This window comes from Mustela erminea, chromosome 2 (assembly GCF_009829155.1).
Source record: "Mustela erminea isolate mMusErm1 chromosome 2, mMusErm1.Pri, whole genome shotgun sequence".
NCBI lineage: Eukaryota > Metazoa > Chordata > Mammalia > Carnivora > Mustelidae > Mustela > Mustela erminea.
Window position 1 is genome coordinate 31103354 of NC_045615.1, and position 72089 is coordinate 31175442.

General features: G+C 38.9%; 1 long non-coding RNA gene across 3 annotated transcripts; it reads right to left on the minus strand.

Annotated features, from left to right (window-relative positions):
• Positions 1-950: 950 nt before the first annotated feature.
• LOC116583031 lies at positions 951-58536 on the minus strand. 3 transcript variants are annotated; one of them, XR_004282594.1, is made up of 7 exons: positions 58336-58536; positions 33812-33904; positions 32715-32871; positions 16248-16391; positions 15394-15473; positions 13706-13846; positions 951-1608 (listed from the first exon to the last, which is right to left on the minus strand). It is a non-coding gene; the product is annotated as an uncharacterized LOC116583031 (long non-coding RNA). The 3 variants fall into 3 exon arrangements; XR_004282593.1 differs by lacking the exon at positions 33812-33904; XR_004282595.1 differs by lacking the exons at positions 951-1608; positions 33812-33904 and adding an exon at positions 9047-9198.
• Between the last annotated feature and the right edge of the window lie 13553 nt (positions 58537-72089).

Below are 72089 nucleotides of genomic sequence, written 5' to 3' on the forward strand. Positions count from 1 at the left end.
AGTTCTAGTGATACCTAGTAATTATTTTGCATTGATTATGCCAGACACTTTAGTTGAGTATCACATAGTAGAATATCATATAGTAAAGGTCATATACTCTGACAGACACTCTTTGTTACCTAACAGTCACTTTCTTCCACAGAGAAAGGACCCATTTGAATATCAGCCCACCATCACCATGTGCATATGGTGCTTGGTTCTGCTCCAAGCACACTGGTCAAAGCTCACTGAAACAATCTCATCCACGCAGCCAGGAAATGGCATTTGACACAGTTCTGGCCAATAAGATTAAATTGGATCTGCTGTGGGGATTCTGGGAAAGATATTCCTCACTGATAATAAGAGCTTAGTGAAAACAATTCCCTTATCTGGACATTATTTTACCCTTTCTCAACTCTTATATCTACAGTAGCCTCTTAGGATTGTGGTGACTGTCAGTTTATGAAAATAAGCCAAAAGGATGAGAATGGCAGAGCAGAAAGATGGAGAAAACCAGAAAATTTGATAATTCTGTTAAGCTACTGAATTAATCAACCCTGGAATGACCCAATCTCCAATATTCTTGTTATATAAAATATTCCTCAATGTTTAAGGTACTTATGGTGGAATTTTCTGTGTACATATTTTTTTAATCCTGACTGATACAAAAAACAGGACTCCATTTAATTCTCCCAAAACCCCTAACATCCTAACATCACAAAAGTTGTAAGTTGCAGATTTGTGATTAAAATACAACTCTATCTGATTCCAAAACTCATATTCTTAAATGCCATGTCAAATCGATTTGCTAATAATACATTTAATACAAACAGTTCAAATGTTTTCATCCTCCTTAGTTCCTATAAGTGGATCTTGTCACTATTCTTTTCCCTTACCTACCTTCCATTCCTTCATATTTTTGATTTTTATAGGGTCGAGTGGAGTATATGCATAACCAGTTGTCAGTTTTCCTTTATTAATATGTTCATTAATATTTTTTTCATTTTGTCTTAGACAAACCACATCATTGATCTTTAATGACCTCACTAACTAGTTAGTTACTAAAACTGGCATCTTCTTATTCAGCTGGAACATTTTCATATGAGATACATAGCCCAGGGGAAAAAACGCCTCTGGAGGAAGGCACTCCCTTAGGAGAAACCTTTTGTGATACTCTCTGTGTTGGCACGGGAATATTTTCTAAGTGACCTTGAGTTTCTTCACTCTTTTTTTTTCTTTTTCCCATGTAAAATCAGTTAGTGATTCACTATGAGTTGCTTATGGGCCTTACACAAAATGTCTCCAATTTTAAATGTGGGATTTGTGATTTTCATCCAGAAGATGGCAAATGATCCTGGAAACCACTTAGCTGAGTCACTTTGATACATCATGTGAACTTGCAGAAGTCCCAGCATATTTCATGGGGCACAGAGCCCTGCTGCCTGGGAAATTTTCATCTCCAAGATTTGAGTAAGACTGTCAGGATGAATTAGGATGAAATGCGACATTCATTATCCCTTCAACTTTCAAGAGGTGAGAAGGAAGATACAGCTTCTCTGTCAAAGGAGATTTGTCTTTTTGTGTAGTGAGATCAGCCAAGGAGTTACAGATAGGCTTGAGAGGACACATCTGAAAAATATTATATGACATAATATTTATAGTGGAAATCCCAAACATCTAAGGAGCTGCAAATAATAGGTAAATAAGAAAATAAGGTCCCTGATGAACAGCACTAAATCTCACAGTGTTCATTTGCTGTTAAGCTACATACATCACTTTGAGAATAGGCCTTCAAGTTCTTACTCAGAAGCCATTACTCCTATTTTAGGCATCATTATAATAAATTGGGTTAACTTATTTTTGGTTCCTAACAAATGACACTCACAACATCAGAAGGAAGGCATTGTTTCGGGGAAGAGGATGGTTTTAATAACATGCATGTTGAAAGCAAGGGGGAGAAAATGGACAAATGACAGACAGAAGCACCACTTCACAAAAGCATACTAGCCTATGGCTATTTATTAAGTGCCAACAAGTCAACAAGCTTTGAAATTTTCACTGTTTTATGGCTCAGAATCATAATTAAAATTCATGTTTATGACTTCACATTAACAAGAAAAATTAATAATATTTGATACACTTGATTTTTCAGCGTTAGCCATGATGATTGAATGAGTAGCAGTGACCAAGTTTTCTTCCACTAAAACCATATAAATAATTTAAATAAGAAAATATTCATTATTCAAAAAGATTAACAAATTATATTCAAGTAAGTATCATTGAACAAAACTAGCTATGGATCTTTGTAAATATTCTTCTGCAGTAAAAAACCTAAGGATAAAAGCAACAAAAATTGTAAGACTATCTGGGTGAAAAAAGACCTGATTTATAAAGTATGCGATGGAGAGAGAGCGATAGCTGAACGTCTGCAAAAGGACAACTTAGGGGATCCCTAGCAGACAGTCTGCCTCCCCCCATAACAATCAGAGCCTTCCATGAACAAAAACAGTCCTGGGAGGACTCTGGAGTCCACTTAGGAAACTTTAGCAACACATTAAAACCAAAAGCCTAAGAATAACCGAAGAAAAGGAGAAGGAAAACAGCTTCATTTTGCCTGCCTCATCCCGGGCCCCAAGCCAATGTGGCTCAAAACCAAAGGGGAGCTTCCCAGCTAGGAAGAGCTGCCCTCACTTGGAAGAGAAGAGTTGGGTGTGCAACCAGTTTAAGGTCCGTCCCACTTAAGCTTCAGTCAGCTTCAGACGGGCAAATCTGAGACCTATAGAGGCAACTAGAAATGACGAGGGGTTTCCAGAAGCATCCACGCAGCCGGAGTGATCACGGTTCACAGTGACCTGCTCTGCAGAGAAACCCTGCAGACTTTGCCAATGAAAAAACCAAAGGGCAGTGCAATCAAGGCAGACACCCTGAAGATTTCCCCAGCTTCTGCCCCACAGGTATTAGCAATTGCTGACGTTAGCCATCTCAGTCCCTCCCACTTCCGACCCACCCTTCCCCACTCCCCAGCCCTGCTAGAACCCAGGAACTGCCCTGGCAGCCAGCCCGGCCTCCCCAGATTCATGAGTGCAGGATATTTCACTGGATTGCTGCAGCTGACCCCCCACTACCATGCATGTACTCAGGACGAGCCCCTCCAGCTGTGCACTTCATGCCACTGACCTGACACCTGTCACCACCCTCCACTGCAGTGCACACCTGCAAGGAGACTGCGCAACCACAGGAAAGCCCAGTGACAACACCCAGGGCCCTCACAGATGCCCATGGGCCCCAGCCAAGCCCTGTCTTCTGTCACCGGCCTACGCTGCCATGCCCTGTGGCAAAACCCAGAGAACAGAGTAACGCACACTGACCACCAGGGCTCCAGAGGCTACCAGAATACCCACAGTTGGCCCCAGCCCATGCTTCCTACCCTGGGCCCCACCGGTACATGTGTGTCTGCAACCAGCCCCCCCACCACACAGGTACCTGCAGCTGGCCCCCACAGCCGAGTGTACCCACGCCAATGGCTCTGGTCTTGTCCAGTCCACTGGACCTTAAGGCACTGCAGAGGACCGCAGCAGCCCATAGACCCAACTATATCATATTCACATTGCCAATAAGTAACAGACATTCCCAAATAAATCAGAATGAATGAGCTAAAACCAACACCTGGAGGAGTAATGAGAGTATTGAGTAATAAGAGCACAGAAATCAAGCATATATAAGAAATATGGATTTAGGGATGCCTGGGTGGTTCAGTTGGTTAAGCGTCTGCCTTCAGCTTGGGTCATGATGCCAGGGTCCTGGGTTGAACCCCACATCAGGCTCCCTGCTCTGCAGGGAGTCTGCTTCTCCCTCTGCCTCTGCTGCTCCCCTGTTTGTGCTCTCTCTGACAAATAAATAATAAAGTCTTTTTTAAAAAAAGCAATATGGATTTCAATAAAAAACTTAATTGTGTAAGTTTCAGGCACAAAAGTCTTATCACGTTTATTTATTAAAAATCATATCACATTTCTCAGAAGGTATAACATATCACCCATATTGACCGAATATAACAAATTATCGTTCATCTGTTTCCACAACAGAAAGACATTTTCAGTTTTAACTGAAAAAGCCTTGGAAAATTTACTAACTTTTCTATAAAAATCATGAATGTGTATTCCAGAGAACTAATGATTAAATGTAAGAAAGAACACACGTGTGAAGACACTTCTATATTACAGATCTATAATGATTATTGAACTGAAACTCCACAGGGTAAGAAGACTGATATGAGAAGAAATGTTGTTAATAAATATAATTATTAAACTTTCTGGGTTAAAATGAAATCATGAAAGAACATAGCTGCAGGGTGTTAGAGTCGTATAGATGAGAAACATCAGAGACAAATAAGAAAAGAAAGGCAAATCTAAGTACACGATTTCTTACTTTACTTATTTCCATTTACAGAGCCCCGTTACTGGCAAAATTATCCTCAATTTAAAGATTAAATTGGGCTTTTTGCCTTGTTGCATGCAAGAGCAAGATGGGTCCACCAGCAGCACTCTGGGAAGCCATCTGAGGAAATCTGGCCAGGGTTCTCATTCTTGACACGTCTGTTCAAACTGGCGCGGTCTGATCCAGAAATATGCCCTCCATTCGTGCTGCCATGTTTCCATCAGTGCACAAAGGATTAAGTTGCCTTAAGGGAACGTCCTTGAATGGGTCACCCAAGAGACCTACCTTAACTGTGTAGATAACCAGCATAACTACCCTAATGCTAACTCACTGTACATAAAATAAAAATACTTCAATTATGAGTGTTTTAATGTGAAAAAAATTAAAAATTAAAATTAAATTGGGATATTCATAGAATTCAACATGTTTGACAATTTTTTTTAAGTATCACAAGTTAATATTAAGTGTTACATTGCAGATCATCGTCTTTATTTTTTTAAATAAAAATACTTTGAATACCAAGAGGCTGATCCAAGTTTTCTTTTGTGGAGAAAAAGGAAATCATTACAGCGAATTTTAAAAACTAATGCCAAAAACATTTTAAAAAATACAAAAGAAACCCCATAAATTTCTATTAATTACTTAACAGACCTCCAGAACACTTTCTCTTATTTTATATCTGATATTCCTTTTTTTAATATCTGATCTTCTTAATCGTCTATTTAGGGATGATTTTTTGTTTTGCTTTATTCATTTTTAACTTATACACCATACAGTGTATATAAATTAAATGTACAGTTCTATGAGTTTGACACTACCACAACCAAGGTACAGAATAGGTCCATTGCCCCAAGTAATCCCTTCTGTGACCAGCTCCTCATAACCACTGACCCATTTTTTTTCTTCCCATAATTTTACCTTTGACAGAAACTGGAATCACAGAGTATGTTGTCTTCATAGTCTTGCTACTTTCATTCAGCATAATGCATTTGAAGTTCAACCATGTTGTTAAATTTAGCAATAATTTTTTTTTCTTTCTTATTGGTCAATTGCATTCCAATGTATGGAAGTTCCATAAATGCTTATGAATTCCCCCTTTGAAGAATATTTGGGTTATTTCCAATTGGGAAATTTATGAATGAAATACCTGTAAAGTTTTTCATGGGAACACAAGTTATTTCTTTTGAGTGTAATACTGTGGAATAGTTTCTAGGTCGTGTAGTAAGTGTATATATACTGACTTTTACGTGGAACTTCTAAACTATTTTCTGAAATGTCTGTCTCTCATTTTGCGTTTTTACTAGCAATATATGGGAGCTCCCCTTGTATATTCTCACCAGAACTTGTAAGAGTTTTCTGTCCATCTGTTTGTTTTTCTCATCCTAATCTGTATGTAATGGTATCTTACCATTTTAATCTGCATTTTTCTACTTGCTAATCTTTTTATGCATTTATTTGTCAGCTGTGTGTGTTCTTTGGTGAGGTGTCTAATCTGATCTTTTACCCATTTTTAATTGAGTGTTTGCTTTCTTAATATTAATTTTAAGAGTTTTCATATATACTTAATACATCTTTATGAAATGTGTGATTTGAAATATTTTCACCCTGTCTTCGGTTTGTGTTTTCATTTTCTTGAAAGTGACTTTTGCAAAGAAATGTTTAATTTTGATGAAGTTTATCTCATTCACTTTTTAATTGTGCTTTTGTCATCACAAAGACACCAAATAATTAATTCTAACAACTCTTTAAAAATAATCCAAGATCATAGAGACTTTTTCTGATATTTTCTCCTAGAAATTTAACAATTCTAGGATTCACATTTAAGTCTATGATCTGTTTTGGGTTAATTTTTGTATCGAGTGCAAGGCATGGATCTGTTGGGGGTTTTTTTTTTGTGTGTGTTGTGTTTTCCTTTTTTTGTTTTTCTACCTGTGGATGTTTAATTATTTTAGCACTATTTGTTGAAAAGACTCTTTTCTCCGTTGAATTGCTTTTGTACCTTTGTTAAAACCATTTGACAATATCAGTGTGAGTCTATTTCTGGATTCTCTCTTCTGGTCTGTCTACCCTAGTACCACAGACTCTTGATTTCTATAACTTTTTTTTAAGTCTTAAAATTGGGTGAGTTTTCCTAGCATTTTTCTTCACATTCAAAGCTGTTTGGGCTATTCTAATTCTTTCCATATAAATTTTGGAATCACTTCATTACTATGTGCAAAAAAAAAAAAAATTGTTTCAGATTTTGATTGGGAGTGCATTAGATCTATAGATCACTTAAAGAAATTTGACATGTTAATAATATTGAATCTTCAATCCATGGACATAGATTTCTTTCTATTTATTTTCATCTTTTTTGATATTTCCCCATCAATCTTTTGTGGTTTTCAGCATACAGATTCTGTATATATTTTGATAGATTTATACCTAAGTGTTTTATTTTTTGGCATTGTATTTTTAAAGATTTTTAGTATCATTTTAACTCAATTTTCTATTGTTATTGCTAATATATAGAAATATAATTTATTTTTGTATATTCACCATGTGTCCTATGACCTTCCTAAGCTCATTTGTTAGTTTAAAGAGCTTTTTTATGGATTTCTAGGGATATATACTTAATTCTGGGGTGTATAAATAGGGATAGTATCATTTCTCCCTTTCTAAACTGTATACTACTTATTTATTTTTCTTTTTTTATTGCCTTGCCTGGGACTTTCACTATGATTTTGAACAGTAGTGGTAAAAGGGGACACCCTTGCTTTGTTTCCAATCTTAGTAAGTCAATCCTTCCCCATTAAATTTGAAGTTAGCTGTTGTTTGTTTTTTCTTGTTTTGTCTTGTTTTGTTTTGTTTGTTTCGTGAATACCTGTATTAATTTGCTCAGGCTGCCATAACAAAGTACCACAGTCTAGATGATGTAAGCCAGTGGAATGTATGTCTCACAGTTCCGAAGGGTAGAAGTCCACGATCAGGATGTCAGGAGGTTTGGTTTCTTCTGAGGCCTCCTTCCTTGGCTTGCTGGTGGCTGCTTTGTCACTGTGTCCTCTTGTGGCTTTTTCTCTGTGTCCAAATTTCCTCTTCTAACAAGGTCCTTCATCAGACTGAGGAATTTCCTTGTTATTCCCAGTTTGCAGAGAGTTTTTTCATTGAAAGGATTCAAACTGTGTCAAATGCTCTTCTGCATGTTTCTGTAAAGATTGTATGATTTCTCTTCTTTAGTTTGTTGACATAAATTGTATTGATTGATTTCTTTAGTTCTTAATTAGTCCTGCATTCTCAAGATAAACCTCGGTCATGCTATGTTATCATATTTTATACTATTTGATATGCTTAAACAGCTAAAGCTGTTTGCATCTGTGATCATAACAGGTAGTGGTCTTTAGCTTTTTATTTTTTCTTGAAATATCTTTGGCTTTAGAATCAGGGCAATGCTGAGCTCATTAAATGAGTTGATTCTCAGCTTCAGGAAGGCAACTCCTCCAGGCATTCCAACAGAAGAGTGGTCACCCGCATGCCTTGGCCTTCCAAAGGCCTACACCCTTCTCAGAAACATTCCTTCACCCCCAGCAACCTCTGTGTTACCTTTAAGTAAGCCAGATATTGTGGCTGATTTCATACTCTACATAACCCCAACAATTTTATATATATATATATGGTTTTAAAATGAAAAAATATCTTTATACACACACACATATATATATATATATTATACATCTTATTTTCAAGGGTACATCAATATTCATGATATAACCATTTGCTAAGTCACCAAAAAAGTCTAAATATAATTTATGGGTATATTAATTCTTACTTTTAATGCATTGATTACAATATATCAATTTATAAATTAAAGGTAAAATATTTATAAATGTTTAGAAATATTTCCCGATGAAGTAATTGAATTGAAGAAAAAAAATCAGAGTATTTAGGAAAAAATGAAAATACTGAACAAATACAGTATATAAATACAGAAGAAATAAATAAATGCAGTTAAAACATTTTTACTAAAAATAATTTTTAAATTTACATTCTCTTATTATTTAATAGACAATTCAACCAAATTTATAGAAAACTTGTGGTTTAAAATTTTTAAATATGAGCAAAAATGTAATAAATTTGAAAATCAAAATGAGAATGATAAGCTTCTGGTAAATTTTAATCTGAAATCTCCAGAATTAAGTTAGAAACCTTACAAAGAATTATTTCAGTAACAAAGTGAAAAAGTCATCCAAGAGCTACTCTCACCCACACTTGTGGAAGGAGGTCAGTTAAACCTGACAAGCCCTTTGGAGAAAGCTTTCAAGCTTTCAAATTGATGATTTCCTTATAATTCACACTTAAAAGCCCAGGAAAAATTCTGAAATTATTTAATTTATTTCACAAAATGAACGTGGTCTTTCCCACCCAAATTTGTCTAATGTCAAAACGCTCTATCTCACTTATGAACATAGGTGTGAAAAATCTATTTTTATAATGATGGACTACCATATAGAATTTAGTTACACCATATAAAATAACCCACTATAACTAAGTGTGGTTATCTCAACAATTCAAGAATTTCCCAATATGAAGAAGTCATTTTAAGTAGCATTTTAGTTCAACAAGAAAAAAATATAATAAATTTCATCAATGATGAAAAGATTTAGGGACAGACTGAGACTCGCCCGAGCCCCATCAAGAAGCCCCAGAGAGGAGAAGACTGACAGGTGCGTTCCAAGAGCCCTGCAGAAGAGGTTGCGGACACGTGTTTGTTTCTGAGCACAGGGAACCAAGAAGAAACAATTGCAGAGTCTGTGAATAAAGGCGGTTGATTAGAGCTGGGATAACGGCCAATAGCAGATTGTGCTAAAGAAAGTTGTACCAAGAGGAACCAGAACATGAGAATTACTATTTATGAGATGGGTTGTGGAAATAAAGTAAGGGTGAGCAGACTGAGAGTCAGGAGCCAGATCACCCAGGTTTTTCCTCTCACACGGTCTTGCAGGCTTTACTTGGCTGGAAGGGGCTTCCTAAAATTACAAAACTATGCCAGAGAAGTTTTCTAATAAGTTTCAATACATCATTCCAATGTTCGGTAACATAATAAAGAATACCTATGTTAAATACTGAAATGGCGTTTTGAAAGCATTTCTTTTAAATAAAAATATAAGCTTAAGTTTATTAATACTGTGATTAAAATTCTAGTTTTAAAATAAATGAAGAAATGAAAGTTCTGGTTATAAAATAAAGAAAATGAAAAAAAAAATCCTGTAAATACGGGGAGAAAAGCAATCATTTTTATTATTATTTTATCTATAAAACCCCCCAAATCAACTAAAACAAATTATTAGAGGGGCGCCTGGTTGGCTCAGCTGGTTAAGTGTCTGCCTTCAGCTCAAGTCATGATCCCAGAGCCCTGGGAATGAGTCCTTCTTTGGGCTTTCTGCTTAGTGGGGAGTCTACTTCTCCCTCTCCCTCTGTCCCTTGTGGTTCTTTCATGTTCTCTCTCTCTCTCAAATAATTAAATAAAAATATTTTTAAATAAAATAAAACAAATTATTAGAATTATATTAAAAACTTAAAGTGTCCAGATTTAAAAAAAAAAAACATACACACATCAAACATGAGTCATATGATGGGAACTATTAGGGGATTTTTCTTTCTTATTTGGAGAAGTAAAGAATTCATACTTTATTTCTGGATATGAATGCAATGAATATGGATATGAATGAATGAAATATCAGCTAAGTTAATGTATAAGTTTAAAGCAAGACCAATCAATCAAAAATAGATATGTAGATAGGGATACAGACATACACATAAGTATAGACATGGATGTAGTCAAATAAAGATATAACTGTGGGGAGGGGGTTTGGGAGAAGGGGGTGGGATTATGGACATTGGGGAGGGTATGTGCTTTGGTGAGTGCTGTGAAGTGTGTAAACCTGGTGATTCCCAGACCTGTACCCCTGGGGATAAAAATATATGTTTATAAAAAATAAAAAATTAATTAAAAAAAAAAAAGAAAAAAAAAATAAAGATATAGCTATAGGTGTAATTTATTTGATCAGAGAGAAGCCAGAAATATCAGATTATTATATAAAAGAAAAATTAGAAGATATTTTAATAATATTTCAGAGCCTAAGAATAAATCTGATTAAATTTAATAATTTATTTATATGATAAAATATCTCCAGAAATCAATAAAAGAAGTCCTTTTTTTTTTTTCATTAATTGAGTTAACAAGCTAGAAGTTTGGGAGATTTATTTTAATAATATATGTCATAAAGCAAAACAGAATTCTCTCTGACCACAAAATCCTAATTACCTACACCTCCTGCTGATGCTACAGAATATGCCCTTTAACCTCATATGATCTCTAGTCTCCTCATCCCACATACTGGCATGGTTTCATTGCTCCTCTGTGCATTTGGGGGCAACATTTTTAAGGCAGCCCACCCCAACATTACAGGAAAATTCCACCCTGTCCACTGCCTGTCTTGACCAAGTCCAACTACCAGTTTACTCTGTATGAAAGGACGTGTAAGTGAATTCTATAAACTGAAGATCACTCCATAAATGCTCAAGAATACTATTTCTTGAGCGTGATCCCAGGCACCTGAGTACTGCCAAAGACACTGAGTAATCTGAAAGGGAAAATCGTGCTCTCCAAGATCACATGGGCACATTGTTACCTGGAAATTGTTCCATCTATCTCAGTGTAATGATCTGCATCGTCTTCCCGCAATGATTTTCACACATCTTTTTTGCTATCCTTACGTAACCAATCCCACCCATTATCTTTTATTCTAGACAGATGACCACATTTCCCATTTGACCAAGAAAATTGAGACCCTATGAAACAAGGTTCCTCAATTTTCCTAATCTCTCACAGTATCTATAAAACCTCACGGGGTATTTGCAATCCTGTTCTTGTTTTCTTTGCTCTCTGAGGGGGAAAGATACCTCTTCTTTTTGCCAAAGTAACTCACTCTACTCACTTTGGATCTCATTCTGTATAACATCCCTTGGGGATTTTTCCAGCGGTTTTTGCCTTCCTCCCTCATACAACTTCTTTACTGCTGATTTATTTCCCTGTACCTCACACCCTTATCCCTTCACCATAGAAATAACTCTTCCCAGTCATCAAACCTCTTGAATAGTAGTTGCCTCTTCAACTTGATTCACATCCACACAGTCTAACAGTGTACAACCCAGCTTCTGCTGCCACCAATGTTTTGAAATTGTAGATAAATCCTAAGCACCAAATCCAATTACCTTTTCTCACTCTTCGCCCTCCTTGACCTCTCGATAGCATATCATGTTTTCCTTATTTTCTTGACTTCAGCATCTTCCTTGCTCCCATGAAAGTTACTTTCGGGTTTCCTTCTCTGGCTCATTTTCCTTTTCATTTCCCCTAAACGCTGATGTTTTCATCAAGATGACATTTCTTTCTCATTCAGAGAGATTACACTCACTACATTTCACCAATGACTTCGGTTGTGCCTCTTTATCAAAAGCTACTGTCACTCTATTTCCACTTTCCTTAAAAATGTTATATATGTCACCCTGAAACCTCAAACCCAATATAAACAAAATGAAAGTTATTTCTCTTTAACCTGATTAACCTCAGAGAAAATTACTCTTGTCTTTGAAAATATTTGCTAACTGAACTGTTTGTGCATAAACCTGATCAAGAAACTCAAAGCCACTTTGCCTCTACTTATGTGTTGATTGAGTAACGCGAGACTCCTCTGATTAGCCAGATACACCAGGGATGCCCAACTTTTCTGTGTTTTCCATGTTCTCACCTGTCTCTCCATACTACCTCCTTTAAAAAGACTTTTCTATTATTTTGACCTATTCATAATTTTTCTTTTATCAAACTAATATATATCTATTGTATAAAATTTGGAAAATACAGGGGCACCTGGGTGGCTCAGTGGGTTAAAGCCTCTGCCTTTGGCTCAGGTCATGACCCCAGGGTCCTGGGATCAAGCCCCACATTGGGCTCTCTGCTCAGTGGGAAGTCTGCTTCCTCCTCTCTCTCTCTGCCTGCCTCTCTGCCTACTTGTGATCTCTGTCTGTCAAATAAATAAATAAAAATTAAAAAAAATTTGGAAAATACAAAAGCATTTTAAACATAAGTAAACTTGGGGTGCTTCGGTGGCTCAGTAAGTTAAGTGTCTGACTCTTGATTTCAGCTCAGGTCATGATCTCAGGATTGTGAAAGCGAGCACCACATCAGGCTCCACACTGAGCGTGGAGTCTGCTTGGGATTCTTTCTCTCCCTCTGCTCCTCCCCAGTTCCCTCTCTCCCTCCTCAAGGAAAAAACAAAAAACAAAAAACACTTGCCTGAAATCTTAGCATCCAGAACTTTGTTCATACACACACACACACACACATATATATGCAGGTACATGGATACATACATATCTATACACACAAAGATATATATATACATATCATTCATTTATAGATAAATACAGATATAAAATTCCAATCTGTTTTCTCTGGGAGTACAGTTCAACAATAAATTCTGCCAATTACCAACTATGTAATCTCAAAGGACTTAATTTCTTTAATTATAAATAGAGAAAACTGTACCTAAATTTTAGGTTTATTATGTAGATTTTTAAAAAATATTGAAACCAGCACAGGGTATCATATAGTAATCAATGGAACACATTAGCTTTTTTCCCCCTATTGGACATTTTTATGTCATTAAATATTCTTCAAAATATTATCATTAACTGCTTCATAGTTTTCCACAGCATGAATGACAAAATGTATTTACCCTGTGCCCTACTACTTGATATTTAGTTGGATTCTAATTTTCTGCAACTATAAGTAATACTGAAATTAATATCTCTGTGCACATCTAACATAGTCATAATTGCCATCATTTATTTACTGTTTACTTTGTGCCTGTCACTGGGCTAAGTACCTGAGTTACCTCATTTAACCCTCATTGTCATGAGTCTCATTCCATACGTGAGGAGAGAACAGCCTTGAGAAGGTAAGTCACTTGCTTCCTGCCAACCAGTAAGTGCAGAAGGCAAGGCTCCGACTCAGTTCCTCTGACCTACAAAGTCTCTGCTTATAACCATTTCACCACACTGCCTTCTCAGATTCCTGACAGACATTCCTGAAAAAGGAATTTCTAAAATGAAATGACATTTGATAAATGTTATAAAATGATTCTTCTGAAACTCTAGGCCAAGTTATACTCCCACTAGGCAAGTGGGATGCTGTCTACTTGCTCACATTTGGGCATTGTTAAAACAACCGTAGCCAGTTTGATCCTGAAAATCATACCTGCTGTTGTGGGGGTTGCAGGTTGGAGGCTTTCACGACCAAGATGGTATCTCAGGCAGCATCGAGAAATGCCCACATCCTCTTCTCTGGCAGTACCTTCCTTGCTATAAGGTTTCTGAGGAGAATGTGCTTCAGGAAATACTGAGTAAGAAGCAAAGGATCACTTTATTACTTCTCAGGCCACTGCCCAAGAACCCTCTGTGCTCTTGTTCTGATAATTAGGGCTTAGAAAATGCCAGAGATCTAAGCAAGAGTCCTTTCCCCACTAATTGGATGTCTGATCTTGAGATCTTATGATCTTTTGGCTCTCCATGTGGAGGAAAAAAATTGAAGACTTACTTTCAGTCATTTTTTCCTTTATTCCAGAAACTTATTAAGCATCTACCTTCTGCCAGGTTTGCTCCAGGAGCTAAGGATACAGCAATGAATGGAATACATTGAAGTCCTTCCCCTTATTGAGCTCACATTTCACAGATGAGATAAATAGTATTTATTATTTCTTTGTTTATAGTTTATTTTATCTATGGAATAAACAAAACTGTATTTTATGTATTTTGTATTTAATATAAATTCTATAAAATACTATATATTATATATGGTATACAAGTAGTATACTATGTATATAGTATATATGTATATGTAATTCCTTACAGTGTTAGAATTATGAAGGAAGTAATTCAGAGTAAGGGAAAAGAGAGTGACGTGGGCGCCTATCTTATATGGGTGGTCAAGGTAGATCTTACTGAGACATAAACCTGACATAGGGAGAGATAAACTTAAGCATTTAAAATAAATTCTTCCCACTACATTTGTTTTAATTCATATCCCTTCAATTACAAGTGAGGCTAAATATGTTTCCATATGTTTCTTAGCAATAATTATTTATATGTGTGTGAATCCGGAGGGGCGGGGAAGGGGGGCTTTGTCTATCACAAAGTCATTTTTGATCCCCAACAAAGCTGAGTTAATCTTACTTGGAAGTTAAATAAAATTGTGTCTGTGTTTCTTGTGTGCTTATCATGTTCCACCTAGTATTTCAAATATTTTTTGCTTGGCTTATCTTCAAAGTGTAAATCTTTTGAAGTCTGCAATTACTTATTTAATCTGCATCACCCTTCCTGTGTCGCTTAATGTGTTGTATGTGGTAGGGGTTCAATAAACCTTTCTTGAATTAGGCTGAATCATGAGTGGACAGGGACTTGATCTCAGATAACCTTAGATTATCTTTCCAAGTCTTTAGGTATTTTTGCTTTATTCTTAACATGAGTTTACTGATGATTTGTGTCCTGTGACTGTGTACAGACACAGGGAAAACAGTCACATTATTTTTAATTTTCTTGATATTATACACAAGTTTATTTCAATATAATAGAGTCCTCTGATCTCTAATTATTTCTGCACAAATATTTCTTCCTTTCTATGATTGGCTCTCTCTCTCAATTTGCATTTACTCTTTGTCCTCGAACCGATGTTATCTATCTTGGCAGTGACTACAGTATTCAACGACCCGGTCCCAGAGTCATTACTAAGTAACCCTCGTCTTCAGCAATTCCACCTTTCCCCGAATTTGTACAAAGCCCCAGGGAGCTACTGAGAAACACGACTATGTTAAAATACAAATGTTATATTATTTTTAATGACATAATAATATTAACATCCAATACCCAAAATGAAATCAAGTTGCTTACCCTGGCATTATTCTAACTGCAGCTTCCCCCAGTCTCCAAAAGTAGAGCATTCTGTGAAAGCTTTCATAAGCCAAAACGACCTAGAGCAAAGAAGCAACGATCATTCATTTATATGGAAAATGTTTTGAGCGTTGCCAGATTCAGAAGGTAACCTCTCTTATGCTATCCTGATACCTTAAGAGACATGTTGCTAACAGATGCACAAACTAAATTGAGATAAAGCACAGATGCTCACAGACACAATTCGAAGTTCTGGCAGCTTGGCACCCAAGTGTAATTCCCAGGAAAGGAGTTTGACGCTGACACTGTGGACACTCTCGGGGTGCGCGCTGCCTCCCTAATGACTCACTGGGAAACAGACCCCGAACACTATTTTCACTCTCCGCCTTTTTCATAAAAGCAAAAATCCTCCTCAGATTTCTTTCAGTTAGTGAAAACAGGTACCAACATAGGTCTTTCACAAAAGCAAAAGGCCTATGCGACCTTTGGAAATGTGAGGGATACCAGGTGTAAGACTAAATGTTAAAATAAAGGAAACATGTTCCTAAATAAAGCCAAGCTACTGTAGTATTAGAAATGGTGAGGTTAGAACCTGTTTGTCTTGTCATGGCGTAACATCATGTCTAGAGAATTTAGCTTTGGTAAGCGGTCATTCCTACTTATGATCCCGTGATACAGTGATAATAGAACAGGAAAGAATAGTGTGCTTGAAGGGACACAAACCAGTCCCATATATCCATGCTAAGGAAACCGCTGGACATCAACAGGAACAAGAGAACCACAGTCACTGAGTTCCCCAGAGTCCGACAAGCCTGTGCAAAGCTGGTTGCACAGTGGCGGCTGGAACCGGAAACCTTCGGCAGCCGAAGGATCTGGAAACAGGAGGTCAAAGGATGCCAAGTGGTGCAAAAGATGGGGCGACACAGATCTCCTTCCAGCGCTGAACCGTCACCAGTGATGTAGGGTCTACATTCCAGGGTCAGGTTAGGGAGGCAAATCTGTTGCACAGAAAATGCAATATGAATGGGGTTTGTTCCTATGTCTGTTACACAAGAAAGTCTATCATGAAGAAATTGTTCGCTGCTCCTTGCCAGGTGGTCCATCCACTTCTTGCAAGGGAACAGAGGGCCTTTCATACAGCGAATGCAGCGTCTCAGAAATGCAGAATCTATCTCATTTCATGCCCCAAGGTTTGACGTTCAGAAGCGAAACCGAAGCTCAGAACATTCACATGTGATTGGCTAAAAATCACAGCTACTGAATGGAAGGATCGGGGCAGTCGGTGCTATAGGTGTTCTGACGTCCTGCCCAGGGCTTCTAATAACACACACATAAATACAGTGTCTTCCTTCAGCCTGTATGGTCCTGGCAGTGGGACAGTTGCCTGGATTCTGGGCCTCTCCATCACACACCCACACAGACTCTCCGGAACCCCGGACATGCCCTGACAACAAAGGCCCCAACAGTTAAAATGCAAAGATCATGCCATGCGTAAGGAACACAGCCAGCATCTGGACTCATCAGAGCTCGCTGCACGGAGTGCAAAGTTTTGGCTGCCCCGGGAAGGACACCGGCTGCCCCGCTGCGGGAATACCAAGGGAGTGTGTGCATCATGCTCAGGTCAGCACAAGAGGGCTCCCCTCCAAGCCCCAGGGGCAGGAGTGGGTTTCCAGTCTCTGACGTGGGCTTTCTCCCCAGAGAAAACATCAAGAGGAAAGTTCATCCATGACTAGAAATCACCCCCTGCCAAATACTAGTGCTTTTTCTGGGAGTTCAAAATGTTGTCCTCTAATTGGTGTAGGTCCTGGCAATCTTATTCCTGAAACAGAGCTCTGAGCCAACCACTGGCTTTTTCCTCGCTGCTTCCATTTAGGAGACTGAATGTGTGGTTTTCTTTCTCAGAGACTTCAAAGTCATCACTAGCCATTGATGTCTAAAATGACATTTCTGATTTTCATTCATCAACTATTGAAAGAATGTACATTTGTCATAGAGTTCTTACACTGAGCACTGTGTAGGATACCAGAATATACAAAACATATACAAAACACACAGAGATCACCATTTCCTTCTATTCATAGATAGGTAGCAAAGCAGTTTGACAGTTCTATAGAAATATAAAGATTTTAGTACACACCTGTACCTAAATTCAATATCTAGGAATGATTCATGTATTTAATTCTTTTTTTTTAAAGATTTTATTTATTTATTTGTCAGAGAGAGCGTGCGCACTAGCAAGCGCACAAATAGAGCAACAGGCAGAGGCAGAGAGAGAAGCAGGCTCTCTGCTGAGCAAGGAGCTCGATGTGGGACTCGATCCCAGGACGCTGGGATCATGACCTTAGCCAAAAACAGCAGCTTAACCGACTGAGCCACCTAGGCGTCCCTAATGTATTCAATTCTGATGTCTGAGAAATATTCTGACAATCTGAGAAACACGGTATGGATATGATTCATTCTTATACACATTCTCACACAAACAGCATATTAGAATTCACCAGAATAGAACTTGTAAAACAATTTTATGTTTTGTTAACTGTACAATTACCAATTACATAAAGACCATCCAGTGTAGGTCAGTACTAATTCAATGGAACCAAGTGAGACAGCAGGTAAGTGAAGAGATAAAAATATGTAAGAAATTGAACTCTCAGATCAGATATTCCTGACCTCATAAAGGTCTCAATGACATACACAGTCTGCACTAACTACAGGACTGGTTACTTACATGTTTCTTTGGAAAATATACTCATGGCTCTTTACACTGTGTAGTACACATATAATAAAGAACTATAAAATGTTTTTTAAATATCAACATTAGAAATTACTAGTGTGCTATTCAAACTGTATTAAGAAATAAAATATAGTATTTAAGAACCGTATTAATTGTCTACTTTGATAATTGTGTTGGAAATCATTCACGTAGTCAGGCATCATATAAGCTAAAATTTTCACTGGGTCATTTTTCTACTCTATCTACTTAAGTACAAAAAAAGGCTCAAACATCTGCTCCAAACTCTTCCTAAAATCAAAATTAAAAATTTGCATGAAGATCCAGGAAAAAGTCAATAGAAAAGAAAATATGCATATGTGATCCCTCTATAAGTAAGTTCTGGCCCCAAATTTCTATTTCTATTTCTATTTCCTTTTTTTTCTTTTTTTTTCTCTTTTTTTTCTATTTCTATTTCTTAAGGTAAACATTACTTTAGGGAATGTTTGCTTCTAATGTTTTTATTATTTGCAATTCAAAATTGATTTTCCTCTGGATCCCAAGAACCCCGTCAAGTATGATGGGGTACACATTTATTAAGCAGTGACCTGGAATCCTGAAAATCTAGAGCACTCCAAAAGATTCTAACTTACCTTTTGGAAGATTTAATTTATAATCATTATGATCGGGTTGAATAATATCTTGTCCACACAGAACATCACACTGTGACCTTATTTGGAAATGTGGTCTCTGCAGCTGTAATAGTTAAGGCTCAAGATGAAATCATACTGGATTAGGGTTAACCCTAATCCCGATAGAAAATGTCCTTGCAAGAGTCAGAAAAGGACACAGACAGAAGTAAAAGGTCATGCAAAGACAGAGATTAGTTAGGCTGACACAGCCAAGGAAGGTCAGGAGCCACCAACAGCTGGAGAGGTAAGGAAGGATTCCTCCCATAGCCTTTAGAGGAAGTGTGGCTCTGCCAATACCTTGATTTCAGACTTCTGGTCTCCAGAACTGTGAAGGAAGAAACTGCTGTTATGTTTGTGACAATTTACAAGAGCGATCACAAGAAACTAATACAAGGGACATGAACTACTCCAGTGCCTAAGTCCACTGATGGAAGTTCATCTATAGGCAGACGAACATATTCCCTTTACTACTGGATCTCAAATTAACACAGTGCTAAATCGATTGTAAATAGTGTGTAACAATGGTGCTAAAAAATTAATTATTCTCCTAAGAGTCTTAATTTGGGGAAAAAGTTAGTTCAATAATAAGATGCATAGAAGATGTCTTTATGTTCTCCCGTTTAACTATTTTTGAAGTTAAAATGAATATAAAAGTTATCTTAAAGTTCCAAGTTAAGTAGACTGCAAAATACTTTTCAAAACACTTTGTGTGTTAGTCTCAATTTAGCCTTCACGTTTTACAAGATGTGATAATTGAATTACTGTTTTAAAAATTTATATATACAGTATTTTATCTTCTCTTAAAAATCATCAAAAAATGAAGTGCAAATTCAACTCATACTTGCCATAAATGAGGTGATCTCAACTATCACTTTACAAGCTGGACTCAAGAGTGACTTTATTTATTCTTCTCTAATATTTCTTGTCGTGTATGAAATGGCTCCTTCAGACTTTGCCATTCCTGAATTCTTTTCCTCCCCCTGGGCCAATAAAGGTTGGCTCCATCCTGGCTTCCTCAGGGTATCCTGCTCTGTCAGAATGTCAAGGCCATTTGGGTTCCAGTATTACTTACCCTTTATGAGCTATTGTTCCCACCAACTGTATTGTTGTTTTACATTGTCATCTAAAGGGCATGCAAGATTTATGGCTAATTCAATGGTCCTGAGCCACAGTAGCAAAAACCTTTTAAGAGGCAATCATATCCTTTTAAGGAAATTATAAAGCTGGCCGTAATTTGCTGCCTCCAAAACCTACTGGACAAAATTACAAGTCCTATGAAAATTAAAAGTTAAAACCAAAGTGACACTGCTTAGCATTTTGAGATTGAGATAAAAAAGCATATGCATGGTTTAGCAGCCAGAAGTCAGAGAAATGTCTTTGTTCTTTAAAACAGCTAGGTCATGATCCCAGGATCCTGGGATCGAGCCCCGAGTCAGGCTCTCTGCTCCGCAGGGAGACTTCTTTCCCCTCTCTCTGCCTGCCTCTCTGCCTACTTGGGATTTCTGTTTGTCAAATAAATAAATACAATCTTAAAAAAAAATAAATAAAACAGAAACGTGACAAAGTTTCCAAAGATAATCCTATGGTTACTCTCATAGGGGAACCTAAAGCAGAGAAGGACAACTTCTCAGTTGCAATATTTTATTTTGTATGAGACCAGGGAGCGTTGTCATCATTCAGTGAAGTGGGTGTTTTAGCAGTGAGCCTCTGAGTGCAGATGCTTGTGTCCATACAAATGTGCTGACAGGGGCAAGACCAAGGCAACCCTTAAGGTAAATAGTGCCCCTTGCCTTGGAGTCTCCCGCTCCAGGAACATGCCGTGAAGAACAAAATGACAGGACAGGATGCTCTGCAGAGCAAGTACTCACCTCAGCACCACAATCTCTATCTCTCCAGCACCTAAAGGCCCATTTTATGAAAAGGAATAACAGCTGGTCCTTGTCCCATAAAACGACTAAGTATATGCCTGGAAAGGTAAACTGCCAGTAGAACTAAATTGGGGCCCCTTGGGTTTCTAGTATCTGCTATAAAATATAGTTTTAATCAATTGATTTTTTATTTCTGCTTTGGCTAAATTACAACGTGCTTTAGGATGTTGATGAGCTCTGCTTTACACTGAGTAGATGTTTGGACTAGAATCAAACTCTTTAAGTGAGTTGTTGTGTTTTTGTTTTTGTTTTTGTTTTTAAAGATTTTACTTATTTATTTGACAGACAGAGATCACAAGTAGGCAGAGAGGCAGGCAGAGAGAGAGGGGGAAGCAGGCTCCCTGCGGAGCAGAGAGCCCGATGCGGGGCTCGATCCCAGGACTCTGGGATCATGACCTGAGCCGAAGGCAGAGGCTTTAACCCACTGAGCCACCCAGGTGCCCCTTTAAGTGAGTTTTTAAGAGGCTTCATAATTGGACCCCTTCGAAGAGCTTTCATGTTTCCCCTACTTCTCCCCTTGACCCTGAGCTCCAGCAAATCTGAAGATTTCCAGATTGGGAGGCACTATGCTGGGTGATCACTATGCTGGGTGATCAACAAGGTCTGCAGTAAGTAGAATAAAAGCTACATAGATACAAGCACAGGACACTTGACCCAGTTTGGGGGGTGCACAAGGCTTTCTAGGAAAAATGTCTGGAGCAACATCTGAAAGGTAACTAAGTGTTAGGCAACTTAGGTTGTATGCACAAGTTTTCTTTACAGAAGGAACAGCCTGTGTGAATGCTAAGAAGTCAGAAACTCCTTGCAAACATAACAAACATTCTTTTGCTTATCCTCAGCTTCAATTTGCCAATGGTCTCTAAGTGCCAGTTATTGTGGGTGAATTTGAGATGAGTTCTCAACATGAGTTTTCCCCCCAGGTTCTCCTAAATTTCACAAGTTTCCTGTGCTCGAGCCAATTATGGGAAACAAGAAACAAGCCTACACAAATTAAGAGTGGGATGATATACATATCATTTTGTGAATGATAATGCTATTCCTAAGTACAGTATTCTTCACTAAACTATAGTGCCTGGCCCCCATGTGGCTCTGTTAATTGTTTTATTTCACTCACTGTTCAAATAGCTCTCACTCTTCATTAGACTGAAGGCCTGTGGTCTCCATGAAAGACGTCCTGAAAGCAAACTTGGCTTTGAGTAGCTGTTTCTCTTCTGTAATCTCTTATATTTTATACAATTCAGGCTCATTGGTCTCCCTGACGATATCCTCATTTGAAAACACAAAAGCGAAGCAGGAACAATGCTATCAACCATGCGTGCTAAAAGCATGACATCTTCCCACCTCCATTTTGCCCTGACCCCTCTCATTTATCATCCCTTGGCCTCCTTCCCAAGTTCTTCCAGTCATCCCCTAAGCTACTAGAAAAATATGTTGGATGAGAATTTGGCAAAATATGGTCCTTCTTTAGCTAAATATACATGTGTAATACACATATGTGTTCGGAAAAGAAGTAGGCAAAACTAATTTCACATACACTACCGTGGCACCACATCTGTTCTCCATGAATGCCAGTTAAGGGGGAGAATTAGCTTGGAGTTGGCCCAGAAACTAGAACCTATTGTGTGTTCAATTCCCGGCACTTGCTTTTGACTGACAATGTGATGCTTCACAAATATTTTACTCTTTGGCACTCAGTTCTCCCTTCCTGTAATGCCTACTGGTCTCTATTCTCCTTCCCACCATGTGTACTTCTCAATTTCTGTGTAGAGTTTTCACTGATTTTGATAGGTGTTCAGTTTAGAGGGAGAAGGGAGGTACATATCCATGAAAAAAATAGAGCTCTTTCTGGTTTACAGAACTACTTGTTTAAAGTTAAGATATGACATACAAAAATTGTCCATGTGAGTCTATTTTTAATGCCAAGTTCTGACATTAAAATATGCTCACTTTTTTACCTATCACTTATGGCATGTACTTTTTACTCCAAAAGATAAAATGCTATAGTTCTAGGAGTTTTCTAGGTAATATCAACATCCTTCAATTTAATTTTAAAATATATTTCCTTTTCTGAGGCTCAGACACAAAAACATAGACCAGTCCATTTTTTTAAACTCCAACAGTAAATAAATTGTAATTCTAATTATCTTTATGTACTACCTGACTCTTTAAAAATTAAAGTAAAAATTTTAATAGAAATAAAAATGAAAATCTGTGGAAATGCTTGTCTTCAGAAGAGCTCAAAGAAATTTATAAATACTTCTTCAACCATTTCTGGTTTTCTAATTTAAAATGATGCATCATGCAAGAGTTATAAACAATTGTTTCTTATAAAATTACTTCCCATACAAAGCTTGGTATCAGCTCTTATAAGTCATTTCCTATGATTTCTGAATCATTTGGCGAGTAGTTATGCATCTGTGCATAACTGAATGACCTAAATTACTTTAACTTCTGATTCATCACGCCCCCATTCTATTTTATATTTAGCTGTATTTGATCTCCAAATGGGAATGTCAACAAGGAGCAAGGTCATACAAAAATAGTCTCAACCTATAGTTTTATTGTTCACTTCCCCCAAAGACATTTTTGCATCTTCTGTTCTCCTAAGTTTTTCTTATTTTAAGTTTTAAGCCATATGGTTTTGTCAGGTAAATATATAAAATCTTAAAGCTGGAAAAAAAATCTCAAGATTGACTAGTTTCAACCACCTAATAATGCAGAGATATCTTCTTAAACTCTCTCGGAGGTAATTCAGACGCTAAACTTCTAGAATGGCAAATTCATAAAATCACAAAGAAACCAATTTCTTATATTCCCAGATTAAGACTACTTTCCCTTCCCAATGTCTGGTGAGAACAACATCCTGCAGGCCTTTACATGACTTGCTCCCTACCGACATTCAAGTGTCTGCTTGAATGTCACCTTCTCCAGAGAGGCTTGACATTTCTTCATAATACTTACTGCCACCTCACATTAAACTATAAGTCTACTTGGATCTTCATTGATTATCTGATGCAGCACAGAAAATAAGCCCCAAGAAAGCAGGGACTGTATTTTATTACCACTGTATCCTCATCTGCTAGAATAATGCTTGGTATACAGTAGGTGCCAGAAATAGTTGCCGACTGATTGAATATTGAGCTTAAATGGGCATCCTTGTATCTTTCACCCACTGATCCAAGCTCTGCTTTTTGGAATCAAATGAGAGCAAACATTCTTCTAATGGCCAATATTCAGATATTTAAAAATACTTTTTTTTAAAGATTTATTTATTTATTTTAGAGAGAGAGTGAGAGATCAGCAGAGGGAGAGAGAGAGAGAGAGAGAAGCTCAAGCAGACTCCCTGCTGAGCACAGAGCCAGGTACCATGTGCCAATTCAATTTTACAACCCTGAGATCATGACCTGAGCAAAACCAAGAGTCTAATGCTTAACCGACTGAACCACCCAGGTGCCCCAAAACCATTTTTCAAACTCTTTCCTTTCAGAACTATAGTACATGGCAGTAGAAAGCATTTTCAAGAGCATGGTTTTAGAATGCAATTTTATCATCCCAAAGCAAACAACCAGCAAAGTAAATTTGGGGAGCAGGACTTGGGATTCAAGATTTTAGAGATAATATTGTGATTTTTTATTATGAGGTGGAATTGGGAAACAGGGAAGAAGTCTGGACTATTGCTATTTTCTCTATTTAAAGGTTAGTACAGAAAATGAATTACCCGGTCAATACAACAGCATTTAGATGGAAGGCCATAAATTCCAACAAGCTGTAGGATTGGCCACAACATTAATTATTTCTCAACAAAAGTTTTCTATGTTACCTAGGGAATTAACTCATAGTTCCTTTATCTGTAAATTGAGGGGGTTGACAAGATTGTCTTCAACCTTTCTGATAGCTTTGAAATTATCCTTATAACCAACTTCCATCTAGTTAATAAATGATACCTGCAAGTCTTCTGCTAAGATTGGAGATGTGGAGGTGGGGCTGAGAACCTGAGCAACACTGAGAGTTTGGGAACAGCCTTTCTCAGAACTGAGCTAGGGAACTTTAAAGATTTAAAAAAAAAAAAAAAAAAAAAAAAGACAACATTGTGCATCCATGAAGAACCTATTTAGAGATAAGGCATTAGAGTCAGCCAGCATCTCGCAGATTGGGGTCTTTCTCTAGTAAGGTTTATGAAGTAGGAGGAAAAGAAGGGAAAGCACATTGTGGGAGTGACCCAGTCTGAGGCTGGTCAAAGTGGAAACCATGAAATTTTAAGATAATCATGAAGGTAGCATTCTGGTCATGGGAATACCTTGTGGGAGAGAAGTAAGTACAGCCAGGCAAGGACTAATGAGTCAATCAAACAGAGAGAAGTGAAGAAATGAGACAAAGTAACTCAATAAGTTTATTCAACAACACAAAACATTATGAGAAGTTGAAATATGCCCTGTAACTATTTACATTCATGGGTATATGGAACATATAGTCATCATTCCTTTCCTCACCTCTTTTTTTTAATTGGCCCTGGCTTTCAAAGTACCTTAAATTCTTGCAGTAGACTAATATTGTTTCTAAACCCCACTCTTCTTTGGAATGTCATAACCTCTTATTATACTTTTTGATGATTTTATATTTGGAAAATTCTCTTTATCTCCTATCCAAGTGTCAAGAAAATGTCATCAGAATGACTAAAACTGGGTATTGTGTATTATCCTTTATATCTGATATGTACACCTCAGTCTGGTTTGAGTTTTCCTATGTATCTTTCTTTCTAAAGGAAGTCAGCTAATTTCCAATGATTATGATGGTGGTGGAGGATGATACTAACATGGATAAATTCTATCCACAAACCTCATTTTCAACAATCATTTTAATCTCCTCTTCCACAAGTCTTTTACATGAATTTCTATGACTAACAAAATCATTTGGCTTTCAATCTTATCCACTCACTGAAAAGGCAAGGAGCCAGGAGTAGAGGAAGGCCAAATGTGCAGAGTTGGCCCCAAACCCTGTCTTCCACACAAGTGGGCCCTGCCTTCTTACCTCCTATAAAAGCTGCACCCACATTCTTTGCCCTTCAGAAAGTCAGCTAGTGAATATTATTTAAGCAACCTTTCATACTGACCAAATTCTTTTCATTTACCTTGCTAATTTTCTTCTTAGATTACCTCCATTTTCTCTTTGGAAAATAGGCCCAGCCTTAGGGCCTCAAACTTGTATTATCACAGCATGTTTTTTCCATGATTCTAGTCCTCTTTGCTGATCTCCATTTATCATTACCACTTTCCTCTTTCCAAAACAATGAGTACATCTCTAATGACTAGGCTATGGCCCAGGCTTCTTCACTTTTCCTTCCTTACAAATATCCACAGAAGGACCCTGTCACCAAAATATTTACTGATTGCAGCAATTCCTTCCTCATGTCCCCAGTGAGCCTTCTTCCCCTCTGCCAACACTATCTACCACCAGATAAAGACATTGTTACCTGAAGGAAACCGGTTTCCTGTCTGTAATTTGCTGAGTCACATCTTGCCATTACTCTGCTCTAATCATCCAACATGTTTTCTATTCGCACCATATCCTACAAAAAGTTTGTCTTCTCATAAACTCTTTGTAGTTTTCTCAGCCAAAATCTAAAGCTCAACTTCTGCATCATGGATGCTTCCTTCAACTTCTCACTGTCCATCAATCAGATCAACTCTTTTCCCACCCATTCTTTTTGCTATTTGCTCTAGGAGCTTTGAGAGTAACACAAGGAAGCATGATCCTATCCTTCACAGATAGGAAAATGGCAGCCTTCTCAAGATAGTTAATTACCTAGGATGGTAGACTAGACAAGCATGGTGGTGACTCACTGCACTCATGAAAGTATCGTTGATGTGTTCAAAACAGAAACTGCTGGATAACATCTTGTGAATATGTTTTACCAAGAATTTAGGTGCACACATGCCCGATTTTCCACTGGTCTCTTCCCCATCTGAACACAGATGTTTATATAAGTTTAACTCCATCCCGAAAAGCCCAGGCCAGAGAATGATAAAAAAAAAACCCAAGGGCACATTCACCAAGCCTCCCTCTCCAGAACTCAAACATCCAGCCTGTCCCCAGGTCCTTGTGAATGAAGATATCATCTTGTCTAGAGGTGCTTGAAAGGCACATCTTTACTATTATTTTAACTACAACATGAGGTAGTCTTCCTCTTCTTAATCTCCACTTCTCTCTTTTTCATTAAAAATAACTTGTAACAAAGTCAGAAATAAAGTATTTCACTTAAAGATCTCTCAAGTAGATGGAGACGATCAGGGTCCTGCCATACAAAATGCTGAGCAGTGCTTCCATTGTTCTGCTTCAGGTATTCAATTTCATATTTCCTTACATAAAATGATAATTAGTATCCAATAATATTTCGTTCAAGCAAAATTTCATATGTGCATGCATAATGTGAAAACTTTCAGAATATTCAAAAGAATCTGAATTTCTAGATAAGAACATTTTGTATTAGTTTTCCATTGCTATGTAACAAGTGATCACAAACTTAGCCACTTAAAAGATGACTTTATTAACTCAGAGTTTCCTAGGGCCAGGAGTCCAGCACATTTCTGTTAGATCCTCTGTTTATGGTCTCACAAAGCTGTGAACTGTCAGCAAGTGGGACTTTATCTGAGACCTAGAGTCTTCCAGGCTTCTTGGTTGTTGGCAGAATTCAGCTCCCTGTGGTTATAGAACTGAGATACACTCTTATTTGTGATTTCAGTCTGAGGCCCAATTTCAGCTCCCAGAGACTACACGTGGTGTACTGCCATTTTGCCTTCCCTACATTGTAGCAGATTACATCTTCAAGGCTAGTAGGACATAGCCATTCTTACTTTGAATCTCTCCCTCCAGAATTCAAAAACAAAGTCTCATATAATATAATATAATCATGGACGTGACTAGCCCATCATATTCCCAGGTCCTGCCCACAATCAAACAGAGGAGATTGTATAGGATATGTTCACCTGTTGGGGCAGAGCATGGAGGAGGTGTCTCAAAGCCCACTTCAGAATTCTGCCCACCAAAGAGGTTCAGACAGGAGTTGCTTCCTGAGGAGACGTGAGTCATCCATTTTTTTCTGAGATTATCACAGAAGACGATTAATTGAGTCAGACTAGTCACAGACATAGCAATTACTGTTCTTTCCCATTTTCCCAATGGGAAAATGACCACCAAGAACATAAAATTTGCTATGTTCATAGCATAGCAAATTTAACATAAAAATTGCTATGTTCAGCTGGCTCTGAGAATCTAAGGGACTGCTGTTCACAAATCTACCACCACTCTGGAGGTCTACAAGATAAAGAAAATTCAATAACTTATGAATGGATACTAAGTACTTTCATTTTAAAGCTTTTGACCACGGGGGATTCTTTCTGCTGATAATTCTAGATGAGCTTCAGGGAGAAAATTCTGAAGATCAACTTTCAAATACTCTAGTGCTTTTAAGGTTGTTTCGGGCATGAATTATCAATAGTCTGCCATAAACACTTTCCCATAAAAATTTTAAGTTTAGGGCGCCTGGGTGGCTCAGTGGGTTAAGCCGCTGCCTTCGGCTCAGGTCATGATCTCAGGGTCCTGGGATCAAGTCCCGCATCGGGCTCTCTGCTCAGCAGGGAGCCTGCTTCCCTCTCTCTCTCTCTCTCTCTCTCTCTCTGCCTGCCTCTCCGTCTACTTGTGTTCTCTCTCTGTCAAATAAATAATAAATAAAATCTTTAAAAAAAAAATTTTAAGCTTCGCCTGAGAAATTATGAAGTTTGAAAGGAAGCAAAATAATAATAGTCCTCCTCATTAGTATTCTTAAAACTGCAGGTTAGCAAAGCTTACAATTATCCAGTCTATGATAGCATGCATGAACAAAAATTAATAAAAATGTGCCAGGACAACATATCCTATTTGCAATGTTTGACTTCACATTAAGTAAACTGTAGCATTGCTCCTGTTAAATTTTTGTGTTTTTTAGTTATTAGATAAAACTTACCACAAACCTTTCTAGATTAAAAAACTTTTTTTTCCCCACAGTACTTCTATTCTGAGCGTTAAACATGTATGGTTTTGATAGTGCCAGCTACGTCCTTTAAAACAGAGAGCTAATACTGTCTCCCTAAATTCTGAAGTTGTTTACCATCAATTGTAATGAGGCTCCCCCAGGGTATAGACCCATGGAATTTTCTTTCTGCCAACTGCCAGTCTACACCTACCAAAACATGCACGGGAGCATGGTAAGAAGAGGCTGATTCAGCACAAATCCACTATGTACTACCAAGGAATAACTCAAGGCATCTATTCAATAGATCCCAGAGCAGTTTCTTCATCTTTGAAAATGAAGGCACCACATTCATATTTGAACCTTAAATCAGATGTTACAGGTTTCTTTTCATTAGTGTTTTCTAGTTTGCACAACTTGTGTCAATTCAGTTAGAACTAAGAATTCTGGCAGTTTTTCTCTTCCTCTGCTTGGGTTTTGGAGGCCCTTTCTGCACTGTGGGGTCTTTCACTGTAAAGCATTTCATTCCAGGCAAGTTCAATGGGGAACACATGAGCCAGAGATGATGCTGGCTCTAACAAAAGCCTGACTTGCTGGCATTGCTCTTGGCTCTTTAGGAACTTCTCAGCAGTGTCCACCATTCTCAAGCAGCATCCAATTATATCCAGGCCTCCTAAGGATTTATGTAGCCTGTCTAACTGCTTTCACTGTATTCCCAGCATTCTCTAATGTCTGTGGCTCTGGATCATGGCAGATCCAAAACATGCCTTTAGATTGCTCTTAACAATTGTTTGGTTCTATGCAAATCCTCAGCATATGATCTTCATTTCATACCTATACAAATCACAAGCCTGGAACTTTATCTTTAAAAATGTGCTATCTGTATCTAGTTTTTTGCTATTTTTCTAGTGTGCCTGTGGGAGGTGGGGGACTAAGAGAGGGCAGTTGGCAGTTCATGTTGAGAATTAAAGAGGGAGAGATCAGAGGACATAGAAAATAATAGAAGCAGGGGTGTCTGGGTGGCTCAGTGGGTTAAGCTGCTGCCTTCTGCTCAGGTCATGATCTCAGGGTCCTGGGATCGAGTCCCACATCGGGCTCTCTGCTCAGTGGGGAGCCTGCTTCCCTCTCTCTCTCTCTCTCTCTCTGCTTGCCTCTCTGTCTACTTGTGATCTCTCTCTGTCAAATAAATAAATAAAATCTTTTTTAAAAAAAGAAAATAATGCAAGCATATTTTATAAATATCAGAATATTCTGGAAAAATATATAAGAAACTGTCAACAGTCATCACCTTTGGACAAGACCAGAGAATTGAAGAGATTATTGATTATACACCATCAATTATTGACTGTATTCTATTTGAATGTGTTCTACTCATTCATTTTATAAATGTGCCTTTAATTATGTCAATTAAAAATGAAAATGAGGGGCATCTGGGTGGCTCAGTCAGTTAAGTACCTGCCTTCAGCTCAGGTCATGAACCCAGTGTTCTGGGATTGAACGCAAGTTCAGGCTCCCTGCTCAGTGAAGACTCTGCTTCTCCCTCTCCCTCTGCTCCTCCCCCTGGCTTGTGTGCTCTCTCTCTCTCTCTCAAATAAATGAATAAATCTTTCTTTAAAAAATGAAAATGGAAGTAAAAAATAATGAATATTCCAGTGAATACTGTGTCAGTTTGATTTAAGAAGAGAAAAGACAAGCTCATCGATGAGAATTGACCTCAATTAGAGCTAAAGTGACAAACCACCTCTCCTTTTGCAAAAAGGAGCATTTTTTCTTCATTCAAACAAAACCTTGCCAAGCACTTTTCTGGGTGCTGTAAAAATTCACACAAAAGACATCATACCATTTTTGTCCCACAGGAAGCAGAGATATGACAGACATGTCAACCAAAGAGTAGAAGTTAAAGTAGCTAATGGTTAAATGCCAGAATCATTTTTGGCATGAAATGCATGATAGCTGAAATCATACTGTTATGAGTTCAATTGTATCCCCTCCCCGCCAAAAAAATATGTTGGCTTCCTAACCCCTAGTGCCTCAGAATGTGACCTTACTTGGAGATAGGGTCTTCACAGAGTGATTAAGTTAAAGTGAGGTCATTAGTGTAGTGTCCAACATGCTAACATCATACCAACATCCTTATAAAAAGGGGAAATTTGTACACAGAGACCAGCACATATAAAAGGAAGAAAATGTGAAGAACCTAGGAGAACACCATCTCTGAGTAAGGGGTGCCTGAGGCTGCCAAAAGCTGGGAGAGAAGCCTACTCCAGACCCTCTCTCACAACACTCAGAAGAAACCAGCCCTGCCAACACCTTGATCTCAGTCTTCCAGCTTCCAGAGCAGTGAGACAGCACATTTCTGCTGTGGAAACCACCCAGTTTGTCAAATCTTGTTACGGCCCTACGAAGCTTGTATATACACATTAAATCACTAATCATTAAAATGAACCCATCCTTCCTATGCAACCACAAATTAGCCTTGAAAAGAGAAAGAATAGAAAACTACGTAGATAAATGTCAGTGGTGTTCATTGTAGCTTCCGTTCTCATTAGCGGTTCTCAACCAGAACAGACATGCCATCCAGGGGACATTTGCCAACACCTGGAGACATGTGGGGTTGTCACAACGGGGGGATTGTTGCTGGCATCCGGTAGGTCTAGGGGCCAAGGATACTACCAAACACCCTATGAAACAGAGCACAACCCCCAACAACAAAGATTCATCTGTCCCAAAATGTCAAAAACACTGGTTGATAAACTATTTCTGATGACATTAAACAAGTTTTTCTTTCTATGTAACATACTGTACAGTATTATATACTATACACATAATATATTGCATTTTCATTCAACAAATAGTTGAATGCCTACTATTTCCATGCACTTAAAGGACATTTATTAATATATATTCATTCAGTATCGTGAACAGCAAGTATAACGTGGCACATAGTACACGACAAAAAGTGACTCTTATTCAGGTCCCTTGCCCCTGTCTGCTTATTGCCCCCTTATTTATTTAACTAATGTGAGGCTCATTGCTGTGTTTCAGTTTTGCAATCTGGTTAAAGTAATATATCATCCCCTCCATGTTATAACTTCAAAATCATCTCTAATAAATTAGCACATGTCTCAAGAAACCAATTGCTCTGAAGGTGGTTTTAGATTCCCTGCTTTTGTAAAGCTTGTGAGAGGTGACTCAGGCTGAGAGAAAAGAAATTAATAAACGAGCTGCTGCTATGTTCTGATGTGATGGGACTGAGGCCACATACTCCGTGGTTTCTCTTCCAGTTTTCTGTGCAGTCTTCCCAGTATAGTACGTTTGTCTTCCTATTCTAAAAAGGACTAAAGGCTTTTTTCCCCCATTTGAAATATGTCTAAACACTTTCATTCAACTGTCAAAAAAGTAAAATACTGATTTTCTTCTTTAAAGAATGTGTAATGTGTTAATAGGTTTTTTTTTTATTTCCTTTGATGAGTTTGGATTTAAATCCCAAATTGAGATGGCTAGTGAAAAGATGTCTTGTAGTTTCCTATAAATGCCTGATGGCCTTTTATCCATACTAACCATTGTATATTTGAACTTGATGGACAGTTTTTCTCAAAAAGAAAAAAAAAAGAGCAGGTTCTAAATTACCCCAAAGATCAGAATGAAATGCACAGGCCGCTTTACTCCATGCATATTAGCATTTACTCATTTATTCATTTATTCACTATACCTTAGAACAGTTTCCTGCGGTTTTTGACTAGGAGGAATCTGTCTGAACAGTTCATGCTGTTAATGAAAGGCAACTATTTTTTCCACATAAATGTTTGAAAGCCATTGACCTGATTCGAAGTAACTCTAAATGGATAGGTTTAACTACAGAACTTCACAGGTAAATGGTTTGTCAAAGACAAAAGAAGTTGTGTACATTTAAAAACATAAATGAAGAACAAACATTGCCTACATTATGCACAACATAGCTGCATATAAATGTAAGATATTACAACCTCATATCACATTTTTGCTTGAATCTTATACCATTGGAAGAATTCTTTTATAAGCCACACGAAGAGCCTCCAGGGAGCTTTGCAAGCCCCAGAAGAAGGAAGGCCACATCTTCTCTGTTTTACATGTTGATAATGGTTTTGTTGCAACCTTGGAATGCTGTAAATAAAGGAAAAGAAGAAACTTAAAACTCCACCTAGAAAAAAGTTTGTATGTGTCTGTTTATTTCCTTGTTTGCTTGGTTGCATGTCTCCTGGGAGCCTGAGCTCCATAAGGTCTTCTGTCAAATACCGGTCTTGCTTTCCCCCCCAAAAAAGGTTTCCTCAGGGGTGGGGCGGGGGGCTGCGCAGAAAAGAAGTAAATCTTCTCAGCAGCAAAGCTGTGAGCAAACGGAAGGATGGCAGAGATGTGCGGAGTGCGCAGCTTCGAGATGAATGCTGTCAGCATAAATTAAGTGTGGCTCCCAGTAGACAAACAGCGGTAGCGGCAGAAAGACAGAGTTATTTGCAGGCTTAGAACTGAAAAGCAGACGAGAAAATAAAAAGACAAAACAGTGTGCAGTGTAAAGCTTGGAGAGGGCAGTCCTTGGGGAAAAGAAATGCGAGGGGATTTTATTGTGGTGCGGGACACGGAGCATGAAGGGACTGTAAGAAAGGGAGCGCTCCAAAGAGAAAACGTCAACCAGAAATGAAAAGTATAGCACAAAGGGATCATGAATGTATGAGGAGTCACAGCAAAGACAGCAAAGCTGAGTTAAAGAACTGAGGTTGAATAGAGATTGAAGGAACCTCAAAAGGCGCCTGAAAGCACCCTCTAACACAGAGCAGGCAGCAACAATAGATAAAGATACACAAGTCACAAAAGCAACTTTGAAATATTGGCATAGCTCATGGGGTTTAGTCCATTAATAAATAATGGGAGCTGAAGAACTGCTCTAAATTCCCTGATGAGACGGGATCGATGATTTAAAACTACACCGACACCCCTAGTGTGCTTCCCATTTATTCTTATACTTAAGTGGAACTCTTAGCCTCAACCTGATAATTGTCTAATCATCCCCTTTAATTAAAGTATTGTTCAAAATCTCTATTCAGTTTACCATCTCAAGCAGAAGTCTTTGGCTGGACCCGTCCGTGGAGGTGATGTCAGTACATAACCAACCTTCACTGATTCATTCTGTTTATGCTCCTACCTAATGATTAGAGAGAAAGGGACAGGTGGCTAAATAACCAGTACCCCAAAATGGATGGTTATGCAGCAGTATTTTTTTTTTCACTTGATAACCTCCCTTCTGTGGAAGGTAATGAATTCACAAGCATTCAGAGGTGGAACTGGTTTGCTTATTCCTGCTTCACTCTGTTCCAGATTTCCCTTATCTTGTCTGTTAGAGTCAGTCAAGCATTGCTCACTGGTAGCTGACAGGTTGTGTATTATTTCTGGCCTGACACTGAGAACAACATGGAAAAGTTCCATACTGGGTTCTGCACAGCCAATAGAAGCATTCTTGGGCAAATATTTTATAACCCTGTAGGGCTGGTTTTACAGCAGTAATTTATTCATTCACTCGTCTCATATTTATTGAGTTAAAACCTATGACCTGGCAGATACTGAGCAGTTTACCCTGCCCACCTGGGCTCTGGGGTGAATTCTAAGTACAGCTCCTCTGAGTTCCTGAAACTAAAGATTACCATAATCTAACTCCTACTGACAATTAGAGGGTGGAGTAACCACCTCCAAAATGAGAAGTTGGGGCAGGCATCATGGAAGAACTAGAGTCGGAACTGTTGAAGGTACCTCAAGAGGTAGAGATGTGAAAGAAACTGAAGCCTGCATATTACATGAAGAATGGCCGTAATTATCAGAAGTGCCATGTTTGGAAAGCAAGTATTTAGGTAGGAGACATTTAAGGTTGCCTAGAAGGCTGGACTTAGGGAAGAAAGCAGAAGAGATTGCACTGTCCAAGTGGGTGGGGCTCTACAAAGGAGACCACGCCCTTCCCACTGGAGCGCTAATAGTTATGGGGAAAGAAAGAGCCCCGGAAGACTCTTGAGCACAGAAGAGTGACTTCAGTATGATAAAGTTGTGTTTTTCTTTGTTTTGTTTTTTGTTTTTGTTTTTGTTTTTTAAGATTGTACTTAATGTGACAGAGACTCATAGCCAGAGAGAGAGAACACAAGCAGGGGGAGTGGGAGAGAGAGAAGCAGGCTTCCTGCTAAACAAGGAGCCTGATGCAGGGCTGAATCCTAAGACACTGGGATCATGACCTGAGCCTGAGCCGAAGGCAGCAACTTGAGGACTGAGCCACCCAGGTGTCCCTCAGTACAATAAAGTTTTAACAGTGTTCTGAATGGACTGGCACATATACAAAATTCAGCCAGCAGAATATTCTAGCTACCCAGGTATAAATTTTATTGGAAATGAGAAGTGAACAACTAGGTTAAAAGCCAAGATCAGTACTCTTGCTATCCATGGCACCTAGCACATTATACAAAATGTTTTTCTAGTAAGAAAAGATTTAGGAAATCAATCAGGAACACCCATATAACAACGAAAGCCAAAGGGCAATCAAGGCCAGGTGTCGTGGCACGGTAAAGAAGAACCAAGGCTAGAAATTGCCCAATGCATTTTACAGCAAGAAGGTAACTGGTAACAATATATAGAAAAATACGTGTTCAATCACTGGCTGGCAGGAAGAGGGGAAGCAGAAAGTCTTTACTCCTATTTCAAGAAATCTGAAAGGAAAAGGGAAAAGAAAGACTCTTTGGTACAAGGTAAATAATGCATTTTTTTTTCTTAAAAGCCTTTTTTTCTCAAAAAGGACACCTGAGAAGGATTTACTTAATGAGAGAAAAACTAGTGTTCAGGGACAATGAAGCCTCCGGCAAGAGAGAAATTAACTAGATAAAAATTAAATAGATATAACCCAGTAATGAATATTTGTTAAACACTATTATGAACTGAAATCTATGCTAAGCAATGGAGATATGAAGAAGAAAATAAATGGTTTCTGCCACCGCAGAATTTATAATCACAGGGAGGATCAGATAGGACTAACACACAATTACAATGCAATAATGACTTTAATTAAGGCGTGTACCAATTATAAGTAAGAGAGGAGAAGGAAACAAAGAGTGGCTGAGGGAGTTGTAGAAGGCGTCATGGAGCCACTGTCTCTTTCTTGTGTTAACTGAACTCTTACAATGCTTTTGCAAAATCACCCCACTCCATCAAGTCCACGTGGTTTGATCAGATTGGCCAAGATCTCCAGCTCCAAGACAGGTATAGGACTCAGGGCCAGACAATCAGGATAATACATCATCCAGTGATTAATCTGGGGATGGGCATGTTTCCCAGTCCAGGCCAATCAAAATCCTCCCCAGAATATTGTTTATGAGTATCAAGAAGAGCTACTTTCTCTTTTATAAATGACATGTGGCAGCACCAAGCAAGCCTTGTCTGCAGGGGTTCTCTTTTGCCAGCGTAAGAGAAGAGATAGCCTGATAATGAAGACAACCGAAAAATAAATCTATTCATTCATTACAGAGCCAACAGAAAAAGAAAAAAAAAAGATAATAAAAAAGAAAGATTTCCTTTTTTTTTTAATTTTTTGCAGTGTTCCAAGATTCATTGTTTATGCACCACACCCAGTGCTCCATGCAATACGTGCCCTCCTTAATACCCACCACCACGTTCACCTAACCGCTCACATCGTCCCCTCCAAAACCCTCAATTTGTTTCTCAACAAATAGTCCATAGTCTTTCATGGTTCCTCTCCCTCTCTGTTTCCCCCAATTCACTTTTCCTTTCCTTCTCCTAATGTCCTCCGTATTATTCCTTATGCTTCACAATTAAGTGAAACCATATGATAATTGACTCTCTCTGCTTGACTTGTGCTCTTCAACAGATGAATGGATAAAGAAGATACGGTCCATATATACAATGGAATACTATGCCACCATCAGAAAGGATGAATACCCAACTTTTGTATCAACATGGACAGGACTGGAGGAGATTATGCTGAGTGAAATAAGTCAAAAAGGAAAGATTTATAATAACATTTTAAGACCCTTAAGACTTTGTGCAGATGGCATAATTAAGAACAACCATACAATTTTATTGTACCAATTAGTTTGACAAATGTGTTTTAAAGTTCTTATGGACTGAACATTTGTGTCCTACCCTTGCTGCCCCCCCAAATCCATATATTGAAGCCCTAACCCTTAATGTAATGGTATTTGGAGATGGGGTCTGTGGGAAATAATTAGAGTTAGTTGAGGTCATGAGGGCAGGACTCTGGTCTGATGGGATTAGTGCTCTTTTAAGAAGGAACATCAGTGAGTTGTGTTCTCTCTCTCTCTCTCTCTCTCTCTCTCTTTTTAGCTGTGCAAAGGAAAGGCCATGTGAGAACCCAGCAAGAAGGCAGTCATCTGCAACCTGAGAAAAGAGCTCTCACTGGACACCAAACCTGCTGGTAGTGTGATCTTGGACTTCCAGTCTCCAGAGCTGTGAGAAATAAATTTCTGTTGCCTAAGCCACCAGTCTATGGTTTATGCTATGGTCGCCCTACCTAAATAAGATAAATTTCCAGTACAAAGTCACCCAGAACCTTACCTATTGTAAGTATTTGATGAGCAATATCAGTGGTGATTTTTATACATCTCTATTGCCAGATCATGCCATTGACTATCAGTGCTCTCTTTACTGCTGGAAATAGGATCATTAGTCCCTTTAAATCTAACAAAAGTAGAGAATCAATTCAAGAAACCTAAGAACCAATTCAGAAAAATATATCCATAAGATTCTGCTTCTCTAGAACCACTCTCAGTACTAAAATAGAGAAAAAGAGAGATTTATTTTCAGAAATTTTCTTGTACCACTATCAGAGGTAGCAAGTGAGAAACCTGTATGGCAAGCTGGAAGGCTGGAAATTCAGGCAAGAGTTGAAGTTGCAGTCTTGAGTCTGATTCCATAAGAAAAGCATTGGAAACACGGGCAAAGTTTCTACGTTGCAGTTTTGATACAAATTCCTTCTTCAGGGACTTGTCTTTGCTCGTAAAGCCTTCAACCTGATTGCATGAGACCCACCCACATTATAGAATGTAATCTGCTTTGCTTAAAGTCTCCTGACTTAAATGTTAATTTCATCTAAAAAGTACCTTCAAAGTGATATCTAGAACTGCTATTTGACCAAATGTTGGGAAACCACATCCTAGCCAAACTGACACAGAAAATTAACCATCACCTGCGCATAAAAATGTGTCCACAAAATGTTCACATAAGCTTTATTCATAATAATTCCAAACTGGAGTCTCTCATGAGACTATGGACTCTGAAAAACAATCTGACGGGTTTGAAGTGGCCGGGGGGGTAGGAAATCGGGGTACCAGGTGGTGGGTATTATAGAGGGCACGGATTGCATGGAGCACTGGGTGTGGTGGAAAAATAATGAATACTGTTATGATGAAAATAAATAAATGAAAAAAAATAATAATAATTCCAAACTGGAAATGACTGAAAATATCCATCAGCAGATAAATGAATAGCTGTGGTATATTCACACAATGAAATGCTGCTCAGTAATAACAAGGACAAGCCATTGATATAAGCAATATGGATGAATCTCAAAATCATCATCCTGAATGAAAAGCCAAAAGAAAAAAGAATACACACTGTATAGTTCCATTTCAAGAAAATTCAAACTATAAAAGTTGAACAGTGCTTTTCAGAGACTGGAGGTGGAAGGAGGAATGAATTATAAAGGGACATAAAAATTTGGGGGGATGATGGAAATGGAAATTATTTGATTGTGGTGATAGTTTCATGGTGTAAACGGAAGTCATAAGTCATTGTGGTAGGCAGCCTCTGAGATGGCCCCAACAAACTTCACCTCCTGATAGTCATACCCTTGTAGACTTCCCTCTGCTTAAGTGTGGGCTGCATTTAGTGACTCACTTTTTTTTTTTTTAATTGACATACAACTTTGACCTTTGTCTTCATAGTTCTATATGGTTGGTCAAAGTATCAAACTCATCAATATGAAAAAAAAGTCAATTGATACATTAAATACCAGAACACATTGGGAGCATTTGGTAACTGTTTTATTACCAAACTATTGGTCGGGGGGAACAGCCTTCTTAGTGATTCTGATAATGGTCTGGCCTGGGTAAAGCAGGTATTTCATAGAGGACTGGAGGAACTTATGGAGACAGAAAGGTCATTCTTCCCAACTGCTCAACTTCTCAGAACCCAACATCCCAGCCCAACACCCTAGAAGGTGGTTTTGTTTTCTTTTCCTGAGGGAATTAAAGAAGAGTTATCTTTTTTACAAGTCAAATTTATTGCTTATTAACTTTGCTTTTTATTTGTTTAAATCTATTTATTCATTCATCCGTGTGCTCACTCATGAACACATAGTACTCTTTTCCTCTTCCTAGTCTCACTCCCTGAGTAAGCACATGCACACCCACTAATGTAAGCACCGTCCTCTTATTTACCCTCAGACTGTAGCCCTGACCCTCTCTTGAGTTTTCGAATTCTATACACACTAATTGATAGTTCTTGGATAACTAATAAGTATCTCCAACTGAATATCCTCAAGAGAGAGAGCACTCGTTGAAGGAAATGCTTCATATCAGCCCCAGTATTACAGTACCAACTGTCACCCAGGGGCTTGACCAAAAAGTTTAGGAATAATATCTGATCCTTTCTTTTTGCCTACCTCTAAACCCAATTTATTAGAAATTTCTATTAACTTCATTCTATCATACATGCCAGATCTCTCTGGTTCTCATCACCTCCTATTGTTGCTCATGTTCTCTAGGTGCAACTAAAACCCATTCTCTATAGATCAGTTAGAGTGAGTTAAAAAAAAAAAGAAAGAAAAAAGAAAAGGAAAGCAAAGAGAATAAATAAGACCCTGGCATTCCTCTTCTTCCCATTTAATATTGAAATTTAAAATCCTTACTCTGATATTCATCATAAACATTTTTTTCCATTTTATTGTATTTATTTTTAGTGTTCCAAAATTCACTGTTTATGCACCACAACCAGTGCTCCATGCAACACATGCCCTCCTTAATAGCCACCACCAGGGTCACCCAACCCCTCACCCCTCAGTTTGTTTCTCAGAGTCCACAGTGTCTCATGGTTTTTCTCCCCCTCCGATTTCCCTTCTGTCCATCTCCCAATGTCCTAGGTGTTATTCCTTATGCTCCACGAGTAAGTGAAACCGTATGATAATTGACTCTCTGCTTGACTTAATTTCACTCACCATAATCTCTTCTGATCCTGTCCATGTTGGTACAAAAGTTTGGTATTCATCCTTTCTAATAGAGGCATAATACTCCCTTTTTATATACAGACCATATTTTCTTTAACCATTTATCCATTGAAAGGGATCTTGATTCTTTCCACAGTTTGGCCACAATGGCCACTGTGGCCATTGCTACTATGAACATTGGGGTACAGGTGGCCCTTCTCTTCACTACATCTGTATCTTTGGGATAAATACCCAGTAGTGCAATTGCAGGGTCATAGGGTATCTCTATGTTTAATTTCTTAAAGAATCTCCACACTGTTTTCCAAAGTGGCTGCAGCAACTTGCGTTCCCACCAACTGTGTAAGAAGGTTCCCCTTTCTCTGCATCCTCTCCAACATTTGTTTACTGTCTTGTTAATTTTGGCCATTCTAACTGGTGTACGGTGGTACCTCAATGTAGTTTTGAATTGATAGTGTGATGGCTAATGATGATGAACGTTTCTTCATCTGTCTGTTAGCCGTTTGTATGTCTACTTTGGAGAAGTGTCTGTTCATGTCTTCTGCCCATTTTTTTTTCTTTTTAATTTTTTATTTTTTATAAACATATAATATATTTTTATCCCCCGGGGTACAGGTATGTGAATCACCAGGTTTACACACTTCACAGCACTCACCATAGCACATACCCTCCCCAATGTCCATAACCCTATCCCCCTCTTCTGACCCCCCTCCCCCCAGCAACCCTCAGTTTGTTTTGTGAGATTAAGAGTCACTTATGGTTTGTCTCCCTCCCAATCCCATTTGTTTCATTTATTCTTCTCCTACCCCCTTAACCCCCCCTGTGTCTTCTGCCCATTTTTTGGTGTGATTATCTGTTTTGTGTGTGTTGAGTTTGAGGACTTCTTTATAGATCTTGGATATCAGCCCTTTGTCTGTTGTGTCATTTGTGAATATCTTCTCCCATTCTGTGGGTTGCCTCTTTGCTTTGATGACTGTTTCCTTTGCTGTGCAGAAGCTTTTGATCTTGATAAGTCCCAAAAGTTCACTTTTGCTTTTGTTTCCTTTGCCTTTAGAGACATATCTTGAAAGAAGTTGCTGTGGCCATTGTCAAAGAGGTTACTGCCTATGTTCTCCTCTAGGATTTTGATAGATTCCTGCCTCACACTGAAGTCTTTTATCCACTTCGAGTTTATCTTTGTGTATGGTGTAAGAGAATGGTCAAGTTTCATTCTTCTACATGCAGCTGTCCAATTTTCCCAGCACCATTTATGGAAGAGACTGTCTTTTTTCCAGTGTATATTTTTCCCTGGTTTATCAAAGATTAGTTGACTATAGAGTTGAAGATCCATATCTGGGCACTTTACTCTGTTCCACTGGTCTATGTGTCTGTTTTTGTGCCAGTACCATGCTGTCTTGGTGATCACAGCTTTGTAGTAAAGCTTAAAATTAGGCATCGTGATGCCCCCAGTTTTGTTTTTCTTTTTCAATATTTCCTTAGCAATTCAGAGTCTCTTCTGGTTCCATACCAATTTTAGGATTGTTTGTTCCAACTCTTTGAAAAATGATGGTGGAATTTTGATTGGGATGTCATTGAAAGTATAGATTTCTCAGTATAGACATTTTAACAGTATAGACATTTTAATAATGTTTATTTTTCCAATCCATGAGCATGGAATGGTCTTTGATCTTTTTGTGTCTTCTTCAATTTCTTTCATGAGTGTTCTGTAGTCCCTCAAGTACAGATCCTTTACCTCTTTGGTTAGGTTTATTCCCAGGTATCTTATGGTTCTTGGTGCTATAGTAAATGGAATCAATTCTCTAATTTCCCTTTCTATATTTTCATTGTTGGTGTATAAGAAAGCAACTGATTTCTGTACACTTATTTTGTATCTTGTCACATTACTGAATTGTATGAGTTCTAGTAGTTTGGGGGTGGAGTCTTTTGGGTTTTCCATATAAAGTATCATGTCATTTCCATGGTGTAATGGTTAGCACTCTGGACTCTGGGTTTTCCATATAAAGTATCATGTCATCTGTGAAAAAAGAGAGTTTGACTTCATCTTTGCCAATTCGAATACCTTTTATTTCTTTTTGTTGTCTGATTGCTGTTTCTAGGACTTCTAGTACTATATTGAACAAGAGTGGTGAGAGTGGGCATCCTTGTTGTGTTCTTGATCTCAATGGGAAGGCTGTCAGCTTTTCCCCATAGAGGATGATATTTGGTGTGGGTTTTTCATAGATAGATTTTATGAAGTTGAGGAATGTTCCCTCTAGCCCTATACATTGAATGGTTTTAATCAGGAAGGGATGCTGTATCTTATCAAATGCTTTTTCTGCATCAATTGAGAGGACCATGTGGTTCTTATCCCTCCTCTTACTGTTTTGTTTTATCACATTGATTGATTTGCAATTGTTGAACCTCCCTTGCATCTCAGGGATAAATCCCACCTGGTCATGGTGGATAATCTTTTTAATGTACTGTTGGATCCTATTAGCTGGATCTTGTTGAGAATCTTGGCATCCATGTTCCTCAGGGATATTGGTCTGAAATTCTCTTTTTTGGTGGGGTCTTTGCCTGGTTTGGAGACAGGGTAATGCTGGCTTCATAAAAAGAGTCCTGAAGTTTTCCTTCTGTTTCTATTTTTTGAAACAGCTTCATGAGAATAAGTATTATTTCTTCTGTGAATGTTTGGTAGAATTCTCCAGGGAATCTGTTAGGTCCTGGTCTCTTGTTTTTGAGGGGAGGTTTTTTGTGTTTTTTTTTTTTTCATTTTAAATTTTTTTATTTTTTATAAACATATATTTTTATCCCCAGGGGTACAGGTATGTGAATCACCAGGTTTACACACTTCACAGCACTCACCAAAGCACATACCCTCCCCAAGGTCCATAATCCCACCCCCTTCTCCCAAACCTCCTCCTCCCAGCAACCCTCAGTTTGTTTTGTGAGATTGAGAGTCACTTATGGTTTGTCTCCCTCCCAATCCCATCTTGTTTCATTGATTCTTCCCCTACCCACTTAAGCCCCCATGTTGCATCACCACTTCCTCATATCAGGGAGATCTTAGCAAACTCAACACCCAAAGAACAGATAATCCAATCAAGAAATGGGCAGAGGACATGAACAGACATTTCTGCAAAGAAGACATCCAGATGGCCAACAGACACATGAAAAAGTGCTCCATATCACTCGGCATCTGGGGGAGGTTTTTGATCACTGCTTCAATCTTGTTACTAGATATCGGTCTATTCAGGTTGTCAATTTCTTCCTGATTCAGTTTTGGAAGTTTATAGGTTTCCAGGAATACATCCATTTTGTCCAGTTTGCTTAACTTATTGGCATATAACTGTTGACAATAATTTCTGATTATTTTTTCTATTTCCTCAGTGTTAGTCATGATCTCTCCCTCTTCATTCATAATTTTATTAATTTGGGCCCTCTCCCTTTTCTTTTGGATTAGTTTGGCCAAGGGTTATTGATCTTATTGGTTCTTTCAAAAACCAGCTTCTACTTCGTTGATGTGCTCTACTGTATCTCTAGTTTCTATCTCATTGATCTCTGCTCTAATCTTAATTATTTTTCTTCTTGCGTGTGGGGTTGGCTTAATTTGTTGTTGATTCTCCAGTTCTTTAAGGTGTAAAGAGAGCTGGTGTATTCTGGATTTTTCAGTTTTTTTGAGGGAGGCTCGGATGGTTATATATATTTCCTCCTTAGGGCTGTCTTTGCCGTATCCCATAAGATTGGACCGAAGTGTCTTCATTCTCATTTGTTTCCATGAATTGTTTAAGTTCTTCTTTGATTTCCTGGTTGATCCAAACATATTTTTTTAAATATTTTATTTATTTATTTGACAGAGATCACAAGTAGGCAGAGAGGCAGGCAGAGAGAGGAGGGAAGCAGACTCCCCACTTAGTAGAGAGCCCAATGCCGGGCTCAATCCCAGGACCCTGGGATCATGACCTGAGCTGAAGGCAGAGGCTTAACCCACTGAGCCACCCAGGTGCCCCATGATCCAAACATTCTTAAGCTGGGTGTTCTTTAGCTTCCAAGTGTTTGAATTCCTTCCAAACTTTTTCTTGTGGTTGAGTTCCAGTTTCAACGTATTGTGGTCTGAGAATATGCAGGGAATAATCTCAATCTTTTGGTATCAGTTGAGCTCTGATTTGTGACCCAGTAAGTGGTCTATTCTGGAGAAAGTTCCATGTGCACTTGAGAAGAATGTATTCTGTTGTTTTAGGGTGGAATGTTCTGTTTATATCTATGAGGTCCATCTGACCCAATGCGTCATTCAATGCTTTTGTTTCTTTATTGATTTTTCTGCCTGGATGATCTGTCTATTACTGAGAGTGGCATGTTAAGATCCCCTACTATTAATGTATTCATATCAATATGACTCTTTATCTTTCTCATAAGTTTTTTTATCATAAGTTGTCTTATGTAGTTGTCTGCTCCCGTATTGAGGGCATAGTTATTTACAACTGTTAGATCTTCTTGGAGGATAGACCCTTTAAAAATGATGTAGTGTCCTTCTTTATCTCTGACTAAAGTCTTTAGTTTAAAATCTAATTTATCTGATATGAGAATCACTACCGCAGCTTTCTTTTGAGGCCCATTAGCATGAAAGATTCTTTACCATCCCTTCACTTTCAGTCTGAATGTATCTTTAGGTTCCAAACTGGTCTCTTGTAGACAACATATGGATAGGTCCAGTTGTTTTATCCAATCTGCAACCCTGTGCCATTTTATGGAAGCATTTAGGCCATTCACGTTGAGTGTGATTATTGAAAGATACGTTTTTGTCATCATGTTGTCTGTGAAGTCCTTGTTTCTATAGATTCTATAATTTTCTGTTCTATGACACTCTTGGGCTCTTTCTTTCTTTATAGAACCCCCCCCTTAATATTTCTTATAGTCCCAGCTTGGTAGTCACTTACTCTTTTAAACCCTGCCAGTCTTGGAAGCCCTTAATCTCTCCAACCATTTTGAATGTCAGTCTTGCTGGATAAGTATTCTTGGCTGCATGTTCTTCTCATTTAATGCCCTGAATATGTCTTTCCAGCCCTTTCTGGCTTGCCAGGTTTCTGTGGACAGGTGTGATGTTATTCTGATGGGCCTTCCTCTGTACATAAGGAATCTCTTCCCCCTAGCTGCTTTCAAAAGCTCTTGTCTCAAATTATGTTTCATCAGTCTCACAATCAAGTGCCTCAATGTCTGTCTAGTTTGACTGATCTTGGGGGTATCCTTTCTACCTCTAGGATGTGAATGCTGGTTCCACTACCCAGATTGGGAAAATTTTCATGGAGAATTTGTTCAATTATATCTTCTAGTCTTCTTTCTTTCTCTTCTCCCTCAGGGATCCCAATAATTCTGACATTGGAATGTTAAGTGGCATCATCTATTTCCCTAATTCTGTTTTCATGGCTTCTAAGCTATTTGTTCCAGGTCTCCTCCTGATCCTTTTTCTCAGTCAATTTGTCCTCTAGATTACTAATTCCATCTTTTCCATTGGTTACCCTTGGCTACCCTAGCTGTTAGAGAATTTAGATTAGAATGGATCTCATTGATAGAATTTTTAACTTCTTCCTGGGTGGCTTTCACTGCTACCCTTAGCGATTCCATGTTGTCACTAAAGGTTTTCTCCAACCTAGCCATTGCCTGGATAATTGTTACCCTGAATTCCCTTTCCAACATACCCTTTATGTCCATATCCAATAGTTCTGATGGAGAGAGCATAGTCTCTGAATTTTTCTTCAGTTGGGTGTTCCTCCTCCTAGTCATTTTGGCGAGAGGTGGTTGAGGGGATGTGTAGCTGAATATATCAACCATGATCCAGGCAAGGTGCACCATGAAATGGCTTCTGAGCAATTGCAAGTCACCACCAAAAGGAAAGAAAAAAGAAAAAAAGAGAGAGAGAAAGAGACAGACAGAAAAAAAAAAAGAGAAGACTCAGCCAGAATGAGCCCCAAAGGTAAGATTACAAGGTATACAAACCAAAACAGCAAACAAAAAGACAGACAAAAGTAAATGACAAGAAAAAAAAAAAAAAGGAACCCAGCCAAAATGAATCCCAAGGATAAGATTTATATAATACCAGAACAAAAACTAATTCACAGAAACACTAACAGAAGAAAAAGATGGGAGGGTGGTTCTAAATCCTCAGTGTGGGCAAGGAAGTTTATTTTGATTCTTCCTGGGTATATCTTGATTTCTTTGTTAAAGGATTCAACTTTCCAGAGATAAAGGGAGATTAAAACTGGTTTATATATAGGGATAGTATTGATTAGGGAAAGAGGATTACCTTGAAGCTCATATCTATATGTATATTAATAAAATAGAAAAGAAAAAGGCAAACACAGGTAAATGTATGAAGTTCAAGTTAAAAAGTTATTATGAAATAAGTTGTATTAAACCTCTAATTGTAATGATAAGGAGGTTAAAAAATTAAACACAACAAGAATAGTGAAAACAAATTAAAAATAAAAGTTGTATCTATGAAATATACAAGTTTTAGGGCAATACCAGGAGCTTAATGTATTGTTTATCCCTGATATTGGGGTTTTACAGTTTTATGGGGACCCTGTGGTGGTTGCCCCTTCATTCTTTTGGCTGGCTTTCTGGGGGAGGGGCCTGCTGTGTTGTTTTTCAGGCAGCCTTGCTTGGGTTGAGTCCTCCTGCCCCCTATCAAGGGGTTGGGCTCTGTGGAAACCGGATTTTTAGGGTTTTGTTCTCTGGAGGTTTTTTTCCTTTGGTGGCTTTTTGCGGCTTTTTGGAGGTTTAGTGGAAAGCAAACTGCACCCAGACCTCTGCCTCAGAGAGAAGCCTCAGTCTGCACCCCTCTGGGTGGTCCAGAACACACAGACTCCCCCTCGGCAAACTCCACTGAGCTGTGCAACCTCCCGCAGGCAGAGCAAGTCCCCAGCCCCTGTCTCAGGGGTTGTGCGAAGTGCCCACTTGTCTCTGCACCCTTGTGTTACTAAACCCGCAAGTGATATTGGTCTAGGGAGCCTGCTTCTAGTGGCTGCGTGTGCTGGGACTGCTGACTGGGTTCCAGACTTCTGGTTGCTACCAACACAGGAGACTGGAGATCACACTGAGTTCCTTTAGGCCCTGACTGGGACAGTCCAGGCCCTCCACCAGTCTTAGAGACTGGCTAGCTCTACGACAGGGCTTTCTCAGGCTCCGGCAGGGAATGGGTCAGACCCCAGTCATGCAGTGCATAAAAGTTCTAAGGAGTGCAGGCTGGAGCCCTCACCAGACTCTCTTATGTGGGGGAGGGAGTGTGCCCAGCCAAGCGGTGATGCAAGTCGCACAACCCTGGTGGGCACTCTCTCTGGCATGGGTGGTTGCCGGAGATGACTGTCCTGGGACCGTGGGTTTAGGCCCATGCTCTTTTTGAGTGCTTTTAACCAGACTCCAAGTTAATGCTGGTCCCCAATCCCAGGGCACTTTCATATTGGGGTATTACTTTCCAATGGGTCACTTCTGGTGGCTCCCTCCCCCTTCCGTTTACCCTCTGATATTAGTCCGATTGTTCCCACTCCATTTTACTCTTCACTGGTGTCTTCTGCCCCCGTAGAGATCCAGAAGTGTATAATCCTAGATCTCAGGCTGATTTCATGGGTGTTCAGAATGTCCTGGTAGATAATTAGCTCACTTTAGGGGAGCAGTTGAAACAGGGTCTCCTACTTCTCCACTATCTTATCTCTCCTCCCATCACAAACATTTAAATCACCACCAACTACCACTAATTCTAGCTAAGTCCCTCTGGTTCTCAGCTCTGCTAATTGATTTCTTTGTTAAAGGTCTACAACCCAAAGATCTTGGCATCTTTCACTGTCCTTTCCCTTCATCATCTCCTCATCCACTTCTTTGGCCAGTTTGAAACCTATGATCAATCAGTCTTTTGGGGATTACTTCCATATCCCTTTTTCTTCTCTTATTACTTCATATTTACTTGGCAAACATCTACTCTTGATTAAGTCTGACTCAACTCTCATACCCTATCTGCATCTATACAAACAAATGCGACCAGAGAAAAGTACAATGCTCAAACTGATGATTCCTCAAGCATCGAGAAGACTGTTAGCTCTGCCTGGCAACCCTGCTGTATTTCTTTGGCCCGTTCCCTTTCTCACTCCTCCAGTCTCTCAAATAAGACCCTGGCATCCTATTTCTCTGAGAAAAGAGAAGCAATCAGAAAATCTTCATAACTATCCATCATTATATCCACCAAGTGACCTGTATCTATGCCCTTATGTTCTGCCTTTTCTAATAACTTCGGATAAACTGTCCATGATTTCAGCAAAGCAAACTCCATTTATGCATTAGATCCCATTTCCTCTGATCTACTTGAAAACATTGCTTCATGACTTCCCCGCTTCTTTCCAGTACCATCACATTTTCCTTCTGTACTGGATCTTTTCCAGTAGCACATAAACGTGTAATTAGTTCCCCCATCTTAAACAAAAAATTTTGCTTCATCTCACATGCTCCTCTAGTTAGTTACTGCTCTTTTTCTTCTCTTCCTTTTACAATGAAATACCTCAAAAGAGTTCCATCTTCAATATTCTTCTTCCAAGCTTTCAGCCCACTCTGATAAGCCTTTGTAACTACAGAGTAAGGAAAACACACTCCTGTGTGCTTCTCTCACTCTCACATGACCCTCACATTCACTACACTTCACAACACAACACAACACAACACCAGATGTGAGGTGTTTTATTCCCAAGCAATACCTCAACACTGGCTGAGTGTCCTATAATCTAAATCAATTCTGACACTATCTACCTGGAGATATCATTAAATGCCACAGGTTAAGGACTCAGTCCCTCAAGACTGCCTTCCCCTTCTTCAGATAGCAATCACAAGTCTCCAGATGTTCACCTGTGTTTCTGACAGTTACAATCAGCTTTCCCATAACCCCTCTCCATGGGCTCCATTACTTGCTAGAACAGCTCACAGAAATCAAGAAAACACTTCCTTACATTTACCACTTAATTAAGGGTATGATAAAGAATACAGATGAAAAAGCTAAATGAAGAGATACATAGGGCACGGTCTGGAAAGGTCCCAAGTACATGAGCTTTTGTTCTCATGGAGCTGGGGTGTGCCATATGCTCAGCATTTAAATGTTGCATCAACCCAGACACTCTCTGAACCCCAAGATTTGGGAATTTTAATGGAGGCTTCCTCACAAAGGCATCATTGATCACTGACTCTACTTCTATCCCCTTTCTCCTTTTGAAGGAAATGGGACAGAGGAAGGGATGGCTGAAAGTTCCAAGCTTTAATCATGACCTAGTCTTTCTAGTGAAGAGGCCCCATCTAGGAGCTATTCAAGGGGCCACCCAGAATTACCTCATTATAACAAGAGACACTCCTATCATCCAGAAAAATCCAATGGTATTTAGGGGCTCTGTGTCAGGAACCAAGGTTGAAGAGCAAATATCAAAACAAAGGATGACCCTCGTGCTCTTAGAATTTAGGAAATTGCAAAGTGTTTAGGAGCTCTACACCAGGAACCCATGTATATTTTTTCTATTATTTCACAACTACAGTCCCCACAAAACTACTCTTACCTCATTCACAAGTTACCTCCAAGTTGTAAAAACCCACTGCTCAGTTCTCAGCTGTCTTTCACCTGACTTCAGCAGCATTTGCGACAGTTTTTTACTCCATCTCCACATTAACATTTGATTTCCTTAATATCTGGCAAACCTGACTCACTGACTTCTCTTCTTACCTCTCTCTCTGGCCCTCAGTCTCAGTCTCCCTTTCCCGTTCTTCCTCTTCTCTCCAATCTATTAATATTGACATACTCTAGGGTTGAGTCCTGAGACCATTTCTCTTCTCTGACCCTCTCTGCAATGATCTCATCTGGCTTCATGGTTTTACATATCATCTACTGATAATTCTCAGATTTATAACCTTAGGCAGGACATCTCTGATGTCCAGAATCATACACTCAAACACACCTAGTCAATAGCTTCACTTAGATATCTGACAGGCATTTAAAACTTAACATGTCCAAACCCACACTCTTGATCTTCCCTCTCAAACCTTCTCCTCCTAAAGATTTCTACAATTCAGTAATATCAACTTCATCTTTCCAGGAGACTAGGCTGAAATCTTTCTTTCTCTCATACCACACATTTGGTCTCAGCATGTCGTGCTGCTACCAACTGAGTACAAACTGCTAGGCTTCCTCTTTACAAACTACTATCATCCCCAGTACAGATTACTGTAATAGCATTCTTTGGGTCTTTTTGTCCTTATCTTTACAGCTTCATGGTTTTTTTCTTAATGTAGTGGCCAAAATGACCCTGTTAAAACAAAACTTAAGTGGTCCCATTAAACTCTCTAATAGCATCCCATTTCAATACTAGGTAAAACTGGGGCACCTGGGTGGCTCAGTGGGTTAAAGCCTCTGCCTTCGGCTCAGGTCATGATCTCAGGGTCCTGGGATCCAGCCCCACATCGGGCTCTCTGCTCTGCAGGGAGCCTGCTTCCTCCTCTCTGCCTGCTTCTCTGCCTACTTGTAATCTCTGTCTGTCAAATAAACAAATAAAATCTTAAAATAATAATAATAATAATAATAATAGGGAAAACCAAAATCCATAGAATGGCCTGCAAGGTCTTAGGCTTTGTGGCCCTTTTAGTGCTCTGATCTCATAACTTCTATGTCCAAAGTCTTGCCTTGTTCACTCCATTCCAACGTATGGGTCCCTTGTTGTTTCTGAATCAAGCCAAGGACCAAAGGACCTTTGTACATGCAATTCCTTCTCCTACTTCTCTCTTTCCCCACATATGCACATGACTCAATCCATTATCTTCTTTAGGATTTTTTTCAAATGCTATTTAAAATTATAACCTCTTTTCCCTGACACTACTCCCTACTCTTTCCTGCACTATTTTTCTCCATTGCACTTACAAACTTCAGTCATTTCTGAATTCACCTACTCTTTCCTGCACTATTTTTCTCCATTGCACTTACAAACTTCAGTCATTTCTGAATTCACTTCTCAGGAATTTATTCAACTCCTTTATATCTGTCATGTATGTGTATGTGAGTGCAAGGGTGTATGTGAGCGTGCACATGTGTGAGAAGGGAATAGACCACACTGGATACAGTTCTCTAATCTGAACACAAGCAGAATAGAGTAAGAGATTTACTTCCAGTTCTCTCATGATTCCCTAATCAATGACATAAATTAAAATCCAGAAGTCTAAGATATAGTCTGTAACAATAATTGTTATCACTGTTTTTGCAGATGAGACTGTCTCACGGAAACTTTAAGTGACTTGCCTAAGGTCATTCGGACAGTAAAGAAGGCTGGGCCACAATTTCAACCCAGGACTTTGTGACCCCAAGGCTCACAGACAAAATCACTTTTCTAATACCATAGGGTCCTAAAACTGTGTTAATTATGTAACATATAACAACCATGGAAAGGCAATATAACCAAGAGTTATTTTGCCTATACCTGCTTTCATACATGGTCTGTCATGCAACCTCTTTGTCCTTTTCCCATAATATGCAATCCTTTGTCATTATAATCTGAAAATTCCAACCATTCTAGATAGAATGGTTGTTTACACCTTCAACACAACAGACTTTTATTTACCTTAACAACCTGCTTTATTCTTTCTACTGTACTGATGATACTCATAATTAATTGAGGCTGAGGTTCATCTTTCACAACCAGCCAAGGTTGAACAGCGGACACAGCCTTGCACTTTGTGACAGGGATCTGTGATTCATACCATCATAAATTTCTCCAGACTTTATTTGAGAAATAGCTAAAGATATCTAAAGATGTGTCCCAAAAATATTCCAACCCCTCACCTCCCTTCACCCACCCCCAGATTGATGACATTGGGTTTTGCTTCTCAGCAGGAAGGCAACAATACACAATGTTGCTGACACCTCATATGAGATGCACTGCGAATCCCCATGGGGAAGGTCAGGGCCAGTTCTGTCTCTTCTGATCAGGTCCTTTCCTTCCCTTCTTCGCACTTGGCACCTATTCCCGGACAGCTGGCTAACACCGAGCTGCTCCTGAGCACAACTGCCTAAACAAACACCTTCTATTTCATGGAAAAAGAAAACTTTTGCAATAATAGGGATTCCTGTGGTCTGGAATAGATAACAGTCATTTCGTAGGTACTTCATTCCCCATCTCAGCATGTATATAAATGTTGAGCTTTGTTCAATTGACCCAAGAAGCCTGAAAGTTTGCTATTGCCTCTCTTTCTTTAATTTTAGCGTTTAAATTTTCCAGGATTATTTTACATGTAAATATTTCTGAAAGAAATACAATTCTGTTAGTATCCACTACTGACTAGTTTATCAGATGTTTTCATATGACAGAAGGCATAACGATGGCATTAGGACACCTTAAGAGGGAGAGGTTTATACCGAAAAAAGAGTGGAAGTGCTAACCCAGAAAAGGGAAATCAGGAAGGCAAAAAATAAATTTAATCTTCCTTCAAAGCTCCTACCACTGTTAATTGGAGGAAGGAAGGAAGAAAGGAAGGAAGGAAAGTAGGGAGGGAGGAAGGGGAACGAAGGGAGAAGAAGGAAGGAAGGAAGAGAAAGAGCCAATACAATTTAAACTTAACCCAACCGAGTAGTTTTAGTAGACTCCTCGCTAGTGCTTATTATCTTTTAGGAAAACACACGGGCACACATGTACACACACACACAGGCTCCCAAGTAGCTAGCATCTAAGTGTGTCAACAGAAAGGGTGTAGCTCATGTAACCTCTTGGTAGCGTAGAGAGGATTGAGCATTAGTATCCTCTTGCTTCGGTGTCCTCTACAGCTAGGCTCTCAAATACCATGCTGGCTTCCAGTCATGGAGATCACATGATCCACTTTTTGTCCATGAAATGCTTCTGAAGAGCTCCTGCATGAAGACCCATCCTGGCTCCCACTGATTCATTAGGCGGCTCTAAAGGTTAAGCCTTGCATTCAGACCAGGCCAAGGCAGTCTGCTCTGCAGACTTCACTTAGAGCTACTTCTCCTAGAAAGAGTAATGGCCCAGAAATGTCCGCATCCACACCCTCTCAGCTATTTCTAAGATCCACTATGTCACCCAAAAACCAATTATAGTTGGCTATCCCACAAAAAGCAGCCTCTTTACCAGAGTCCTTAGGTAAGATGACCAAAGCAGCTCCATCCCCTTGGAATACCTCATAACATACTACACATGGGGAGAAAAATCAGGATACACAGACCTAAAAACCATACATTCTTCCCTCTTTTCCTCCCCCATTTTCAGCATGCCCAGGCCTACAAGAGATAGACTTTGCCCTGAATTATATTCTCCTCTTACTGAATCCAACCTCTTGGCCTATAGGAGTGTTTTCTCTACATAGTTGGAGAACTCGATGAGATTACTCTTTAAGGATTAGATGTTGATATTCTAAAGGGAAAAATAAAGAAGTTAAAAAAAATTCAAGAAAATGACCTGATTGGAAAGGATATTATCTCACAACATAATGTTATTTTGCAGGTCAAAATCTTAATGGTTTCACATCTATGCTATTTACATTTTTCCCATCATAAATCCCCTTAGGTGAATAGATACTGAAGACAATTAGGGAAAAATCAATATTCAGAATAGAAAAAAGTCGATCAAGTTAATGATTTTCAAAGTTATTTCAAATGCAAACAGAATTTCAGAGAAGGCAAAAATATTACCTAATAAATACACCTTAATAAATATATTCTGTTGACTAAGTTAAAGTTTTGAGAAACATAAGAAAATTATCTAATATTTTCATGGAAATGCAATGAACCCAAAGATGTTTTTCTTGAGTCTTCTAAGGGTTAAGTTTCAGCAAAACTTAAAATTACATTTATATCCCAATTTCAAGGTGTCAGTTGTCAGTTTCCTTTCCCACCTAAACCCTTACCAGGACTAAGCTACTCTACAGAACTTTCTGGATCTTTGCCTAAAGAAAGACCTGGGGGTTAATCTGCATGCTTTGTACTTCTTCTATGTGCAAAGGGCATAGCAATGCCTTGAATTCTAGAAATTTATTCAGATTCCCTGACATCAAGGGAATTACCTCAAGCAGCTGTCTGGAGGTTACACAAGCCCGGTCCCTCCCTATGGAACATTAGAAAAGACTTCAACCATCTTAACCTCTATTCATCCAACCCTTATCTGCAGTTTACTTTGCTCTCACTGAAATTGTCTAAGGATTCACAAGCAGTTGGCTGTAAAGAGAAAAGATCCTATATAAATACACACGTTGTTTTTTCTATTTCCTTCTTGCAAGTACATTGGAAAGGACAGGATTTCACATAGGAAACAGTGAATGATAATATTTGGGGAAAACCTGCTGACTTTGTAAGACACAGTTGGCCAAAATTCAGGTCAGAAATACCCAGGGAAGTAAAAGGCTCCTAGAATTACGGGGATGAGGTTTCTGCAGGCAGTGAAGCCCTCTGTAAAGGACAAGGGATATTTATGCTTACAAAGGAAAAAATGGAAACATTAGCAAGACTGCAAGCAGCCTATGAGTGTGGTGCACAGGTGTGCCAAAAAGTAACTACAGTGTGACTTTGCAATGACTAAAGGGAATAAGGGCCCTCAGACTTAATAATAAGAGAATAAGAAGGGACAAGACAAGGGGAAGGGAAAGAAAAAGATGAAGACAAGAAAAGATAACAACTATCAAGGGAGAAATTCAGCAAAATAAGATCCACACTCTCTGGTTGAAAGGATAATTTTCAGAGATGCCTTTTAAAAGAATTCTAAAAGAAAATCCTTTACCGAAGGACTTTGGAGAGTGTCCTTTAGTCATTAACATTATTGATAATTACAAACTGCTGAGCCCATGGAGTAAAATCATTGCTTCTCTTGTTTCCTAAGGGCGTAAGTACTATAGGGGATGTTCATTTATTTCCTTCTCAAGGAATATGAAGAGAAATGTGTTTTTGTCCTATTAAACTCACTGGAGAACAAGTCCCAGTTGGCCAATATTGGAATATATGGAAGGACATGTTAGATATATAGATGATTAGCCTTTTAAAGCCAATAAGTATCTTAAATCTGATAGGTTATGAAACAAAGACTAAATGCCAACCTAAGGTCATACCTAGTCAGGTAGACAGATGAAATTTTAATACCCAATTTTTGTGAGTGGTGGTAGGGGCTATTTCCAAGAGTGTTATGGAGAGTAAATGAAAAAAAAAAAAAAAAAAAGTCCCACTATCTTCTCGGTCCCATCTGCACATGGTGCCAGACTCTGGGCTAAGGATTAGGGGCATTAAGGTGACTCCTCATGAAGTTCATGACCCAAAGGAGAAGACAAGCATGAGACAAGCACAAAATAACCACAAGCTCTGAAGACAGATACATGATGATACAATAGCACCCAGCTGGGGCATCTATTCCAAGGGTACTATAGGGTGATGATAAAGAACTGAGTGCCTCAAAAGCAAATAGATATGTTAGGAATAGAAATGCCATCTATAAAGATCAAATCCTAGCCTACAACCAAACAGAAATAGTGTTTTCCTCTTCAGCTCCTTAGAGAGGTTGAACAGAAGAAAGAGGTATGGCCTTTGGGTTTAGAATGTCCCTGTCTGGACCCAGTGGATCTGTGATCCAGCGTTTAAAACTGGAACAGATCCCAGGCTTACAGCTGACAGGTGTGTGTCCAGAAGGGCGAAAGGAAAGCCTGTTTTGTGTGATATTTTACACGCTTCATTCCTAAATCTCTTTCCTTAATGCAAATTTCAGATGGAAAATCATCACTTCCACTAACTCCTTGCCAGGAGAATTAATTATGCTGGTAAGTGCTGGTCACACAGCAGGATGTGATCTCAGAAGCTTCTGAAAATCAAAGACATTCTCTAAAGCCCTCCCTGAATTAGAGAGCTTCATTTTCAGTAATTTTATTACTGAGCTTTTGGGTCTTGCTAAGGGACCTGGTCTTGGGCCCACTCTGTTTAGTCTCAGTGGGCACTGGAGATAGGCCTAAAAAGAGAAGGTATGTTCCTTTATTCTTCTGAAGGTATGACAAAAGTATTGGATACATGATATGGTTGAGCTAGAAGTACAGAACAGAAATTGCCACTAGGCTTGGAGGTCCTGAACTTCCTTTAGTTTAATATCTAGGACAAGGAAGTCTTTTCTCCCTGGGGCTGCTTAGTTCTGAGACAAATATATAGCACATCATCAAGGCTACTTGATAGGGGCTAGAGTGGGAGCTAGATCAGGAAGGAAGTAATGATGCAGTGATGTGATATAGAAAGTAATAGAGTTAACACCTTCTGTATAAGGAGTTGGAGGCGGGAGTGTTGTTTACATTGTCCTATCAGACATACACTGTGAAATAGCTTCTGAGGATTTCATCTGTGGCTACTCTTACTAATAGTTCTACACTCAATAGGAAAAGGCAGAACCCAGAACCTAAAATAGAAATGTTCATCTTTTGGATTTACAAAGCAAGCTCTAAAAGCCCAGTTTAGGGGCACCTGGGTGGCTCAGGGGGTTCAAGTCTCTTCCTTCGGCTCGGGTCATGATCCCAGGGTCCTGGGATCAAGCTCCACATTGGGCTCTCTGCCCAGCTTCCTCCTTCTCTCTCTCTCTCTCTCTGCCTGCCTCTCTGCCTACTTGTGATCTCTATCTGTCAAATAAATAAATTTTTTAAAAAAAAAGCCCAATTTAGAAACAAGTCTTTCACTTGGGAAAGCTAAGCTTTGCTCCAAAAAGAATTTGTGTAACCCAAGGAACCAAGATGAAAGACTAGAACACGGAGATTTTAAAAGTTAACCAGAGGGGCACGTGGGTGGCTCAGTGTGTTAAATCCTCTGCCTTTGGCTCAGGTCATGCTCCCAGGGTTCTGGGATTGAGCCCTGCATCAGGCTCTCTGCTCAGCAGGGGGAGCCTGCTTCCCCTCTCTCTCTGCCTGACTCTCTACCTACTTGTGATCTCTGTCAAATAAATAAAATCTTAAAAAAAAAAAAAAAAGTTAACCAGAGCACATGGAAAAATGCTGGATAATACAAAATAGCATTTTACTACATCACTGGGAGGGGAAAACACCCTTCTTGGATTAGGGCAAGATGCTAAAGAGGAGCTCAAGAGAATTGAGACATTAGTACAGGGCCTGTTCCCTTCCTCCAGATTGGGTTCAAAGTTTCCAGAAGATGCTAGAAACGCCAAGATAGGTTTATGATTCTCATGCCAGAAAATATGAGAGGAGACTGCTCTCCCTCCATCTGCACCAAAGCAGAGCTCAGAAAGGAGAGGATAAAGGAACTGGGGAAAAATCTTGATTATTCTCGCTTCGGACAAGCTACCTACCAAGCACATCATCATCATCATATTAATGTTCTTTTTCTCTTTCTGCCTTGCTTTGAAACATTGGTCATTGGAGGGCCCACTCGCTCCGTCTTCAAGATTCTAAGTGAGGGAACTCCACCTAGAGCCACACTCTTCAGTCTCTCCTTACCTCCTCCCTATTCCCCAGGAGAAGCATGGACTATTTTATTGCTGAGCTTGGGAGAGGGACAAAGCTCTGTGAACTCTGGAATTTTTTTTTTTTTAAGATTTCATTTATTTGAGAGAGAGAAAAAAGAGAACACAAGTGGGGCAGGGGTGAGGGTGGGCAGGAAGGAGAGAGGGAGAGGCAGACTCCCCACTGAGCAGGGAGCCCAAGGCAGGGCTCCATTCCAGGACCCTGGGATCATGACCTGAGCTGAAGGTAGACGCTTAAGGAAGTGAGGCACCCAGGCACACTGACCTCTGGATTTTTATCCAGAAAGTCTGCCTCTGAACCACAATGACCATGGTGGTGGACTTCTTGGGAATGTGAGGTGGGGGGGATATATGTACATATAAGTATTCTCCGGAACTTGGGAGCCAAAAGCAGGCTGATCATGATCATGATGACAGTTAGAATTTTTCTGACATTCGGTCATTTAAAACTGGATAGTGTTCTTTTTTAAGGGGTTTTTGAATTCAGGAACAACCCCTTTTTTTGTAAACATGCATGTGGTTGAGCACTACTGCTATGAAGGAGGCCTGTTGCATTTAGATTGTGTTGACTAGTGAACAAACACTTAATGGTATTACGTATTTAATGACAAATAAAATGCCTTCTGATAAAAGCCAAGTGCTCTGTTGTGTTCACATGGGAGCACAGAGTGGTAGAGAGCACATATAATGGATAAGTAAGCAGTTTTTCCCCTTATTTCATTACCAGAGCCATTGAAACTTTTTCAGGCATATTCTTGAAAACCTAGATGGCACACTGTTGCTAATGTTCATAGTCACAATCATCTCCTGCCTGTGAATTAAAATCTGGCAGGTAAGAGAAATGACGGAAATTTCAAAACTTACAGATGTTGGTATTGAAGATCTTCAGAGGTGCAGGATGCTATAAATTACGAATGCCTATAGGACCATTTTTGCCTGTTCTGGGAGACCAGAGCCTGCTGTGGTATTCTTAACTTGTCTGTCAAGAAACAATTAAGGAGATATACACCATCTTGAAATCTCCAAATGAGACTAGCAGAAGAAACTGCAGACAGATGGCCCAGGTGCAGCGTCCTAAGAGCAGCACATGCTGCATCACAATGAAGGAAACTATTACCTCACTGAGTATAATTTAGAACTGTGTTTTCAATAAGTCAAGAGATTTCAACATGTGTGCCTTAGCCCATAGCTCACTGTGAAGATGTCTAGATCTCACATTGAAGCCCTATAATTTAAGCAGCAGGGCTCTTCAGAACACGTATTTCACAAAAGTAATAGGGGCATCTGACTGATTTCCCAATTTCTCACAGCAGAAAAGATCCAAGAATTCTCATTCACGAGATGGTGTTTTTACTGGCATCCCCAGCTGACAACGACAGCAAAGATGAAACTCAGGGAGCCTCCAAACCTAGTTCAAAGGTTCATGATCTATTGCATTCTTCTAATAGCACTGCAGGGTACCATGGGGGATGTATACATCATTCGCCCCATGACAGAAGAACTAGGGTTACAAATGCTATTTAATTCTTTACAGCAAAGGCAGGAGCCAAATCCCAACCTCTTGATATCTAAGTATCAACTCATGTTCTCACACTGGTTGCACAAAGCACAGTGGAAAACAGGGCTATGCAGTTCATTTGATCTTTGTACGCAACCAAATTAGATTTTTTTTTTCTTTTTTACTTGAATGTCCATTTAATACCATCCGGGTTAAACTGAGTGTTAAAGGCTATGTCTACACAGAAGAAACCACTGCACATAGACTTAAATGATAATGATAATAACCTAAAATATAAGAAATTGATTGATTCAAGATCTTAAGCTGTTTACCTTAATGCTCCCATTAATTTGTTCTCCATGGTGACATCTCAGGATAAACCACTGTTTTGTTTTGTTTTGCTTTGTTTCCTTACATTTTGAAGCTCATCCTGTTAACAGTATGTAAGTCGCAACATGGAGCTGAAGCTTTGCAGTTATACCCCCGAGGGCACTTGATGCTGACCTCATGACCTCCTCCTGCCTTGGCTGATGCCACCCCGCTCTTCTATTCATTATTCTCCTCCGCCACCTTCTCTGAACATTACTTATCAAGAGACCAATTTCTGAACCATGCTGCCTGGATTTAAATATCAGATCACTTACTTGTGTTTCCATTTCCTGACCTATGTTTCACATGTGTAGTCAGGATTTAAGTCAATGCTTATAAAGACTTGGAACCATGCCTGGCACATGGTAACTACTCAGTGTATGTCAGCAGTTTTCATATAGTCATCATCTTCATAATCATCATCATCATCATTATCATGCCAGGCTCTCCTCTCAAAAGTAGGCATTTATCCTGACCTCAAGTTTTCATGTGAAGGAACATCACCTAGAGCAACACTTCCAGTTCTTTCCAGCAACACCTCTAGTTCTTTACAGTCCTTCTTCACCCTTCCCCATAAAAAGAGAGAGAACAAGAGAGAGAGAGGCTTATTGACAGTGAGCTTTGGAGATAGGGACCCTCTTTTTATGTAATCCACCTGCATGCAGATAGCCTATGTTTGGATTTGCTCTCTTTTCCAAAGCCAGAGGAAAGTAAGTATGTCTAACTACTGGGTGAAATTCCCACAAAGGCTTTTGGCCTTGGAAGTAGAGCCATGCTCTCTAATCAACTTTATCAGCAGTCAATGTAATATTTCCATCTCTAAGCATCTGACCCCTGTGTTCCGCTCCATGTTAGTTTCAGACTCTGCAGGGGAAGATCACTCTGCAACGATCTACCCTGATCAGCTATAGCTTCAGCACTAGCATGTACCCAAGTTCTGTCCTTTCTCCCGCATGCTCAATCCACTACATCAAATTCCATGTCTCTTCTAAGGACACAACTACACAGGTACTTCTGGGATAGATCTTCCCAGCACTTCAAACATTGTCCAGAACCGAATTCACATCTTTGTCCTGGCTATGATCCCCTATTCCCAACCTTAATGTCTCTGGCATTCACCTTGTCTCTCAAGCCAAAATTCCTGGTGTTTTCACTCTCTTTTGCTCACCTCATGTGCAATTACACCCCCATTATGTAACCATATTCTTCCTCTCCTCTTCATTTACTCTCCCATGTCCTTAATTTGGACTTTCCTCATTTCACATACATGATAATCGTCTGTTTTGCACTACCACCAATCTCTCTCCTTCCTCTCCATTTTATCAACTCCTATGAAAATGAGCTTCCTCAAACAACAGCAAAAACAAAAACCACCAATGTAACATCTTTCCTAAGTTAAATCTGAGCTCCTTGTGGTAACAGCTTCCATTATTTGAACACTGTCTCGCTCTCTGGCCCAACTCCTCATGACTAATCTCCTCTAGGAGTATACCCTATATATCTCATATACCCTATGTCTTGGCCATACCTTACCTTTTCAAGAATACTGATATTTATTCACATACCTTATTTGGAGGTTTAAGTAGAAAAATAATATACGTGATCAAGATAAAATTTTATTATTACAAAAGATTTAATTCTACTTAAGAATAAAAATCTTTGAGTACCTCAAATATGCTTTCAAATCATGGTATCTTATCAAATCACTTTCCCTTATGTCACATCAATTTTAACGTCTCTTTTGTAAGTGAAAAAAAAAATCTAACAAATTACTATGAGGTCCCATGTCACACTGTCCTCAATATGGAGCTCACCAGGCTTGAAACTTAATCTCCCAGGCTTCTAGGCATTCCATGGTTTCCCCCTTTCTCTGATATCCTATTCACTTTTGTTGTCCTCCTAACATTCTGACCTCAAGTTATAGATATCAGTCCCTTCACGGAGTCTTTCCTAATCTCTACCATCCCTCAACCATAATCCTCACAGCACCCATTATAGGCTCTATTTGGCCTCTAAATTCATGCTCTTGAAATGGCTTCTTTATTTTGCTTGTCTTCCCCCTCCAAAGTCATTTAAGTCAGTATCTCATTGACCAGTGAGTCACCAGCACTTATCATTACACTTGTATGTAGTAGGTGTTCAGTAACAGCTTATTTTTAAAATTAATGAATAAAGTAATTACATTATCCGACACACTGTGGTAAATATAGGAGATAGAAGAATGAGGTAGAGGGACATAAAACAAAGCAAAAGATACTATACTGACTTTAAGAAGCTTACAATATACTTTGGAGAACAAAATTAAGTGTTATAGACCAGTTCTTTCAATGGTTTTTCTTTATTCTTCAAAAAATAAATATCAGTAATACTTCTTCAATGCATTTGGAAGCAACAACAACCAAAACAAAACAAAACAAAAAACCTGAAGAGTTACATCTATTCATAACAGGGAATTCAAAGGGAAGTCAATCACTGAGTTTTTGACCATTTATTTCAAAATTGTTTATTGCCTCTACTGACTCCTAATTGGGAAAAACTGACCATTCCCTTCAGCAGCCATAGCTACCATTGTCTTTATTTTATGTGAGCCTTACATGTCTGCCAAAGCTAATTTTATGTGCAATGGGCTTACATTTCATTAACTTGGACAATAGCTGTTGATCTTTTTCCCCATGCTCCTAAAATTTCACTGTTGCAAATACCTATAAATAATGTTGCCCTGTCTTGCTTGGAACATGGACTCCGAAACACATCATTTTAAAGCTAATCATAGATCATGCTGCTGTCACTGATTCCAGGCTTCAACTCTTAACAGCTTGATAAAGCTATGGCTCTGGCTTAGTACAGAGTTTCGTACATTACTGGTTTAATACATTACTAGGGCAATGTCACTGATTTTATCCACACTAAAAAGTCATCAATGAGTCATTTCTCTTTTTGAACAGAACATCGTGAGCATTTTCCATCAAAACTTAATTAATCACATTTTAATCAGGGCCCTGCTACGACATGCATGCCAGACTGCTCTAGGAAAAACAGTAGGTTAGTCAGCCAGCTAATAAAGCTCAACTGGTAAATTGCTGAGTTTACTTCTTGCTGCATGGATGATACAGTCAGACATTTCTGGGTCCACAGACATGACTCAGAGGCTGCAAATGTCCTGCAGGCACATTCATAGACAACTTACCAAGGACCACTGAGACACTGAGACTCCTTTTTCTCCCGCCCCCCCCCACCACTTTTTCTTAACCTATATCTCTAAACGAGCTGTAAGGATTGTAGGAAACCAGTTGCAAGGCCGTTGTACCTGATGACAGCATGATTGCACTGTGCTGACCGTGAGCCAGGAAAGAGGAGCGTGGCCATGATCAACCAGACATGCGGTCCCTAGAGGTTTGTGCCTGGACTCACAATCAACCCATTAAGTTAACTCAGCATATCCGACATAACTGTTTAGGTTTTGCAAGTACCAAACATAACAAGAGAATAGAAGTGTAAACAACATCTCAAGGTTGCTGACTATATTTTCTTCCGAAGCATGTCTCCAACTTGTGAGGGTTGCCAGTTGATTTTCTATCCTCTCAGAACTTTGAATCAAGGTAATAATGTATCTTCTAGGCAGACATGACTAACACGCCACAATTTCAAGGTCTTCACTGTGCTATGTGTAAGGAGACAGCAAAGAAAGAAGAAAATGGGAAGATTCTGAATATTTATCAGACTAACACACTCTGCAAATTTGAAATGCATATATAAAGCTTAAAAATTGTTATAGGGCCTATTTGGGAAACCACTGCGTGAAAGACCAGTCCTTTGTTACTCAGATAAGGTTTCCTAAATGTATCAAAATGTCTCAACAAGACATGCTACCTGACTAGGTGTGTCCGGAGGAAACATACAGGCTAAGTCAAGAGGCAATTTAAAAAGAGCAATTAAATGTCTTAATAGAGCCAAGTAATATTTGCTATAAGGATTACGTCTGGGGAATGGAAAAGGTTAGTAAGTTTCTTTAAAAGAAGTGGTGTTAGGGCCCCTGTGTGGCTCAGTCAGTTAAGCATCTGCCTTCAGCTCAGGTCATGATCCCAGCGTCCTGGGATCAGCCCTAAGTCTCTTCTCCCTCTCTCCAGCCTGCTTCTTCCTTTCCTTACTTCTCTCTTACCCTGTCCCCAGCTCATGCACACTCTCAGTCTCTCTCTCTCTCAAATAAACAAACAAATAAAAAAGGAAGTAATGTCTATCTCAAAACCAGAAGGTCAAGAGGACTGTGAAGGTGAAAATTTCAGGGAAAAGAGACAGGCTGTGCAATTCCTAGAAGCCAGAAAGATGGTGTTTTGAGCCTAGGGATCCCCAGGTTTCTCAGACAGGGTCCCAGAAAAGTCTGTTAACTATACTGACTAAATATATTGGGGCTCTGTTGGAGAAACGTGTCTTTTTAAGTCATTGGACTACACAGGAGACCTTGATTAAACTGATTAACCAATCTCTAAAGCAATGCCTTAGAAGCAGTGGTCAGTATCACCAGATTTTTAGAAAATTTTTAACCTAGAACGAAAATCCAGCCATTTTACATTTTAAGCAAAATACCAAACTTTTTTTTTTAAGATTTTGTTTCTTTGACAGAGAGAGAGAGATCACAAGTAGGAAGAGAGGCACATAGAGAGAGAGGGGGAAGCAGGCTCCCTGCTGAGCAGAGAGCCCAATGCGGGGCTGGATCCCAGGACCCTGGAATCATGACCTGAGCTGAAGACAGAGGCTTTAACCCACTGAGCCACCCAAGTGCCCCTCAAACTTTTTTTTTAATCCTCCATCTTAAGGTATGACCTTCTACACTGAGTGTCTTTTCCTCTGACATAATTATAAATCCACTTTACAAAATGAAATGACTATCTCATTACTGGCCACCTTCTAAACTGGAAATTAAGTGTATTCTTTCTAGAGGCATTTCTATAATTGCTTTTAATTTGATACATTTGCTTTTCTTCTCTTTGACCATGAACTCAGTAAGACTTAAACACTTCTCTTAAACTTCTTTGTCTTTCTCATGGGCATAATAAAATTTCTTAAAAACAACAAGTAACAAATGAATGTTGTTGATTGAAAAGACATACTATATGACTGTAATGGATTTTATTCAGAGCCCAAAGCTGGAAAATCAGCTTTCTAACCAGAAAGGATAGGAAAGCTTTGAGAATAATAGATTTCCTCACACCTTCATTTTGTATCTCAGCAAAAAAATAAAATAGTTTTTAAACCAAAATGATAACCAAAACTATTTCAAATATTTCAATACTAGATCTCAAAGCAAAACCAAGGATTTATAATGAAGTATAAAGAATCTTGCCTGTGTTAAAAACACTATTAAAGTCAGATTGTAAAAATGAAAAGTTTGGACATCCATATTACCTAAGCAAACACTTGGTTATGTCAAGAAAACTACATTGTACTCCTAATAGGTACATCCCAGATGTGTGTGTGTGTGTGTGCGCGTGCAATTAGTATTCTTACTTTAAATGTATACATATGGTTCATGAAGACACAGGAATCACTACTAAGCTTAAATTAAAAAGTAGCCTGTAGCTCTCTGCTCAGCAGGGAGCCTGCTTCCTCCTCTCTCTGCCTGCCTCTTTGCTTACTTGTGATCTCTGTCAAATAAATAAAATCTTTAAAAATTTTTATTTAAAAAAAAGTAGCCTGTAATAACAATCAAAATTAGCATTTATAGAGAGTGTACTACATGCCAGGTACTATTCTAAAACTTGATATACATACAGCAACCCCATAAGATAGTTGCCATTCAAATCTTCACTTTACAGATGAAGAAACAGAAGCACAGGAGAGATCAGTTCTCTTTCCCAAGTCACACAGCAAATACATGGCATGGTGAGAATCTAACCTAGCCAGTCTCCACCTTTCACTTAACCACTACACGAAAATATTCTAAAAAAGAAGGACACAATTTTTGAGAAAGGGAACTAACCTCTTTGTCCAAATTATCTTGTGGTTATCTCACAGCATTCAAAGAGATGACCGATGGATGATGTGATCTTGATAAAAGAAGGGGTTAGTGAAGAAAATATTTTAATGGGTCTAAAAGTTTAAATTTAATGAAACAAAATGTTTATTAAAAAGGAATCAATTTAGGAAGAAATCTCTCATATTGTTCTTTTTTATAGTTTAATCTTTACCACAGTAACACATATCTATAGTTTGACCAGTAACAAGGCAGTTCTCATGATGAAGTCCCAGAACCTAAGTCAGGTTCGATGGGGTGAGGAGGTTCGGAGCCGACGACTAAAGAAAGAATTCTTAAGACGTCGTTGGTGCAAAATGGTGGTTTATTAAAGCACGGGGACAGGACCCGTGGGCAGGAAGAGCTGCTGCCCCAGGTTGTGAGGGATGGCAGGTTATGTACCCTGCGGTTGGGGGAAGGGGAGGGGAAGGGAGGTTTCAATGGAGTTTTCATAGGCTAAAGAGGGCCTACAAGGTGCCAGGATGTCCCAGGCCTACCGGAGGCCTTGCCTTTGCAGCTGGATCAATGTTGTCTTTAGACCAGCCATTAACATTAAGATAGTTGGGAGACTTTTTGGTGGGATGTCACAATCCTGCTATCAATCATCTTTGTTAGTGAGATTTAGGACATTTCTAAGCTAAGGGAGACTCCTGTCTAGCAGGATTGTGAGCTCTGCAAGTCAACAATTTGCTTATTGTTCATGGCAGTCAGGGCTGCCTGAGGGATGCTACACATAGGACTGTGGGGGAGTGAATGGGGGAGGGGTGCAAGGCGCCAGCTTTTGCTTTGTTCTCAGCCAGCCTCCTGCTCCCTCATCACTCAGAGCTGCCTTCTCTTTTCCTACCTCTGAGTCCACTGTCTCAGGCAGCCATGGGCAAATCTACTCTTGCATTGCTTACTTCTGTGTTTCTAATGCTATATTATTATTATTTTATATTCTTGACTGTATCAACTGACTTTCTACTGTATAATATTGTCTTCATGGCGGAATGATCACCCAGTATTGCTGTTGAGAAAACCTAAGTCATTTTGACTCCTGGTCCTTCGTATTTAACCTTTCTCTCTGAGTCTCTTTTTCTTTTCCTCTGAAAGCTTTTAGGACACTCTCTTTTTCCTCAGGTTCAAAAATTTTATAATAATGTCACTTTACGTGGGCTTTCTTTGAAATGGCACTCCACACACTCTTTCAAACTGGAAAACAAACAAACACACATGTTATTACATCCTAGGAAATTTTTTTTTATTATTTCTTTGAAGAGTTTCTCCTTTCCATTTTCTACTTTTCATTGTGGCTCCATTTTAAATGTTCAGGCTCATGGACTGATTCTTGAATATTCTTATCCCTTCCCTCGATTTCCAATTCTTTTCCTGTATTGTGGAAGATTTCCTCAAGTTCTGCTTCTAAATTTGCTAAATTATTGCTCTGTTCTCATTCATGAATGCTATACTCTTTGATCTCTCTAAGAATAGCTTCTTTGTTTTGTGTTGTTTTTCTCAGTTTTAGTTCCATTCTATTATTTGCATTATCTCCCTTTTCTGTAAGGCCTGGTGTTTTTTTCTGTTGTTTTGGTTCCTATCTTTCTGTAAGAACCTTTACTTAGATCCCTGGTACCACTGACAGTCTAGTGAGAATTTCTGTTTGACATGAGATGCTAAAACTCAATAGAAGCTCTTTGGTTTGTCAACAGGTAGAAGTCACTGAAGGGTTTTCAGGCTAAAATCCCTCTCTTAGTGGGGGTTCCTGAATATCAGCACTACCAAGACTTTTCCCTTAGGCCAATTGAATTCTCCCAGGAAATTATCTAATCTCTAGCCTGAGGGGGGAGGGGGTGGCTAAGGCGGGTGTCTCGGTACTCTTTCTCTAATTCTTTGCCTAAGAAGGGAAGGCATCAAATAAGTATGTACAGCCCACCCTGTTTAAATGGAATATTCACATGTGAGACTTAATTCTTTACTTCAGGAGAGAAGATAATTTAAAGGGAAAAGAAAAAGCTTTTTATTTATCCTCTTTTTCTTAGGCAAAGATTATTTATGATGTTGAGTCATCATGTGAGCTATTCAGACCAATGTTTTTTAAGATACAACTTAACAAACCCAGTTAGGAGTGATGGTTAGGTTTGGTAACTCAAAGAACATAGGAATGACAAAGATTTATCAGTAGCCACTTTTAATTGCTGCTGTCCCAAAATATGAAAGTGAGAAGTTTGTTGTTGTTGTTTTTTAAATGAATAAATACATAACAGTTTGCTTTCCTCGGGTTTGTGCTGCATTGCATTCTTTAATTTAGAGTGAAATGTCACCACAGCATTTTGCATATTCCTTCCAAATGTTTTAATAACTGTTTTATATATTTTTTATAATTAACCAATCTTTCTTTCACTTCTATGTCTCTTTTTTGCTCCATAGTTGTCTTTTCTATGAAACAAAGGAATAATTGTTAGTTTTGGAGACACAATGTTCAAATAAATCCCCAGAGGTAGTTTTATCTTTAGGAGAATCCTGATCCATGGTTCAAATCATATTGGGGAGGACACAATTTTCTTGATCTCTCTACTCATTTTCTACCATATTAGCAGTCTCCTAGGTCTGATGCAAGGCTTCTCTCTACATCCACACCTGGACAAGCTCTTTAATGCACAGTGATTTCCCATCCCAGAGCTCACATTCTGAAATCAGACAATCCACGAGAATATTGGTCTTGTCAGGAAATATCTCTTTGCATCTCTTTACCTTTGATTGAGTTACAGGTTCATTCCTGACCCAATCAAATCCTGGGTTCAAGAACTATGGGAAATGCTGATTAATGAGCTGGTAGGAACCCACCTGAGCTGAAATGGTGGGTTAGTGTCACACAAACCACACAGCTGAGAATGGGGAAAGAGGTTCTTCCAAAGGAAATTCAAAATACTATTAGGAAGAGGAATACTGAACAACAAAAAAAGCAACAAACGTCTACTGAAGTCTGAGTTTAAATGTGTTCTTTTCACTTGGATACTTGATACTTCAAAATGATAGGCCTTCCCAGAGTGTGTTTTTAATATTATCCTCCATAAATCTGAATATCGATGGAACCCTTAAAGGCAGGGGTAAAGGGAAATCTGTGCTTACAAAGCTAATTTAGAATGTGATTTGGCTACTTGTTCTTTGAGTATCAGGGGGCCAATTTTACAGAACCATGTAAAAATAAGAATGTAACTGTTAAGTGTAACATTTTTCTAAATTCAAAGGCAAAAGATACATTAGAATACACTTTCCTTTATGTATAACATTCTTCTCCCATCTGTCCTGCCCATCTTTCCAAACAGCACTCATCAACTTCTTTCACAGATTCCCAAGATGTAGGTCAGTGGTTAAGTCTTTATTAAATAGTTGCCTCTATTCTGAGTGTCTTTCTAGATTATTTAAATCATTTCTCCTTTCCAGCTAGGAGTTGAGTACAAAAAGAGTTTTTTAAAAAGATGATGTATCATTCAACCTTAAAAAGGAAGAAAATCCTGTCATGTGCTACAACATGGATGAAACTTGAGGATATTGTGCTAAGTGCAATAAGCCAGTCACAAAAAGACAAATACTGCATGATTCCACTTAAATGATGTATCTGGAGTGGTCAAACTCATAGAAACAGGAAGTAAAATTATGGTTGCCGGGGGAGGGGGAGAGCGGAGTTGTTTAATGGATGCAGTTTCAATTTTGCAAGACAAAATAACTTCCAGAAACTGATTACACAACAGTGTGAATATACTTAACCCTACAGAACTGTATACATAAAAATGGTTAAGTTGGTAAATTTTGTTATATGTATCTTACCAGATTTTTAAAAAAAGAGTTTAAAGCATTGAGAAATTAAGCACCCAAGATTGGAAACTAACTAAAACATGTTCTTGGGAAAGTAAAGCAATAATCATTCTTTTCTATGAGCTCCTAGAGCAATGGATGAAAAGACAAAAATAAGACAGGAGAAAAAATCTTAATGTAGCAGATCTGTCAAAATTGCAAATATTGATGGCAAAGCTACTGTCAGGTTAGATTCAGGCTAGAATCATATATTTCATTGATCATTCACTCAGACTGCAGGCCTGTTCAGAGAAAACAATGAAAGCAGGAGAGGGAATTTTGTGGCTTACAACAGCCAACCCGGTGCCAAACTAATATTAAAAACAAAATTAGTGATTTTTGAAGAGCTGAAGGAAAAGAAGTTGATGAAGCTGGGATCCAACCACTTGTCACCATTTCGCAGCTACTATCATGACCCAAGCCCCTGTCGCTTTCATCTAGAATATTGCAGTATCTAACTCATCTCCTTGCTTCTGGCCTTGACCCCCTAAAGAATATTCTTAAGAGTAAACCCATAAAGATCCTGGTAAAAATGAATCCAACCATACCACTATTCCACTCAAAACCCTCCATGACCTTCCACTCAGAGTAAAAGCCAAAGTCTTACCAGGACCTACAAATTCCTGTAGAGTTTAAACCTTTATCACTCTTTCATGTTGTCTCCAACCACTCTCTTCCTTGTTCATTCCATCCAACCACTCTGGCCTCTTCACCGTTTCTTAAATATATAAGCTCATTCTATAGCTTTTTACCGTATAAATTATGGCACCCCAACTTGTGGTTGATTTCCAGATTGGTGTACAATCACGTGGGAATAACATTAATGCATGAGATAAAGTATATATACCGATAACCATTACTTGATTTTTTTAAGTAAACTCCATGCCCAATGCAGCCCTCTAACTCGCAATCCCAAGATCAAGAGTTGCATGCTCCACTGGCTCAGCCAGCCAGGCACCCCAACCATTATTTTATGAAAATTGAATGTTTTATTTTTAAATTATATAAATGACTGGTGGTGGGTATTAAGGAGGACACGTCTTGCATGAGCACTGGGTGTAGTGCATAAACAATGAATCTTAGAACACTGAAAAAATAAAATCAAATTTTTAAAAAATTATATAAATGATTACTTTTTTAAATGTTTACCTTTGTTTCACAAACTAAACATAGAACTAGATTCAAAGATGTAAAAATATACATAGATTTTTGTTGTTAAGAGTTTTGTTTGTATTTAAGTTTTAAATTCCACATATCTTGAAAAGTACTTGATGTTGGGAGTAAGAACAAGGCTTTAAAATCTTAGCTTGCATACCTCTATCTTGTGTGAGGTAAAAATATTAAAGAAAATTTCAGTACTATCGTATTTAATTGGATCAGTTGTACCTACACATGCACCAGTACACAAGACCACACACACACACACAAACACGCACACACACACACAAACTAAAGTACCTTATGGAGTAAACAGTGCAAAGTACAACAATTAAGGAAAAACACCTATTTGAAAGAATCAGAAAGAAAAGGTTGTTTTTAAGCACTCTGCCTATCTAGAGAATCCACAGGAAATGCTTTTTTGTTTAAGGTAAAACTGGAGAAATGGTTTTTTTTTTTTTAATTTTCAGAAATTTGCAATGTCTCACTTAAAGTCACAGCTATTAATTTAGTTTTCTTCTGGATTAGTTCACCAGTCTGAGAACGGGACCATGTCTTACTTCTTTTCTTAAGGTCAGAAAGGACTGTGATCACTCTGGTCTGAGGGCAGCTGCATTTTAGCTTGGTGATGAAAATTTATTGCATCAGCAGGCTTTTTTGCTTCAGCTTGTTAGAAACCCAAGCAATATCAGGAGCAATTCTATTTATTTGACTGAACTAAAAATAGGCATTTGCTCTTGGCTGTAATTTTTAATTCAGTTTTTGCCAGATGGATTAAGACTCTTGCTCTGTCACCCCCGCCCCCCCACTGTGTGGTTTGAATCATCAAGACATAACCTAATATGCCCTTCTTTCCAGAAAATTCCACTAGTCAAAGTCAGGTATGTTTCTTTCTATGAGATCTTTTGTCCCAAATCATGGGCATTGATTCCTTTAGGATCTCTGTCACCAGCTATCTTGGTCCTCCCATGGGAAACTGGGTGTTAAGTTATTTTCACAAGGATACAAATGATATTTGTGTTAGCCATGGAAGTCTTCTGCTCTGATGTTTCTTCAAGAGAACCTGCTGGGATGGAGGTAATTGGGCAGACAACCTCCAGCTGCCCCATTCTCCAACCAGCTGGAATTGTCACCGGAAGCCACCTTCTCCTTAGGCTGCTATCTGCCAATGATTGAGCACAGCTGGCCCAGTAGAGTTGGATCCTTACTCTTCAACTCAGGACTCTCCTGACAGACAGTCTTGGCTCCGGAGGTGCCCATCAACCCAGCTAACACTCTGACAGCTACACTGCAGTCTGAAACCCCACCTACCCAAATTTTCTTCCTTTTGTCCTCTTGTTACTGGTGTCACATTAGCATTGTGGTCCACAGACTTCCTCTCTTACTCCTTTGGCTTCCTCTTACCTTTATCCTATAACATCAATGAGCTCAGAAACATTTGGTAAATTGGGCAATGATGTTAGTGTAACTTGGACATCATCGTGATTTATATGCAATTTTTCCTGAGAGACTGGATAACCTTCAACTGGAAAAGAAAAAGCCATCCACTCTATTACTGTCTGAATCCTCTCCAGCTCTACCGTAAGGAACTTTAAAAGGAGTAAGTATCTTCAGAGTTACCTTGCTACGGAGCCTCACCCCATCTCTGCACCCCACAGTTGGGCCAGATTTACCCTTCCTTCTGGGTGCACCTTCCCAGCAGCTCTGCTCTGTGGAACTCCACTTCCATCTCTAGTATCTCGGCACCAC